We start from the raw sequence: 72089 nt of genomic DNA, 5'->3' as shown, positions 1-72089 counted from the left end.
TTGTTTACATATATTCAGACTTTTGCTTTAAGCAGACATTGAGCAGAAATATTTAATAGTGTAGCCTCGAGACAGGTATATCGAGACAGGTCACGTACAACTGGCCTACAGTCTTTAGCTATAGCTTACCTATTTGTTGTTCCTATGCAATTGCAAAATTGCGCATTCAGTCTTGTGCAAAATGCGCATTCAATCTCGTACATTTTGCATACATACAGTACTTGTTATGAGGTTCATGTTAAGCATAACGTCAGCAGACACTAACTGGAACTATACATAGCCAGGCGTTAGACACACGCTGTTAAAATGCAACAGTACTTGCTCATGCTAACCTAAGACACTTAATAATCAAGATTTGCGGTTGGCATTAAACTAAACTTACCTGAAGAGGAACGGCTGCTGTCATCGTCATCATCGGTGATGTGCAACGCCACACTAGCAGGGCTGGGAGTGGGACTTTCTTCAATTTGCCCTGCAGCTCCTGCTTCCGAAGTGCTGGGCCGTGAAACGTCGTGCAGTTTATCAAACACCGTGCATTGTTCAGCTTTCAAATAAACTCCGTGACTGGCCAGATGCTTCATCAAATTTGATGTATTACCTCCCTTACATGCAATTGTTTTATGACATCTGTGGCACGTCGCAGAGTCGTTGCCCTTGGGCGTGAAATTAAGCCACACTTTGGAGCGTTTCACCTTCGGCATTTTTATTGATCCTCTCGCTATCAGTTCTCATCAGCTAATGCGGCGCTGACGTCACGCAGGTTGACGCCGGAACACTGTGGTCGGTCGCCCCCTTTCGGCTCATGAAAAAAAAAGTCAGGCACCGAAATTTTCATTCTTATTCGGTTTTGTTACTACCATTTACGTCGGAACTGGTGCTCTATTGGCACCGCGTTTCGGTACCCAACCCTACATTTAACACCCCCTTAGGGCACTTTGACTACCTGGTCATGCTGTTCGGCCTCACCAACGCCCACGCGACGTTCCAGGCTTTGGTTAACGACGTTCTGCGGGATTTCCTGCACCGATTCGTCTTCGTATACCTAGACGATATCCTCATCTTCTCCCAGGACTCTGAGACTCATGTTAGGCATGTCCGTCAGGTCCTTCAGCGGTTATTGGAGAACTGGCTGTTTGTGAAGGCCGAGAAGTGCGAGTTCCATCACACCTCTGTGTCCTTCTTGGGGTTCATCATCTCCTCCAACTCCGTCGCACCCGATCCGGCTAAGGTAGCTGCACTGAGAGATTGGCCCCAACCGGTAAATCGTAGGAAGCTGCAACAGTTCCTAGGGTTCGCCAATTTCTACAGGAGGTTTATTAAGGGCTATAGTCAGGTAGTTAGTGCCCTTACAGCCCTGACCTCCACCAAAGTCCCCTTCACCTGGTCGGATCGGTGCGAAGCTGCGTTTAGGCAGTTGAAACACCGGTTTTCGACTGCACCAGTTCTGGCGCAGCCTGATCCTAGCCGCCAGTTTATCGTTGAAGTGGATGTCTCTGACTCAGGGATAGGAGCCGTGTTGTCCCAGAGCAGGGAGTCCGATAGTGTTCTCCACCCCTATGCTTACTTCTCCCGCAGGTTAACCCCTGCTGAACGGAACTATGACATTGGCAATCGGGAACTCCTGGCTGTGAAAGAGGCCCTTGAGGAGTGGAAACATTTGTTGGAGGGAGCTGTGGTCCTGTTCGTGGTTGTGACCGACCACCGGAATCTGGAATACATCCAGACCACCAAGCAGCTGAACCCCAGGCAGGCCCAGTGGTCATTATTTTTTGGTAGGTTCAACGTTAAGATCACCTTTCTCCCCGGGACTAAGAACGTCCGGTCCGACGCTCTGTCCCGGGTGCATGAAGAGGAGGTAAAGACCAGGCTGTTGGACCCACCGGACACCATCTTGCCGGAGTCCACTATCGTCGGTACCCTCACGTGGGACGTGGAGGGAGTCTTCAGGGAGGCCCTGACCTGACACCCGGATCCGGGAGGTGGACCACCCAACCGACTGTACGTGCCGGCAGATGCTCGGACTGCTGTGTTGGACTTCTGTCACGTTTCCAAGCTCTCCTGCCATCCGGGGGTGTGAAGGACTGTGGCAGTGGTTCGGCAGCGGTTCTGGTGGCCATCAGTCGAAAACGACACACTGGACAACATCCGGGTTTGCACCACCTGCACCAGGGGTAAGGCATCTCATCAGCCGGAGAAGGGGCTCCTCCAGCCATTGCCTGTGCCTCGTCGCCCCTGGTCGCATATCGGTCTGCACTTCGTCACGGGCCTCCCTTCGTCCCATGGGAAGACTGTCATCCTGACAATAGTGGACCGGTTCTCGAAGGCGGCCCACTTCGTGGCCCTCCTGAAGCTCCTGACGACCCAGGAGACTGCAGACCTCCTGGTCTACCACATCATGCGTCTGCATGGTATCCCGATGGACATAGTGTCAGACCGTGGTCCTCAGTTCTCGCAGTTCTGGAGGAGTTTCTGTAAGGATCTGGGGGCCACGGTGAGCCGGTTGTCCGGGTATCACCCTCAAACCAACGGTCAAGCAGAGCGGGCCAACTAAGACCTTGAACAAGCCTTAAGATGCGTAACATCTACGCACCCGACGGCCTGGAGTCAACATCTGGCCTGGATTGAGTATGCACACAACATTCAGGTGTCATCCTCAACCGGCCTCTCCCCGTTTGAGGTCTGCTTAGGATATCAACCACCACTCTTTCCCGCTGTCGAGGGAGAGGTCGAGGTGCCCTCAGTCCCGGCCCACCTCAGGAGATGCCGTCGGGTGTGGAAGAAAGCCTGCTCTGCTCTCCTGAAGGCCCGGACGCGGGCTAAGGACCATGCGGACCGCCAACGAGCCCCGGCCCCAACATACCAGCCCGGGCAGGAGGTTTGGCTGTCCACAAAGAACATCCCTCTTCAGACGGACTCACCGAAACTGACCGACCGTTTCATCGGACCATATAAGATCACCAAGGTGATCAGCCCAGCTGCAGTGAAGCTTCGACTCCCGGCCTCTCTGCGGATTCACCCGGTCTTTCATGTATCTCGAATCAAGCCATATCATGCATCGGACCTCTGCCCCCCTGGACCGGCGCCACCTCCTGCCCGGATCATCGATGGAGAACCGGCCTGGACAGTCAAGAAACTCCTGGATGTTCGTCAAAGGGACCGGGGGTATCAATATCTGGTAGACTGGGAGGGGTATGGCCCAGAAGAGCGTTCCTGGGTGAAGAGGAGCTTCATTTTGGATCCCGCCCTCCTTGCAGATTTCTACCGGGAGCACCCAGACAAGCCGGGGCGGGCGCCAGGAGGCACCCATTGAGGGGGGCTCCTGTTGTGTGGGCCGCTGAAGAGGAGGTGTGCTGGCCCACCACCAGATGGCGCCCTGCCATGCTGGCACCTTTTTGCCCTGAAGAGGGCGCACTGGCCTGTTGGCCTCTTTTTGCACCACCAGGTGCGCACCGTTAGGCTGTCATCTGTTTTCCATCATCATCATCATCACCATAAAAGCCTGGGAAAGACACCATAACTCTGCCGAGTAATCAGCTTACCCGACAGGTAAACCAACTCAGCCTTTTGTGCCGTACGCACATTCATTGTTACTGAAGTCTGCAGTTGTGATTTGTATACTTGCAGCTCGTAGCTGGGTTTGTTGGAAGTTTGGAGGAGCTGGCGTCTCCACTCCTCACTTCTTATTTTCTAAGTATAGCAATTGACACTGCATGTTCTCAAGTTTTCCTCTGCACTCTGGGAGTTGTTGGATTTTCCCTCAGGAGGATTACTATGTTTGCTGACTGTTTGCTGGGTGTACACACACCCAATATAATCTGTTTTTGCTCCTGCCAGCAGTACCGGTCCGACAGCCTTGAACGGTGGCCACCTGGGGTTTCAGGTCTTGGCGGTTCTGGTGGATTGCAGACCTCCGGCTGGCGGTGGGACTACGTGGGTCCCGGCTCTTCTCTGGATAGCGTCTCCTACCCTCGGGCCTGCCCACGTGTCACCATTTATCACTGAATTGGACTTTGCATATTCGAAACCTTTGTTTGCACTTTTGCATAATAAATTGTGATTTATTCATACCCTATTGACCACTCATTTATGCCCCCTAACGTGGGTCCGTGCATTCACTTTCACAACACATAAATTATTTCGATATCACTGAGGTATCACACAGTCAACACAATGTAATATGCATCATTTATTTCAGTCCGCACAAATCAAAGAAGGGCAGAGAGGCATCATGAAGGACCTGACACCTGCCTTCAGTTTGTATCAAGCTGCCAAACCTGGAAAAATCACGAGCAAGCTCAGTGGGTTTGTGTGATATTACATGAAAGTTTTGTAGTTTCGGAACTGTGCACATTGCTAGTTCTTGCATCATGAAGATGTCCAGGATATCTGGGATCAACCGCGAGGCCTCACAGGCTGCATTCTACCAGACGGCGGCTGACAGGATGACGCAGGTGACCGGTGTCACCGGACAACACCAGCTGACTCTTGGATGCTGAGTTAAGCAGTTCTCAGTCTGGCAATGTGGACAGCCTTGTTCCCTCAGATAAAATATTTTTTAGAGTAAAACAAAAATCATTAGTATTTGCAGAATTGATTGAATGAATTTTGTAAAATCAATATAAACACAGAAAGGTGAATATATCAATGATACACAGATGACAGGATTATACAGGTAGATGTTAACACCTGCTGGGCATTGCTGCCTGTTGCACCTCCTCCGGTGCCCATGGGTCAGCTGCAGGGTCATCAGCCAGAAACCACCATTCACCAGCGTTTCGCTCCTTTAATTCTGGTACGTCTCCTGGTGGTGGAGCAGTGACAGGGACGTCTCCCTGTCACCCCCTGCAGCTGATAGTTGTTTTCCCCTGTGGCTGTTGTCTGGGGTAAGGTGTTCTTCCCCCACGTTTTGTCCTTCCTCCTGAGCCAGAGCCACGTCCCTCAGGAGGCGTGTGGTTGACAAACCAATGAAGCCTCGACACCCGACCTCTACTGGGTAGATGGTGGTCTTCCAGCCAGCCTCCCGGCACTCAGCAGCCAGCTCTGAGTACTTGGCCCTCTTACGTTCGAAGGCGGCCTCAATCCCCTCCTCCATAGGTACTGTGAGCTCGATGAGGATCGCTGCTCTTGCCTTGGCTGACCACACAACTATGTCTGGCCGAGGGATGTGGTGGTGATCTCCATGGGGAACTGAAGCTTCCTGTCAAGGACACAATAAAACAAATGCTTATTTTCATTGTGGTCCATGTGAGGCTAAAACTTGACAACACTGAGGAGCTCGATTAAACCACTTTCAGATGAATGAATTGGCTTTCCCATCCATCTTACTCACAGTCGATGAGGGGATCTCACTCATTTTCAGGGGCCACATTACCCTCTGGTAGAGCGTAAATTGGTAGCACCAGACCTTGTATTTCCCAGGGAGTTGGCTTTGGTCGATCCTTGCCAGGCCATCATAGAGCTGTTTCATGACGGTTTTCCCCATTTGCTTATCAGACAGCTCTGCAGTGTACTGCCTCCCCAGGCTTTTGATGGACTGCTCTGCGAGGAGTGGTATCTTCTCCCCTCCGACGACAAAGGTGGTGCTGTCATTCCTGACTCCTCTCCCGATTGACAGGCTGCGAGACTTGGAAGGCTTGATCTTCATTCTTGCCCATGACATCAGCTCATCCATCCTCTTCAGCAATCTTGATGTGCATGCTGCTGTCTGAAGGAGGGTGGTGATGTCATCCATATAGCTCCTTAGTGGGGGAAGCCTTTGACCAGTTGGTAGCTTGATCCCTCCCACCATTTGCCTAGCACCAATGAGAATTATCTCAAATGCTGCGACAAACAGAATGGGAGAAATGGCACATCCCATTGCAATTCCAACTTTCAGCCGCTGCCACCCAGTGGTGAAGTCCTGCACGGAGAAGCGCATCTGCAGGTTGTTAAAGTACTGTGCTACCAAGTTCTTAACACAGGTGGGCATGTAGAAGAAGTCCATGGCGTAGTTGATCAGCTGGTGCGGGACTGATCCATACACATTCGCAAGGTCGAGCCAGATGACGTGCAGGTCGGTCTTTTCCCTCTTAGCCTTCTGGATCTGGTCCCAGATCATTGTGGAGTGCTCTATGCATCCAGGAAATCTTGGCACTCCTGCTTTCTGGCAGTTGGTGTCGATGTAGCCATTCCCAAGCAGGTAGTTGGTCATCCTCCTGGCTAGTACTGAGAAGAAGATTTTTCCTTCTACGTTCAGTAGAGCGATGTTACGGAATTGGCCGATGTCTTTGGAGTTGGCTTCTTTAGGGATGAAAACTACTACCGCTCTTTGCCACTCAGATGGGATGAGCTGCTTTTTCCAGGCAGTTCTCATTAGGTACCATAGCAGCTCTAGTACCTTGGGGCAGTTCTTATAGAGCTTGTAGGGGACTCCGTTAGGGCCTGGTACAGAAGAGGACCTTGCCTTCTCCATGACTTGCCTGATCTCACTGAGCTTGGGAGGCATGGTGTTGAACTCCAATGTTGGCTGTGCGGGCTGAGGTACATATCCTGGTGTTCCTAGGGGGATGGTCCTTTGCGGATCACTGTACTGTTCTCTGATATGTTGTTCCAACAGCTCTCTGGTGGTTTCAAGCTTGCCAGTCTTCTTTTCCTCCAGCAGCTGTCTGGCATGCTTAAAGGGATCCTTGAAGAAACTAGCTCGCTCTTTTTCCTTCCGCCTGTTGCATTTCCGAATGTGTTCAGCTCTACGAAGCCCAGCAAGTCTTTTCCTGACCTCCTCCCACAGGGCTTTCAGCCCTTCTTTCTCTGCTTGTGTTGCCTTTCTCCAGTTCTTGCGGAGTTGCCGACGCCTCTGCACCAGCTGGAGGATTTCCTTTTCCCTCCTTCCCTTCTCTCTTATGGTGGTCCTCTGTCTGGGGACAAACTCGCCAAACCTGTCCTTACAGGTCTGGTATATGATGTCCCCAATCAGATTGAGCTTAGTCTCCACCCCTCCATGCAGTGATTCCTAGGGTCTTGATCAGGTCTGCATCCAGTGTGCGCCATGTCTCTACTTCGCTTGACTTTGGCCACTTGATCTTACTTCTTCTGGCTGGTATGTTAGTCTCTGCGTTTGGCTCTGTTCTGTCTGAGGTGGTGAGGACTGGGTCTTCATGCTCACGTAAGGGCTCGTTCTTCACCAGTGGACCTTCTTCCTCTGTCACTCTTATGCCTCCAGCAACGTTGGGTCCATTGGCTCTGTGGTTTTTGCCCTGGCTTTTGGTCCCTCTTGTCTCACCTGCTGTCGCAGTGCAAGGTTGCTGTTGGCCATTCTGGCCACACTTCGATTCGGACGCCTCTGTACGTGGTCACTTTCTCCCATCCACATGCGCACTTTCGGAGGATCTTCTCCTCATTTCCTGGAGTTCTGGTGTTCTCGTAGTCTGTTTCTGTTGCCGTCGTCACCATGTAGTCCGTCCTGTTGGCCCCATCTTTCATCCCGCCTCTCGGAGGGCCCACGGGTTGTTGCTTCTTGCGATTCTTCGTAGTTAGGGTTGGGTGTCCCTCTAATGAGGGACCAGTGGGTTGGGTAACTAGCCGCCCACGCCCAGTGCGGTCTTTCCCAGCTGTCATCCAGTCTCTCCTGGACGTCATCCAGTCTTCCCTGGACTCCAACTGCCCTATTCACAGTAGTCACTGGGTTTACCAGAACTTCAGGATTATAAAGGTAGATGTTAACACCTGCTGGGCATTGCTGCCTGTCGACCCTCCTCCGGTGCCCATGGGTCAGCTGCAGGGTCATCAGCCAGAAACCACCATTCACCAGCGTTTCGCTCCTTTAATTCTGGTACGTCTCCTGGTGGCGGAGCAGTGACAGGGACGTCTCCCTGTCACCCCCTGCAGCTGATAGTTGTTTTCCCCTGTGGCTGTTGTCTGGGGTTAGGTGTTCTTCCCCCACGTTTTGTCCTTCCTCCTGAGCCACAGCCAAAAGCTCCCTTTTTCAGCCTCTTCTGCCAGGTCCTTTGTTACCTTCCTGAGCCTTCCTCTGGTGAGTCCCACGTCCCTCAGGAGGCGTGTGGTTGACAAACCAATGAAGCCTCGACACCCGACCTCTACTGGGTAGATGGTGGTCTTCCAGCCAGCCTCCCGGCACTCAGCAGCCAGCTCTGAGTACTTGGCCCTCTTACGTTCGAAGGCGGCCTCAATCCCCTCCTCCATAGGTACTGTGAGCTCGATGAGGATCGCTGCTCTTGCCTTGGCTGACCACACAACTATGTCTGGCCGAGGGATGTGGTGGTGATCTCCATGGGGAACTGAAGCTTCCTGTCAAGGACACAATAAAACAAATGCTTATTTTCATTGTGGTCCATGTGAGGCTAAAACTTGACAACACTGAGGATGTTGGGAAGGTGTCGTGACACGGACCCACAACAGGGGCGCTAAGGAACGGACAATGGATAAGCCAATGAGTAACAATTTAATGTTGTGGAAACACAACGGAATACAGACAGAAATATGGATTGCCAATTATACACCAGGTGACGTGTGGGCAGGCTCAAAGATAGAAGACCTCTGGCGAGAGAAGAGCTGATTCCCAAACAGCTTCCACCACCAACGGGCCTGAAGAACACCGGAGCCGCCAAGTCCTGAGTCCCCAGGTGGCCTCTGCCTTTGGCTGTCGACCCTGGTACTGCTGGCAGAGAACAGAGAAAATCCAGGTGAGTGTGAGTCCACACACTCAGTAGTCCACTCACAGATAATGTTCATTAAGGAGGGAGCACCTCCACCTCCAATCACACACTCGTGCAGCTCCTGTGTAACCACTTATCTGATATGGAGCGTGATGCGAAGTCATCGCGGTCACGCCCTTACTCCAGCTCCGATAAGGACACCACAGGGCAAATGGCTGCAAAGAAGAGTTCAGTTTAGCAGAGAAATCTCAATAGAGACGGTTACCTCTTGGTTGCTGATTTCTCAGCGGGGAGGTGGAGTTGTAGTCCGGCTTTAATGGTGATGTGGAAGATGAGTGACAGCTGGTGCAGATGATGAGTGACAGCTGTCACTCTCCGTTGCTCCGACGCCCTCTCGTGCTTGAAGCCCGCACTTCAAGCAGGCGCCATCTGGTGGTGGTGGGCCAGCAGTACCTCCTCTTCAGCGGCCCACACAACAGGACCCCCCCCTCAACGGGCGCCTCCTGGCGCCCGACCAGGCTTGTCCGGGTGACGGTGGTAAAACTCAGCCAGGAGGGCCGGGTCCAGGATGAAGCTCCTCTTCACCCAGGAGCATTCCTCGGGTCCGTACCCCTCCCAGTCCACCAGGTATTGGAAACCCCGGCCCTTCCGACGGACGTCCAGGAGCCGATGTACAGTCCATGCCGGCTCCCCGTCGATGATCCGGGCAGGAGGCGGTGCAGGTCCAGGGATGCAAAGTGGTGAGGTTCGATGGGGTTTCAAACGGGACACATGGAAGACGGGGTGGATCTGCAGTGAAGCTGGCAGCTGCAGCTTCACTGCGGCCGGGCTGAGGACCTTGAGGACGGTGAACGGTCCGATGTAGCGGTCTTTCAGTTTTGGTGACTCGACCTGGAGCGGTATGTCCTTGGTAGATAACCACACCTCCTGCCCGGGCTGGTACGCAGGGGCCGGGGAATGCCGGCGATCCGCATAGGCCTTGGCCCTCGTCCGAGCCTTCAACAGGGCAGAACGGGCGGTCCGCCACACCCGACGGCACCTCTTGAGGTGGGCCTGGACCGAGGGCACTCCGACCTCTCCCTCCACAAGCGGGAACAATGGGGGCTGGTACCCCAAACACGCCTCAAACGGGGAGAGGCCGGTAGCAGACGAGACCTGGATGTTATGGGCATACTCGATCCAGGCCAGATGGTTACTCCAGGCCGCCAGGTGCGCGGAGGTTATGCAGCGAAGGGCCTGCTCTAGCTCCTGGTTAGACCGTTCTGCCTGGCCGTTTGTCTGGGGGTGGTACCCGGACGAGAGACTCACGGTGGCCCCCAGCTCCTTACAGAAACTCCTCCAGACCTGCGAGGAGAACTGGGGACCACAATCCGATACGATGTCCAATGGTATCCCATGCAGACGCACGACGTGGTGGACCAGGAGGTCTGCCGTCTCCTGGGCCGTCGGGAGCTTCGGGAGGGCCACGAAGTGGGCCGCCTTGGAGAACCGGTCCACTATCGTGAGGATGGCGGTGTTGCCCTGGGACGGCAGGAGGCCCGTGATGAAGTCCAGGCCAATGTGGGACCAGGGCCGATGAGGCACCGGCAGGGGCTGGAGGAGGCCCGTGGTCCTCCTATGGTCTGCCTTGCCCCTGGCACAGGTGGTACAGGCCTGGACGTAGTCCCGGACGTCGGCTTCCAGGGACGCCCACCAGAAGCGCTGCTGGACAACTGCCACGGTCCTACGCACTCCGGGATGACAGGAGAGCTTGGACCCGTGACAGAAGTCCAAGACGGCAGCTCTGGCTTCTGGTGGGACGTACAATCTGTTCTTAGGGCCGGTCCCCGGGTCCGGGTTCCTTGCCAGGGCCTCCCGGATGGTCTTCTCCACGTCCCAGGTGAGGGTGGCCACGACAGTGGACTCAGGGATGATGGTCTCGGTTGGATCCGACAGCTCAGCCTTGGCTTCCTCTTCATGCACCCGGGACAGTGTGTCCGATCGTTGGTTCTTAGTCCCGGGGCGGTATGTGATCTGGAAGTCAAAGCGCCCGAAGAACAGAGACCAGCAGGCTTGCCTGGGGTTCAGCCACTTGGCGGTCCGGATGTACTCCAGGTTCCGATGGTCCGTGAAAACTGTGAAGGGCAACGTCGCTCCCTCCAACAGGTGTCTCCACTCTTCAAGAGCCTCCTTCACCGTGAGGAGTTCCCGATTGACCACGTCATAGTTGCGCTTGGCTGGGGTCAACCTGTGGGAAAAATAGGCACAAGGATGGAGAACCTTGTTGGCCTCCACGCTCTGGGACAGCACGGCTCCTATCCCTGAGTCAGAGGCGTCCACCTCCACTATGAACTGGCGATTGGGATCAGGCTGCACCAGAACTGGCGCAGACGAGAACCGGCGTTTCAACTCCCTGAACGCGGCTTCGCACCGATCCGACCAGGTGAAGGGGACTTTATTGGAGGTCAGGGCAGTCAGGGGGCTAACTACCTGACTGTACCCCTTAATGAACCTCCGGTAGAAATTCACAAAGCCGAGGAACTGTTGCAGCTTCCTTCGGCTTGTTGGTTGGGGCCAATCTCTCACCGCCGCAACCTTGGCCGGATCAGGGGCGACAGAGTTGGAGGAGATGATGAACTCCAAGAAGGACAAAGACGTACGGTGGAACTCGCACTTCTCGCCCTTCACGAACAACCGGTTCTCTAACAACCGCTGTAGGACCTGACGTACATGCTGGATATGAGTCTCAGGGTCCGGAGAAAAGATGAGTATATTATCCAGATATACGAAGACAAACCGATGCAGGAAGTCCCGCAAGACGTCATGTACCAAAGCTTGGAACATCGCGGGGGCGTTCGTGAAACCGAACGGCATGACCAGGTACTCGAAGTGACCTAACGGGGTGTTAAATGCCGTCTTCCATTCGTCTCCCTTCCGGATCCAAACTAGGTGGTACGCATTCCTAAGATCGAGTTTAGTGAAGATTTTGGCTCCATGCAGGGGCGTGAACACCGAATCCAACAGAGGTAATGGGTATTGGTTGCGAACCGTAATCTCGTTCAGCCCTCTGTAATCGATGCATGGACGGAGACCGCCGTCTTTTTTGCCCACGAAAAAGAAACCCGCATCCATCGGGGAGGTGGAGTTCCGGATCAGCCCGGCAGCTAAGGAGTCCCGGATGTAGGTCTCCATTGATTCGCGTTCCGGACGTGAGAGGTTGTACAGCCTCTCTGTTGTACAGCCTCTGAGTTCTGCTCCCAGAGCGCCGTAGCCCAGGCGTGTGCCTCTCCTCGAAGCAAATTGATCACATAAGCCACCCGGCTAGCGTCTGATGCGTACATGATTGGACGCTGTGCAAAAACGAGCGAACACTGCATGAAGAAGTCTGCGCACGTCTCGACACAACCTCCGTACGGTTCCGGAGGGCTTATGTATGCTTCAGGGGATGGTGGGGGGGGGGTCGTTGAACGACCAGTGGAATGTCTGTGTCGGGCCAAGGACCAGCAAGAGGAGGGACTGCAGCAGCGCCCTGATCACGCGCTTCCACCCTGGCGGTGAGAGCCTCCATCCTCCGATTAAGGAGTACATTCTGCTCGGTCACCAAATCCAACCGAGCCGTGAAAGTGGGTAGAATATTCTGCAGATCACTCAACACACCTCCCGCTGACGCCTGCGCCTCTTGCTCTTCCATTGGCCGTTCAAGCTCTGGTTGACGCCCCTCAGGATCCATGACGATTGGCTGAGAAATCCTGTTGGGAAGGTGTCGTGACACGGACCCACAACAGGGGGCGCTAAGGAACGGACAATGGATAAACCAACGAGTAACAATTTAATGTTGTGGAAACACAACGGAATACAGACAGAAATATGGATTGCCAATTATACACCAGGTGACGTGTGGGCAGGCTCAAAGATAGAAGACCTCTGGTGAGAGAAGAGCTGATTCCCACACAGCTTCCACCACCAACGGGCCTGAAGAACACCGGAGCCGCCAAGTCCCGAGTCCCCAGGTGGCCTCTGCCTTCGGCTGTCGACCCTGGTACTGCTGGCAGAGAACAGAGAAAATCCAGGTGAGTGTGAGTCCGCACACTCAGTAGTCCACTCACAGATAATGTTCTTTAAGGAGGGAGCACCTCCACCTCCAATCACACACTCGTGCAGCTCCTGTGTAACCACTTATCTGATATGGAGCGTGATGCGAAGTCATCGCAGTCACGCCCTTACTCCAGCTCCGATAAGGACACCACAGGGCAAACGGCTGCAAAGAAGAGTTCAGTTTAGCAGAGAAATCTCAATAGAGACGGTTACCTCTTGGTTGCTGATTTCTCGGCGGGGAGGTGGAGTTGTAGTCCGGCTTTTATGGTGATGTGGAAGATGAGTGACAGCTGGTGCAGATGATGAGTGACAGCTGTCACTCTCCGTTGCTCCAACGCCCTCTCGTGCTTGAAGCCCGCACTTCAAGCAGGCGCCATCTGGTGGTGGTGGGCCAGCAGTACCTCCTCTTCAGCGGCCCACACAACAGAGGAGCTCGATTAAACATGTACAGATTGCAAAAATATTCATCATCTCATCAATTAATGTAAGTAGCAATAAGTGTGTAGTTTATATATACAATTTAAATTGGGATATCAATAAAATAAAATAAGTACAAATTGAACAGAGAACAATAACATCTAAATAAATTAAATAGCAACTGTATCCATGTAGAAGTGTAGACAACAAATTTAAAACCATGGTTTGGACAAGAAAATGATGGATTAGAAGATAAGCTTGTCTTTTGGACCAGAAATCACATTAAAAAATAAATAAAAAGGTGGCGTGATCCTCTTCCCTTAGCTGACTGAATAAACTTAACTTTAACTGTCTTTTAAAACCTGCCTTGTTGCTAATCGACTGCAAGATCTATATTTTTTTATATAAGATATTTTAGCTAAATAATTCCCGACGTGTGGGTTATATCATGATCTTTCAACCTAATGGGATCTTTGCAAACCTTCGCAGCAATAACAGTGCAGAACCGACGAAGCATTTTTATTTTGAGAGCAGCGGAACTTTGTGAGCGATAATCAGGGCAGCTACAAAATGTAAGGCTCAGTAAATTATTCAGAATAATTGATCAAAACCTTTAACCTTATTTTGTGATGTTTAATATCATTAAGTCCCAGCAGCATATTGGAGTTTCTAACACCTGTGAACGAAGCGCTGGCTGCAGAGTCGAGGTGGGCAGATCGATCCTACCGATAATACCGATACCAATGCTGGTAGTAATATTGAACGATCCTCCTGTAAAAAGATCGATACTCAAGCTTTTTTCTCTCCCGCACGCACTGACTGCTGTGCACGCAGATTCATCAAAGTCTACTCTCTGTCTGTAAGAGCAACGCTGCGCTGTGTCACACAACACGGAGCAGCGCACCCTTGTATTGTGGTTTGTCAACCCTCTACCTCAGGAGATTTAGTTTTAAGTTGTGTTGAGTAATATTTTTTAAACAAAAATGTTGATTGTGATAATAAAGTATTTTGTTGTCACGTACAATGTTTGCCAAAATTCTATCCTAGGTCTTTTGGATCCTTTGGATCTATGAAGCTTAAATATGAAAAAGTATCTATAAATGATTACTGGGCCTGTATTTACTTGGTATTGGATCAGTACCAAAATTCCCGGTATCGCCCACCTCTGCTGCAAAGCAAAAGACCGGAAGTAAAGAACCCAAACTCGTCTCGCGCATGCGCGGCACAACCTCAGCCCCCAAGATCAGAAGTTGGTGTTACATCTCTCTACTTCTATGGTGTATGACAGATTTAGCATCTCGTTATAGCAGATCACGCCACGTTGCACGACATTTATGCGTGAAAGAATTTTTGAACATTTCAAAATTCTTTTTGCGCAATTGCACGCGCCGACGCCCCTCTTGTGTTCAGTCTGCACCCATCAAAGACGAGTTTACTCTCCTGCACGACACAGTGCGTACAAGCTTGCGTGCATTAGAGTCGTGCAAGTATCATTTGGCCTTTAGTTTGATATACTTCTAGTCTGTTATTTGCTTGGTTTACCACTTAGAACAAAGAGATTCAAGTTCCAATATAAATTACAACGTGTCCCATTATTGCATGGGTTTTGGGGGATGGGCTGGACCTCCCTCTATTCACCCTATTGAGATATCCTATAATCCCTTGCGTGCCAGAGAGGCACTGCAACCAGAACATTATACTGCCAAAATCTAAATTTTTATGCCTTTCAATATATATATATATATATATATTACATATTACTCTGGAACAAACAGGACAAACAGTGTTGTAAAGGACAATAAGCAGGGTGTTAAAGAGCAAATTTCACTTTCCGCAAGAATTGACATGGACAGGAAGCGATCACAGCTCACAGCGATTCCCATTGAAAATAACGGAGAAACAACCTGAGATTCTCACGTTTACATAAAACAAACACATTAAGAATGTCTAAAAACTCAGATAATATATTCACAAGAGTTTTAGGCACAAAGAGTTTTACTTTGCAATGTTCATGCCATGTGTGCAGCAGTTAAATTGCACCATTACCTGAGCGTCTCAATGCATTTCTCAATGTTACTGACATCTCGCAGAGTGGCAAACTCTCTGAAATTTTGCAAGATTTTGCTGGTTTTGAAACTTCAATAGGGCAAATGCCCATGGGAGACCAGTAATGGAAGGAGTTTACGAAATAAGGTTCGCGGTTAGTCACACCCATGTTGTGTTTTATAAAAACTGTTTTAGTCCTCTGTTCAGGGTTCTGAACGGATGTATTGTTCACAAAATAAAAAGATTATTAGTCACAGGGAAGTTCTTCTTGAGATACAGTTTTACAAGGAATAGATGCTGAAAAAAATATTGAAACCACATTTTTATCAATCATAATGCAGTGTTGTAATGTAACGAAGTAGAAATACTTCATTACTGTACTTAAGGAGAATTTTGACGTATCTATACTTTACTTTGTTATTTACATTTGTGACGACTTTCACTTTTACTCCACTACATTTCATCAATATATCTTTATATATATCAGTATATCTTTACTCCGAATTCTTAAACATCTTCATTACTCATTATTACAGTATAAAAGTAGAAGAAATTTGATTGGGCAATGCCTGTTTGCAGAGTTGGAGCTGGAGCGCAGCTGTACACTGGGAAGAGATATAGTCCTCTGCAGCTGGAGCGCAGCGCCTTCCACTCCTGCAGCATCAAGTGCCATGTTTGACATAAACGAGTTTAAAAGACAAGAAAAGATAAAAGTTGACATGTTGAATCTGTGCCTCTGCTGAGGAAAAGGAAGACTGTGGAGAGTCCACCTGCACTCTGGACTCCAAACACATGCACGCTGACGCACACACACATACGCACGGATCGGCTCCTGCTGGAGTCCAGCGCATGGTTGGAGTTTGCCATGCAGACAAAACTGGCCGGCATGGCTGTTTCGTTTCATTTATTTTATTTGAAATGTCCGTGGAAAGCATTGTGTAAAAGCAGCGCCATGTTTAGGATTCCACAGCGGAAAGAGTGCTGTGTTTGGTTGCTTTGCAGTGGTTGGTGGTGGTGACGCTTGCATTGTTTTTTTCTACTTTTCCTTAAATTTGGCACAACTGTGTAGCTATAAATGACTGTTCTGTTTCAGTCTGAATGGATGTATTTGTTGTGTGGGCCGCTGAAGAGGAGGTACTGCTGGCTCACCACCACCACAGGGTGCCCTGCCCGAAGTGCGGGCTTCGGGCACGAGAAGGCGCTGCCGCATTGCAGAACCAACCGGGAGTGACAGCTGTCACTCATCACCCCACAAATGCCGGGCAGCATCTCCACCTCACTGCCGAGATATCAGTCTACCTGGAAGGTAAACACTCAGCCGTAGTTTTGTGCCATACAATCATTCTGAACATTTGCAGGGAGGAGGAGATGACGCTCTTTGCTCCTCGGATAAGTAGTCATACAGGCGCTGCACGTTATTGTTCCTGCGTGACTGTGATTAAGAGTTGGAGGTGGAGGTGTTCCCTCCAAGTGAAAAAGAACTGTTTGCTGACTGTTTTGCTGGGTGTGCACACACCCACCATAAGCTGTTTTTGCTTCCTGCCAGCAGTACCGATCCGACAGCTGGAGACGGTGGCCACCTGGGGAGATCAGGACTTGGCGTCTCCTGTGTGTTTCCAGATCCGGTGGCAGTGGAAATCATGTGGGGCCCGGCTCTTCTCTGGACGGAGCCCTTCGTGTAATTGACTGTAATTTAAATTCTGTTTCCGTCTGTATTCCGTTGTGCACATTTACAACAGTAAATTGTTATTCTTTGGCTCATCCATTTACGGTTTTCACGGACCACCGGAACCTGGAGTACATCAGGACCGCCAAGCGGCTGAACCCCAGGAAATCCCGCTGGTCACTGTTCTTTTGGCGTTTTGACTTCCGGATCACCTATCGCCCCGGGACCAAGAACCAAAGATCGGATGCCCTGTCCCGGGTCCATGAAGACGAAGTCAAAACAGAGCTGTCGGATCCGCCGGAATCCATCATTCCTGAGTCCACTATCGTGGCCACCCTCACCTGGGACATGGAGAAGACCGTCCGGGAGGCCCTTGCATGGAACCCAGACCCAGGAAATGGACCGAAGAACCACCTCTACGTCCCACCAGAGGCCAGAGTTGCAGTCCTGGACTTCTACCATGGTTCCAAGCTCTCCTGTCATCCAGGGGTGAGAAGGACCGTGGCAGTGGTCCAGCAGCTCTTCTGGTGGGCGTCCATGGAAGCTGACGTCCGGGACTATGTCCAGGCTTGTACCACCTGCACCAGGGGCAAAGCTGACCATCAACGGGCACAGGGACTCCTCCAGCTGTTACCTGTGCCTCATCGTCCCTGGTCCCACATCAGCCTGGACTTCGTCACGGGCCTCCCGCCGTCCCAAGGCATGACCACCATCTTCACGATAGTGGACCGGTTCTCCAAGGCGGCCCACTTCGTGGCCCTCTCAAAGCTCCCTACGGCCCAGGAGACAGCAGACCTTCTGGTCCACCATGTCGTGCGTCTGCATGGGATACCTACAGACATCATCTCCGATCGTGGTCCCCAGTTCTCCTCTCAAGTCTGGAGGAGTTTCTGCAGAGAACTGGCGGCCACTGTGAGCCTCTCGTCCGGGTATCACCTGCAGACTAACGGACAGGCAGAATGGGTCAACCAAGAAATGGAACAGACCTTACGCTGTGTGACATCCGCGCACCTGACGGCCTGGAGTGAACATCTGGCCTGGATTGAGTACGCGCATAACAGCCAGGTGTCCTCTGCCACCAGCCTCTCCCCGTTTGAGGTGTGTCTGGGGTTTCAGCCCCCATTGTTTCCCGTGATGGAGGGAGAGTTCGGTGTGCCCTCGGTCCAGGCCCACCTGCGGAAATGCCGTCGGGTGTGGCGCACCACCTGTTCTGCCCTGCTGAAGGCCTGGATGAGGGCTAAGGCCCATGCAGACCGCCGGCGTTCCCCGGCCCCTGCATACCAGCCCAGGCAGGAAGTGTGGCTATCAACGAAGGACATACCCCTGCAAGTGGACTCCCTGAAACTGAAGGAATGCTTCATTGATCCCTTCAAGATCCTCAAGATCATCAACCCGGCCGCAGTGAAGCTCCAGCTCCCAGCTTCACTGTGGATCCACCCTGTTTTCCATGTGTCCAGACTGAAACCACACCACACCTCACCCCTCTGTGCTCCCGGACCGGCGCCGCCTCCTGCCCGGATCATCGACAGGGAGCCAGCTTGGACGGTGCACCGGCTCCTGGACGTCCATCGGAAGGGCCGGGAGTTCCAGTACTTGGTGGACTGGGAGGGGTATGGACCCGAAGAACGCTTCTGGGTGAAGAGGAGCTTCATCCTGGACCCGGCCCTCCTGGCCGATTTCTACACCCGACACCCCGACAAGCCTGGTCGGACACCAGGAGGCGCCCGTTGGGGGGGGGGGGGGGGGGGGTGGTCCTGTTGTGTGGGCCGATGAAGAGGAGGTACTGCTGACCCACCACCACCAGAGGGCACCCTGCCCGAAGTGCGGGCTTCGGGCATGAGAGGGCGCTGCCGCATTGCAGAACCAACCGGGAGTGACAGCTGTCACTCATCATCCCTGCCAGCTGTCACTCATCAGCCATCACCACAAAAGCCGGGCAGCATCTCCACCTCACTGCCGAGATATCAATTTACCTGGAAGGTAAACACTCAGCCGTAGTTTTGTGCCGTACAATCATTCTGAACATTTGCAGGCGTTCCTGTTGACTGGTCAGCAGCTGGAAGCTGGGAGGAGACGACGCTCTTCGCTCCTCGGATAAGTAGTCATACAGGTGCTGCACGTTATTATTCCTGCGTGACTGTGATTAAGAGTTGGAGGTGGAGGTGTTCCCTCCAAGTGGAAAAGAACTGTTTGCTGACTGTTTTGCTGGGTGTGCACACACCCACCATAAACTGTTTTTGCTTCCTGCCAGCAGTACCGATCCGACAGCTGGAGACGGTGGCCACCTGGGGAGATCAGGACTTGGCGTCTCCTGTGTGTTTCCAGATCCGGTGGCAGTGGAAATCGTGTGGGGCCCGGCTCTTCTCTGGACGGTGCTCTCCTATCCTCGAGCCTGCCCACACGCCCCCTTCATGTAATTGACTGTAATTTACATTCTGTTTCCGTCTGTATTCCGTTGTGCACATTTACAACAGTAAATTGTTATTCTTTGGCTCATCCATTGTCCGGTTCATTTACACCCCCTGTTGTGGGTCCGTGTCCCTACACTTTCCCAACAGTATTCTTCACAAAATAAAAAGATTATTAGTCACAGGGAAGTTCTTATCCATGTGGGAATCTTGAGATACAGTTTTACAAGGAATAGATGCTTAGTGATTTTCCAGTCAGGCAGGAATTTGAACCTATGATCTTCTGGACTCAAGCCCAACACCTTATCCACTAGACCATCACCTCCCCTACTTTAACTTTTACCAAAGTAATTTTATGGTAAGATACTTGTACTTTCACTCAAGTATCACCTTGAGGTACTTTTTACAAGAATGTCTACCTTTGAGATCAAGACATGCCTGGGAAGAACTTATGGAATCATGTTTCACCTGGCTGTGACAGATTTTTACTTTTGAGAGGAGGATACAGACTGTCGTTCTGCTGTTCCACACTCCTGTCCAGTTGGTGGTAGTAATGTAGCAGTGGATTTGGCAACTGGACACTGTCACAAGAAGAAGAATTGGAAGCAGGAGGAGGAGGAGAGGTGGGGGGGAAAAATAACGCTGTCTGGACATGCGGTTGTACCAACAGAATAACTTCTCTGAAACAACCTTGACAGGGACAGGTAACATACAATCTATGAATGGTATTGTTCACTTATATTGTTCTTCACTGATGCCCGGCTGTATCAATTAGTTAAAGTCAACTCCAAGGTACCAAGAAGAGCAAGCTAGCCAGTAGAATGCTAAGCCATATATGGGAGGCGATGGGTGCCATAGCAACCGATTAGGAAACATTGGTTATGGTGGCTAGCTGGCAGGCTAATGCTAAGGTTAGTTCGTTATGCTAGCAGTGCGAGACAAATCGAGTGAAGAGTTGAATGTTTAACGTAGCGTTAGTTAAATAATGAACGTCATGTAGCCGTGTTGTCTCCCTTGGGTCACAATTCATATCTTGTAGCTGTAAGTTTGTTGAGTCTTGTTTAAGAAGCTGTTGCTATTGGAAACCGGTGTTCGCTGTAGCTAAATTGGCTAACGGGAGTTTCCATCACTTGCTAACGCTAGCTACAAAGGCCATCCCCAAATTTTAGAATGTCGAGGCACTATGCATGTGTTTTTGTAAACATTAGCAACGTGAACTCTGCTCATGGCTCGATTACCAGCGCCTAGACCGATCTGACAGGCGAACATAGTGTCGTATTTACTTCGTTTATTAGCGTTGTTACTGTTATTGGAGCAGCTGATCGATCTGTACCTGCTCATGTAGGCTTGACTACTACTAGCGTGGTTCAGGTAGGTTAACCATACAACATTGCCCATTGCTTTGGTGGCTTGACTGTTGAATTGATTTATTTTGTTTATAATTTAGGATGACGGTATTACTTTTAAAATTAAACTAGCAAACATAGGACTATAACAGAATGAAATTATTTATCTGCACAGAAATATTTTGTCAAAAAACAAGGAGCACTAAAAAGTTATTATAAAAATATGATATACTTATTTCTGTAGTGGACCTTAGAACTGATGTTGACTTTTGTATTTAGTCTTTCATTTCCCATAATATAGAAGTTCAATGGTCAGTGCCTCAAGTAAGCCATATCTCACACTCTCAGTTGACACACTGCATTGTAGGAGAGGTGAGAGGTTATCTGACCCAAACACAGCCGATGTGTGAGTGGCTATTTAAATCCAAGTAATTTCTCTCTCTGTTTATCAGTATTTTGTGTTGTCTCTGTTGTCAGCAGCCACAGTAATTCCAGCTCCATTAGTAATTCCAGCTCCAATTAAAGTTGCTGCAGTTAAAACACTTGTAGTTGGATCTCGATGCTCAAGTGTCCCATGGGGTCCGAAGCATCTTTTTTTTTTTTTTTTTTTTTTTTAGGACTTTATTAGAGCAAAACAGAACAAAGGAATACAGTGACAACTCTCAGTATAACAAAGAATCAGATGTAACAATGAAGGGATGATAAACACAGAAAATACAATCTGCATTACACAGAAAGTATGAACAGATTGACTGCTCTTTAGCTCCCACCGGCTCTTGTCAGTGTTTACTCTCTCCATTCTTACAACCCCAGTTCCAATCCAATTGGGACATTATGTAAAATGTATAAAAAAAAAATAGAATACAGTGATTTGCAAATCCTCTTTAACTTATATTCAGTTGAATACACCACAAAGACAAGATATTTAATGTTCAAACTGATGAACTTTATTGTTATTGTACAAATATGTCCTCATTTTGAAATGGATACCTACAACATGTTTCAAAAAAGTTGGGACAGTGGTATGTTTACCACTGTTACATCACCTTTCCTTCTAACAACACTCAGTAAGTGTTTGGGAACTGAGGACACTCATGATTGGGTATAAAAGGAGCATCTCCAAAAGTCTCAGCCATTCACAAGCAAAGATAGGGCAAGGATCACCACTTTGAACAATTGCATAAAAAATAGTCCAACAGTTTAGGAACAATGTTTCTCAATGCTCAATTACAAGGAATTTAGGGATTCCATCATCTACAGTCCATAAAATAATCAGAAAATTCAGATAATCTGGAGAACTTTCTCCATGTAAGCAGCAAGGCCGAAAACCAACATTGAATGCCCGTAACCTTCGATTCCTCAGGCGGCACTGCATTAAAAACCGACATCATTGTGTAAAGGATCTTACCGCGTGGGCTCAGGAACACTTCAGAAAACCATTGTCAGTTAACATAGTTTGTCACTACATCTACAAGTGTAAGTTAAAACTCTACCATGCAAAGCGAAAGCCAAACATCAACAACATCCAGAAACGCCGCTGCCTTCTCTGGGCCTGAGCTCATTTGAAATGGACAGACACAAAGTGGAAAAGTGTGCTGTGGTCTGATGAGTCCACATTTTAGATTGTTTTTGGAAATCATGGACGTTGTGTCCTCTGGACAAAAGAGGACAAAGACCATCCAGATTGTTACCAGCGCAAAGTTCAAAAGCCAGCATCTGTGATGGTATGTGGGTGTGTTAGTGCCCATGGCATGGGCAACACACATCTTTGATGGCACCATCAAAGCTGAAAGGTACATTCAGGTTTTGGAGCAACACATGCTGCCATCCAAGCAACGTCTTTTTCAGGGACGTCCCTGCTTATTTCAGCAAGACAATGCCAAGCCACATTCTGTACGTGTTACAACAGTGTGGCTGCATAGTAAAAGAGTGCGGGTACTAGACTGGCCTGCCTGCAGTCCATACCCGTCACCGATTGAAAATGTGTGGCACATTATGAAGCGCAAAATACGACAACGGAGACCCTGGACTGTTGAACAACTGAAGTCGTACATCAAGCAAGAATGGGAAAGAATTCCACCTACAAAGCTTCAACAATTAGTGTCCTCAGTTCCCAAACACTTACTGAGTGTTGTTAGAAGGAAAGGTGATGTAACACAGTGGTAAACATACCACTGTCCCAGCTTTTTTGAAACATGTTGCAGGCATCCATTTTGAAATGAGCAAATAATTGCACAAAAACAATAAAGTTTATCAGTTTGAACATTAAATATCTTGTCTTTGTGGTGTATTCAATTGAATATAGGTTAAAGAGGATTTGCAAATCGTATTCTGTTTTTATTTACATTTTACACAACGTCCCAACTTTATTGGAATTGGGGTTGTAGTTGGTGGAGCGATATATCTGGCTAATTCCGATAACGAACGAGACTCCGGCATGCTAACTAGTTAAGCAGTCCCATGTGGTGGGCGAACCGTATGTGAATGGATGTAGAGATGTCCTCCGTGAGGAGTTATACTGAATGTGGACGTGCTGTCACTGGCAAGCTGTCAGTGAGCAGAATGGCCTTTATTTAACACAATCATGAACTTGAGGAGGTGAGTGCAGGAGCTGCCTGTAGCTGCGGGTTGTAATGAGTATTTGTTTTTTCTTTTAATTGTTCACGTTTTGTTTGAGCGGTACAGTTTTACTGCATTGGTATAAAAAGTTCAACAATCCTGTGTGATTTATAGCTCGGCAACAATGGAGGACAGCGGGAATCATAAATTTGTGTCGGGTAACGTTATCTTGTATGGGTGTGGCATCCAGTCACATTAAATACCGTTAAGTTGCCTCAACTTGTGAGAAAACTACTTCCTTTCTGCGTCCTGTGCTCGACACAGAAAAAATTAAACGTTTAATTTTTGGCATCCGTTTCGCGTTGTCCTTTGCGTCCCTCACAGTATTGTGGCACTAGTTTGCATCTGCTTGGCTCTGTCATGATGGAACTTGAAGCAGGCCCGGTATGAAAGTGGCTTAAGATTTCACGCATTGGAAATTCACTGAATGGTGACTCCACCTATGATGATTTTAAATCTGTACAGAGTGAGGTTTCATGAAATGCCACTATTTGCGCAAAATCAAACTTAAAATTGACAAAACATTGAAGGCGGTCTGGAGTGACAAAGAAACCACTTAACGCACCGCACAATAAATTCATCCATACACAAATTACATCTATTGTCATGATAGATGTAATTCAATTCAAAAACCTTTAATGTATGAAAGAAAGTTGACATTTACACTTTGTCTCATAGTGTCCCAGTTCCTGATGGAGCTCAACTCTCTGCTGCTACTGTATGTAAATTTTGAATACCACAGCACAATCTGTGGCCATCCAGTATTAATGATTTTAAACTTTTAATCATTATTTATGACCTATGCATAATATGAAGTGATGTGAAATATAACATAAAAATAATGAAACATCAAATATGTGCCATATTTAAATTAAACTTAAATTGGCTCAAGCTGTGGCTTTCAAAACAGATAAAGATTACAAATCTTGAATTATTTATTTATTTTTATAACATTTTACATAGGCCCATTAATGTCTGAGAATGCCCCATCATATGCAAAAAAATGGCCCATTATTGCAGGCACTGAGGGGCCATTCATTAGCTCATACCACCCTTTTGAGATATGAATCACGGATTTAGGATATATATATTTTTTTTCATATTTCATTTCCAGTGTTGAATGTTTTTGAGAATTTAAATTTAATTGCAGTTTAAAAAGTAATTTCCTTATCATGATGTCAATGACAGAACAGTCTTAAAACCATGGCAATTATACAGGGCTGTGAAAACTCCGCGGATCCGCGGCAGTCCGCAGATTTCATCATGATGGGTGGGGTGTTAGTGATGTACTCTTTAATCGTGAACATCACTGAGTTTTTAAAATGCTTATGTTGCCTCTACTGGTGGTTGGCTCTCACTGCGGTATTGTATCACTTCCTGTTCCGGAGCACAGCAGTGTTTTTCTGTATCTGTTAGCTGTTTAATCTGCGCAGTTAGATTGATCTAGTTATCTAGATTACGATTTGTTTCCCAGTGTAATCTTTACGTGCCTTAACTAAAGCACTCCTTCTGCTGAATCACCTCTAAATTATTTACACATTATTCACTTTGCGTGTTTTTAGGAATCCGCTAGCTTAGCGTAGCTACTAGCTCTTAGCCGATTTAGCATGGCGGCTTCTCCTGTCTCTCCCGCACTTTTCTGCTCTGGGTGTGAAATGTTTAGTTATTCCTCGGCCTCCTTTAGCAGTAACGGTACTTGTAATAAGTGTAGCTTATTCGTAGCTTTGGAGGCCAGGCTGGGCGAATTGGAGACTCGGCTCTGCACCGTGGAAAATTCTACAGCTAGCCAGGCCCCTGTAGTCGGTGCGGACCAAGGTAGCTTAGCCGCCGTTAGTTACCCCCTGGCAGATCCCGAGCAGCCGGGAAAGCAGGCTGACTGGGTGACTGTGAGGAGGAAGCGTAGCCCTAAACAGAAGCCCCGTGTACACCGCCAACCCGTTCACATCTCTAACCGTTTTTTCCCCACTCGGCGACACACCCGCCGAGGATCAAACTCTTGGCGACTCTGTTTTGCAAAATGTGAAGTTAGCGACACCAGCAACCATAGTCAATTGTCTTCCGGGGGCCAGAGCAGGCGACATTGAAGGAAATTTGAAACTGCTGGCTAAGGCTAAGCGTAAATTTGGTAAGATTGTAATTCACGTCGGCAGTAATGACACCCGGTTACGCCAATCGGAGGTCACTAAAATTAACATTAAATCGGTGTGTAACTTTGCAAAAACAGTGTCGGACTCTGTAGTTTTCTCTGGGCCCCTCCCCAATCAGACCGGGAGTGACATGTTTAGCCGCATGTTCTCCTTGAATTGCTGGCTGTCTGAGTGGTGTCCAAAAAATGAGGTGGGCTTCATAGATAATTGGCAAAGCTTCTGGGGAAAATCTGGTCTTGTTAGGAGAGACGGCATCCATCCCACTTTGGATGGAGCAGCTCTCATTTCTAGAAATCTGGCCAATTTTCTTAAATCCTCCAAACCGTGACTATCCAGGGTTGGGACCAGGAAGCCATCCACACAGATGCTGAGAATGACAGCCTCAACACTGCATTTAATCTATTATTAGACTCTATTGGCTTTGCTCAAAAAGTAAATGAGTCCACCCACCACTTTAATCATATCTTAGATCTTGTTCTGACTTATGGTATGGAAATAGAAGACTTAACAGTATTCCCTGAAAACTCCCTTCTGTCTGATCATTTCTTAATAACATTTACATTTACTCTGATGGACTACCCAGCAGTGGGGAATAAGTTTCATTACACTAGAAGTCTTTCAGAAAGCGCTGTAACTAGGTTTAAGGATATGATTCCTTCTTTATGTTCTCTAATGCCATATACCAACACAGTGCAGAGTAGCTACCTAAACTCTGTAAGTGAGATAGAGTATCTCGTCAATAGTTTTACATCCTCATTGAAGACAACTTTGGATGCTGTAGCTCCTCTAAAAAGAGAGCTTTAAATCAGAAGTGCCTGACTCCGTGGTATAACTCACAAACTCGTAGCTTAAAGCAGATAACCCGTAAGTTGGAGAGGAAATGGCGTCTCACTAATTTAGAAGATCTTCACTTAGCCTGGAAAAAGAGTCTGTTGCTCTATAAAAAAGCCCTCCGTAAAGCTAGGACATCTTTCTACTCATCACTAATTGAAGAAAATAAGAACAACCCCAGGTTTCTTTTCAGCACTGTAGCCAGGCTGACAAAGAGTCAGAGCTCTATTGAGCTGAGTATTCCATTAACTTTAACTAGTAATGACTTCATGACTTTCTTTGCTAACAAAATTTTAACTATTAGAGAAAAAATTACTCATAACCATCCCAAAGACGTATCGTTATCTTTGGCTGCTTTCAGTGATGCCGGTATTTGGTTAGACTCTTTCTCTCCGATTGTTCTGTCTGAGTTATTTTCATTAGTTACTTCATCCAAACCATCAACATGTTTATTAGACCCCATTCCTACCAGGCTGCTCAAGGAAGCCCTACCATTATTTAATGCTTTGATCTTAAATATGATCAATCTATCTTTGTTAGTTGGCTATGTACCACAGGCTTTTAAGGTGGCAGTAATTAAACCATTACTTAAAAAAGCCATCACTTGACCCAGCTATCTTAGCTAATTATAGGCCAATCTCCAACCTTCCTTTTCTCTCAAAAATTCTTGAAAGGGTAGTTGTAAAACAGCTAACTGATCATCTGCAGAGGAATGGTCTATTTGAAGAGTTTCAGTCAGGTTTTAGAATTCATCATAGTACAGAAACAGCATTAGTGAAGGTTACAAATGATCTTCTTATGGCCTCGGACAGTGGAGTCATCTCTGTGCTTGTTCTGTTAGACCTCAGTGCTGCTTTTGATACTGTTGACCATAAAATTTTATTACAGAGATTAGAGCATGCCATAGGTATTAAAGGCACTGCGCTGCGGTGGTTTGAATCATATTTGTCTAATAGATTACAATTTGTTCATGTAAATGGGGAATCTTCTTCACAGACTAAAGTTAATTATGGATTTCCTCAAGGTTCTGTGCTAGGACCAATTTTATTCACTTTATACATGCTTCCCTTAGGCAGTATTATAAGACGGTATTGCTTAATTTTCATTGTTACGCAGATGATACCCAGCTTTATCTATCCATGAAGCCAGAGGACACACACCAATTAGCTAAACTGCAGGATTGTCTTACAGACATAAAGACATGGATGACCTCTAATTTCCTGCTTTTAAACTCAGATAAAACTGAAGTTATTGTACTTGGCCCCACAAATCTTAGAAACATGGTGTCTAACCAGATCCTTACTCTGGATGGCATTACCCTGACCTCTAGTAATACTGTGAGAAATCTTGGAGTCATTTTTGATCAGGATATGTCATTCAAAGCGCATATTAAACAAATATGTAGGACTGCTTTTTTGCATTTATGCAATATCTCTAAAATCAGAATGGTCTTGTCTCAGAGTGATGCTGAAAACTAATTCATGCATTTATTTCCTCTAGGCTGGACTATTGTAATTCATTATTATCAGGTTGTCCTAAAAGTTCCCTAAAAAGCCTTCAGTTAATTCAAAATGCTGCAGCTAGAGTACTGACGGGGACTAGAAGAAGAGAGCATATCTCACCCATATTGGCCTCTCTTCATTGGCTTCCTGTTAATTCTAGAATAGAATTTAAAATTCTTCTTCTTACTTATAAGGTTTTGAATAATCAGGTCCCATCTTATCTTAGGGACCTCGTAGTACCATATCACCCCAATAGAGCGCTTCGCTCTCAGACTGCAGGCTTACTTGTAGTTCCTAGGGTTTGTAAGAGTAGAATGGGAGGCAGAGCCTTCAGCTTTCAGGCTCCTCTCCTGTGGAACCAGCTCCCAATTCAGATCAGGGAGACAGACACCCTCTCTACTTTTAAGATTAGGCTTAAACTTTCCTTTTTTGCTAAAGCTTATAGTTAGGGCTGGATCAGATGACCCTGAACCATCCCTTAGTTATGCTGCTATAGACGTAGACTGCTGGGGGGTTCCCATGATGCACTGTTTCTTTCTCTTTTTGCTCTGTATGCACCACTCTGCATTTAATCATTAGTGATCGATCTCTGCTCCCCTCCACAGCATGTCTTTTTCCTGGTTCTCTCCCTCAGCCCCAACCAGTCCCAGCAGAAGACTGCCCCTCCCTGAGCCTGGTTCTGCTGGAGGTTTCTTCCTGTTAAAAGGGAGTGGTTTCCTTCCCACTGTAGCCAAGTGCTTGCTCACAGGGGGTCGTTTTGACCGTTGGGGTTTTACATAATTATTGTATGGCCTTGCCTTACAATATAAAGCGCCTTGGGGCAACTGTTTGTTGTGATTTGGCGCTATATAAAAAAAATTGATTGATTGATTATTGCAAAGCGTTCTCTTTTTTTACAACATCGTGTAAGTTTTATAAGTCCGCGTACACTGGTCTGTGTGTTACAGATACAAATCAGTTTCCTTGGATCCACAGAGTTTCACGGATGAAAAATGCCACTCAAAGCGTAGCTGTTACGACAGTTGTCGTAAAGCAGGACTGGTTGGTTGCTGCGGCGATGCTGTGTGGTTCCTGTGCGACACTTAAGCTAAACTTAGCATGTGGACATCCCAAACTTTTAGAGCTTTCAAGTTTTTAAAAGAAGATTTGTGCAGCCTGTCTGTGTCATGGACCGACGTCACACAGAGAGAAGATGGTGAGAAAGACTTTTTGAAAAAGTCTTGTAAGGACAAGAATCCGTGGAATTGTCGCTGGCTTCATCAACACACCTGAAAGATAAAAGAAATGGGAAAAGTGAACTACACCACCAGAAAACACGGTAAGAATTTTTCTCTCCCTGGAAAATAAACATTCTTCTGTTCAAACAGGATTTTAGACAAGATTATGTCACTTTTTTCCACTAATCTAGACTTTCTTTCATTGTAAAAAAAGACATTGTGGCTTTGAATGGATTTAGGCTGCATGAATTTACACAAGAATATGTGACTTTTTACTATAAGGTATGTTATTGATATTTTACCATGATTTTCCAAATATTCTACAAGCTTTAGCTGTGGTTTTTGAAATGCTGTAACAGTCTTTTCAGTCTTCATAAATTTCATGTAGTTTAATTGTTCTGAGTTAATGCATAATTTGGTTTACAATTAAAAGGAAAATCATTCCAGGTCCTACTTCCATGTCATATTCTTATTTCAACATCATCATTGACAGGTCAAATAAAAGGTTGAATTTCACAATTTTCATTTCACAGCCCTGATTATAATATTTTGATATTGTCATTTAGCGTGCTATTTTCTGAGGCAATATATCATCCAGCACAATTAATCATGTCAGGCTAGTGAAGTTTTCAGCAGTGTATAATGTACGATTGCAGTCGCAATCTGTTACCAAAGGTTTTCAGACAATACATTGACAGACTGACTTAAATTAGGCTGCAGAATTCCCCAAATCAAAAAGTGGGTAAACTGGGATGAGCTGTACGCCATGGAAAGCTGCAGGTAAATCTGTTTTGAAGAAGTACACATTACTTTTAGTAATTTATTTTAAATCACATTGACTGTTAAATGCATTAAAAGATGAGCTCACAGTGGCAGGTGACTCAAAATTGATGACTGAGTGGGATGTCCCCTTCAAGTCTGAGAAAATGTTTGAGAAAAACATAATTTTTACATTAGACAGGTTTTATGTATGAACAAAATTTGTAGTTTAGAATGTAATTTTACTTGTCTGAGATGAGACACGTGGCACTGTAGTGAATACTGACATGACCAGTAGAGAATCATTCAGATCAACACAGAAGACAACAAACAAATTTTTATTTTCATATAATTTACCCAATTCAAAGAATTTGTCAGACCCGCCATTGAAGAAATTGGTGCTCTGTAATTTGTGGATGTGGACTCTCCCCAGTAAAGTGCCAAACTGCTCACTACTGAACTGAAAGTAGACTGGTAACCAGCGGTTACTGTGGAAACTGAGCTCCATCATAGTTCATGCCCGAATTCCCCAACTTTGTACAGGCTTCTCTTTTTTGGTGCCTCTCACTGGAGCAGAGACTTTTTTCTAGGGCAGATGTGAATATTTTGTGTTTCTCGCTGAGAGTCAGAATAACCAGATAGTTCTGTAGAAACAACACCTTCCCTGCAGTGGTGCCGCAGGTCTGTCTGAAGGGAGTGGCACTTGCCATGGGGTTAAGACAGAATCAGACTACAGTTCAGTATAGTGTGAATCTGCACTGGATACACAATAGACTTGTCTAAACTGGAGTACAATTGAGGGTGTTTTATAGGGGTTTATATTTGAGTTTATGAGTTGTCAAAGAAATTTTGATTGGACACCAGTGTGCATCATAGTCTGTGTATATATGTACACTGTACAAACCTTGTGTGACGTCACCCATAGGTTTCCTATAGAGACCTGGAAGAGTTTATATGAAGCCCATTCCTGGGCGTCTCCATTATTGGCAGTGCCGACTGTCTGCATCATGACCATACTGTATATAAGCTGAATAAAGAATGTGTGACATCATCCACTGGTTTTCTACAGAGACCCAGAATAACCGAAATGACCCCCTTTTCTGGGCGTCACCATGTTGAGAGCCCCACTCGCAATGATTCACAATTAACTCATTAATGCATAAAGGGGTGGAGCATGGGTGTGTGTGTTACGAAAAAAGCCTGAACACACCCCTCTATCTGATTCCGAACCACCAGCTAACAGGCTAAACTTGGTTCAGGTGTTTGCTGAGTTCCAGTTGATCGCATGACACTGGTGCTGTAACAGACAGTGTTGCTATAACAAACTGATGCAGAAGATGGCAGCAATGCACCATTAAGGATGCCGGCTGCTGTTAAATGCCATAGAAGAAGAGCAGCCCTTTTCTTCTTCTTCTGTGGTGGATGAGAAAAAATCTTTTTTTCATTAAGAGTGGCAGGAGGATTATTTTTTTGTTGTTGTTCATTCGAATGACAAATCCATCTGTCTTATCTACAATGCAAATGTGGCTTTACCGAAAGGAATTTGGAGTGGCATTTGAAGACTATTCACAAGAGTTATGATGCAAACTTCCTGACTAAATCACCTCTGCGCACCCGAAAAGTTCAGGAATTAAAAAGTCGGCTAGCAGCACAACGGTCCATAAATATGGAAGATGTGATGGATGTGGCTAACAAGATTACATGTTCTGTTTGGGCCAGGACAGAGGCGGTTATTTTGTGTGCAGCTGGAGGACACATGCAGAACACACAGATCTTCTGCAGACAGACGTTAGGTGGCTCAGCAAGGTAAATTTCTGGAATGGTTTTCTGAATTGTTTGGATTTAGCCTTTCTTACCAGTCTGACTGACAAGGTCAAGGACAAACATCTTCAACATGATCAGCTCCAGGAACATGTTTAAAAGCAAGTCATACCTGCTATCAAGCAGGTTGCAACAGTGTGACCTGCATAACTTTCCATACGTGGACACAGAACTTAAGTTGCAACAGTGTGACCTGCATAACTTTCCATACGTGGACACAGAACTTAAGTTGCAACAGTGTGACCTGCATAACTTTCCATACGTGGACACAGAACTTAAGCATCAGGACAAAGACTGTGTGGAGCTTGAGAGTGCACATTATGATGATCAAGTGCAGAGCATCTTGTCAGAATTTGACAGACGCTTTATTGACTTTGCTTCCATTGAGACTGTTGTCAGTTTTACATTTGGGGAAAATATGTGGATTGTATGATGTCCAAAGTGGCATCACTGTTCAGCTTGGATAGCTGTGCTATTAAGAATGACATCGTCACACTGAAAAATGACATTGAGCTCAAATCCATGGCAACACCTGGCTTGAATGTTTGAGTCCAAACCAGCTAGGCTAACAGGCTAACCCCAGTTTAAGTCTTAGTTAAATCCTATGATTAGAGATTAGATTATATTAGATAGAATTTATTAATTTTATTTTCATTTTTATAGCATGAAATCACAACAAAGTTGCCTCAGGGCACTTCACACAAGTAAGGTCTAACCTTACCAACTCCCAGAGCAAGCACACAGGCGACAGTGGTAAGAAAAAACTCCCTCTGATGATTTGAGGAAGAAACCTCAAGCAGACCAGACTCACAGGGGTGACCCTCTGCTTGGGCCATGCTACCATCCACAGAATCTGACTGTATTATTTACGCAGGGAGATCATTCCACAGAACAGGTACTATAAGAGAAAGCTCTGTAACTCAAAGTCTTTTTATTCACCCTAGGGACACAAAGTAGTCCTGCACCCTGAGAACACAAAGCCTGGGCCGGTCAGCTAATTAGGGAGGTGCCAGTCCATGAACAATTTTACAGGCTAGTAGCAGAACCTTAAAATCTGATCTCACAGGGACAGGAAGCCAGTGAAGAGATGCCAAAATGGGTGTAATGCGGTCAAACTTTCTGCTTCGTATCAAAAGTCTGGCAGCAGCATTTTGAACAAATTTGAGACCCCTAATGCTGGACTGAGAAAAACCAGAAAATAGAACATTGCAGTAGTCCAATCTAGAAGAGACAAACGCATGAATCAGGGTCTTTTGATTTTTAATATAAAGGTGACTTGCTGCCTCCTGCTGGAATGACTTGTGAGTCCAGAATGTAGTTGGCAACATCTATTGTTCAGTCTTGTTAGCTAATATCCTTAGCTTCTCCAAAAATATTAGTCCATGTTCCATTTTGGCAGTGTTCATCCTTGACTCAAAATACATAAGCATATCAAACAGCAAATGTCAGCTCTTCCCAGTTTTTGCATGATCGAAGCCATACACAGGCACGCACACACACACACAGGCCACTTGGCAGTACAGTGAGGAAAATAAGTATTTGAACACCCTGCGATTTTGCAAGTTCTCCCACTTACAAATCATGGAGGGGTCTGAAATTTTCATCTTAGGTGCATGTCCACTGTGAGAGACATAATCTAAAAAAAAAAAAAAAAATCCGGAAATCAGAATGTATGGTTTTTTTAAATAATTTATTTGTATGTTACTGCTGCAAATAAGTATTTCAACACCTGTGAAAATCAGTGTTAATTTTTGGTACAGTAGCCTTTGTTTGCAATTACAGAGGTCAAACATTTCCTGTAGTTTTTCACCAGGTTTGCACACACTGCAGCAGAGATTTTGGTCCAGTCCTCCATACAGATCTTCTCCAAATCCTTCAGGTTTGGAGTTTCAGCTCCCTCCAAAGATTTTCTATTGAGGTCAGGTCTGGAGACTGGCCAGGCCACTCCAGGACCTTGAAATGCTTCTTATGGAGGCCCTCCTTAGTTTCCCTGGCTGTGTGTTTGGGGTCATTGTCGTGCTAGAAGACCCAGCCATGACCCATCTTCAATGCTCTTACTGAGGGAAGGAGGTTGTTTGCCAAAATCTCGCAATACATGACCCCATCCATCCTCCTTTCAATACGGTGCAGTCGTCCTGTCCCCTTTGCAGAAGAGCACCCCCAGAGTATGATGTTTCCACCCCCATGCTTCACGTTGGGATGGTTTTCTTGGGGTTGTTCTCATCCTCTAAACATGGTAAGTGGAGTTGATTCCAAAAAGCTCTATTCTGGTCTCATCTGACCACATGACCTTCTCCCATGCCTCCTCTGGATCATCCAGATGGTCACTGGTGAACTTCAAACGGGCCTGGACATGTGCTGGCTTGAGCAGGGGGACCTTGCTGCCCTGCAGGATTTTAAACCATGACATCATCATGTGTTACTAATGTAATCTTTGTGGCTGTGGTCCCAGCTCTCTTCAGGTCATTGACCAGGTCCTCCTGTGTAGTTCTGAGCTTTCTCAGAATCATCCTTACCCCACAAAGTGAGATCTTGTATGGAATCCCAGACTGAGGGAGATTGACAGTCATCTTGTGTTTCTTCCACTAATAAATGACCATAACAGTTGTTGTCTTCTACCAAGCTGCTTGCCTGTTGTCCTGTAGTCCATCCCAGCCTTGTGCAGGTCTACAGTTTTGTACCTGGTGTCCTTAGACAGCTCTTGGTCTTGGCTATGGTGGTCAGGTTGGAGTGTGATTGACTGTGTGAACAGGTGTCTTTTTTTACAGGTAACAAGTTCAAACAGGTGCAATTAATACAGGTAAAGAGTGCAGAATAAGAGGGCTTCTTAAAGAAAAATTAACAGGTCTGTGTGAGCCAGAATTCTTGCTGGTTGGTTGGGGGTCAAATACTTATTTGCAGCAGTAACATACAAATAAATAATTTAAAAAAATCATACATTGTGATTTCTGATTTTTTTTTTTTTTTTTTAGATTATGTCTCTCACAGTGGACATGCACCTAAGATGAAAATTTCAGACCCCTCCGTGATTTCTAAGTGGCAGAATTTGCAAAATCGCAGGATGTTCAAATGCTTATTTTCCTCACTGTAGATGAGAATTTCACAATGTAGATGAGAATTTCACAAATATTGCAGCAGGGCTGTCTCAGATAATCTGTTAGGACAGCAAGCGATGTTATTCCAGCAAGCGATGTTATTTCAGGCATTCAAAATGACAAGTACAGCCCTCCACAACAGCTAGCTTCTGCATCAACCGATGTCTAAGATACTGATGCTGTGAAGGACTGAGATGCTTGGCTCAGCAGCTGGCATTCAAAGCAACCACGCCTGTAATTATACATAATGGTATGGATTAAAATGTCAAACTAAGAAGATAGCAAAAAATTCCCCCCGGTAAAATTGCAATGGAGGTGGAAAAGATCTGTATAGACCAATGTCATTTTTTTGTACTAGGCTGTAAACATGTTTACTACTGGTCTAAAGTTGAACGTTTTAACATAGACTTAAAAGGGAACAGCAGGCCCGGCGCCAGAAAAAAAATATTAAGGGGGCGATGAGTTTATCACAGGGGGCGGGGTCGCCCCCCCCCCCCAAAAAAAGTGCGCACCAGAGGGTACCTGCCTCTGAGCGTGCGTAATGAATTGGGTGCGCTCCTAGAAAGCTCGTGTATTTAGGCTACACCGTTGTAAGAGACTGACTAAGCGTAAAGAGTGATGACAGTATTTTTTAATTATTATTTGAACGTATAGACCCTCGGTCAAGTGATCTCCTGCATACCACAAAACCAAACCAACAACTGATCTGAGAAACAACACGAGACAGTAGATTAACCCCACATAAACCTTTCATGTAGATGTACAGTGGTCCCTCGTTTATCACTGGAGTTACGTTCTAAAAATAACCCGCAATAGGCGAAATCCGTGAAGTAGTCAGCATTATTTTTTACAATTATTATAGACGTTTTAAGGCTGTAAAACCCGTCACTACACACTATACACTTTTCTCAAACAGGCATTAACATTTTCTCACTTTTCTCTCGTGTGTAAACACAAAGTTCAAACCTTAGTAGAAAAATAAGACCAACCTGTTTTCAGGCCCAAACATTTGTTTGAGAAATAAAAATAGAACGTTTTCCTATAAATAATTATGATGGCTTTTAGAACTAATGAATTTAATTTTAACGATCAACCTACGAGGTTGGACACATAAGAAATTTTTAATTGTGACTGACCAGTATTTCACAGTTCCTCTGATCGCACCTCTTCGTCCTGGCACCGCGCCACTGTCGCGCCTTTTTCCACTCACACCTCGCTGCAGGTGTCATTTTCCGAGTGAAGAACACAGTTATGGGTAGTTGTTGGCGCTCTTTTTTTTCTGGGCGACAAGATTCTTATAAACAGACACGCAGAACACAATGCGCGTGCTCTCCCTTCGCGGTGCCGCAACAGGTGTCCCGTCATCTTGACAGAACACCGGCCTGCTTGATGAGGACGCAGAGCACAATGTGCTGTTTAAAAAAAAAGAAAAAAAAAAAGCATGCAAAATTGGACTTAAAAAAAAATCTGCAAAACTGCGAGGCGCTATATTTTCCAGTATTTCTTTTTCTTTCTTTTTTTATTTTTATTTTTGATAACTCTCATTTCCAAGGGGGCGAGGTTGATGACGTGAGGGGGCGTTGCCCCCAAACGCCCCCTCGTGGCGCTGGGTCCGGGGAACAGCAACCTTCTTCCGGGGGGGGGTTTCATCTGATTGAGACCATCGAAGCTTAAAGCTTGGTATATCAATGTGTGGGTATTCAATTTTCCATGAGATTAATTAAAATTGGCAATAATTAGCCACATTGGCTAACAGTTTTGGAACCTCAGTGAGAACCCTGTTTTAAGGTAACATTTCAATCATACATTTGTAGGACACATAATTCACACTTATCAGTGTGTCGCTGAAATATCTTCTTTTTTTTTTTAGCTTGAAAGAGTATGGATGTGATTGACTGCAATGGCCGATCTTTCATATCAGGTAGGGCTCTATGAACTGCAGATTTTATCACCTTCAAATCTTGTGTTTTTGACATGCAAGTGATTGCCTTTATTTTGTTTTTTGGATGATGGAACAGGTGGAGACTCTTCAATGGAAAGAGAGTTTTCTGGCTCCCTTGGAGGTCCAACAGTGAGCACACCCAACAGCAAAGAGAACTCTCCAAGTCGCTCCCTAAGTGGTTCGTGTGAAATAAACATGATTCTCAGAAAAATGAGAGAACCTCAAATTTTATTTATGATTTGTTGTTGTCCATTCGGCTGCTCTCATTCTGACCGGGGTTGCCACAGCGGATACAGCCAGATCTGCATCAGTATTTGGCACAAGTTTTACGCTGGATGCCCTTCCTCATGCAACTCCAGTTTTACCTGGAGAAACACACACAACCGCTGGTGTTCCAAAGAGGTCTCCCATCCAAGTACTAACCAGATCCTGCACTGATTAAGCCCCTTTCACATTGGCGCATTCGTAGAGCTACGCCGAGTTGAGCAGTTCTACGCCCACTTTTAGCAGCTCTACGTCGAGTTTTTTTTTCTCCCTACGCAGCAGAATGTTGAGGGCTACACACGTAGGACGGAAGAAATTAAACATGTTTAATTTTCTTCGGCATAGAGCGCTGGACACAGTTTTAAGCAGGTCTGCGCAGCACAGGGTTACTGCATGCAAGTCTGTGCAACACGGCGCTCCTGTACACAACCAAAAACTGAGTACTGCATCCAGAGGGATCAGCTGAGAACATGATCACACAGTCCACAGCGCCTGTGTGTTCAGAACAGGGAATTGAACCTCAACTCAAATCCAGAAACAGCAGGAGGAGGTCGCTCTGTAGCGAGCGACCTCCTCCTGCTGTTGTTGGACTGTTTCTGTTGTAGACCTTTCTGGATTTCTGTTTCAGTGCAAGTCAAAGGAATTGTCTGTAGACCTCCAAGGGGAGGTGATGGTCTAGTGGTTAAGGTGTTGGGCTTGAGTCCAGAAGATCATGGGTTCAAATCCCCACCTGACTGGAATCTATGGGATTCAGGGATCTATGACTGGAAAATCACTAAGAGCCCTTGGGCAAGGCCTTTAATCCCCCATTGCTCCCGGTGTGTAGTGAGCGCCTTGTATAGCAGCACCCTGACATTGTGGTGAATGTGAGGCATAATTGTAAAGCGCTTTGAGTGCCTGATGCAGATGGAAAAGCGCTGTATAAATGCAGTCCATTTACCATTCACTCACTCGCGCGAGCTCACTCTCACTCTGCCTCTCTCCCTCTGTCGCGCGCTCTCTCGCTCTCTCTGTGTGTCTGATCAAACCTGTGACTTTAAAATAAAACCGCCGTCGCTGCATATCGGTGCGCTCATCAGACGCCTTGATCGATCAGGTCTGATCAAACCTGAATACGCACTGTGACTCTTTAAAATAAAAGCCTCATTGCTGCATGTCGGTGCACTCATCAAACGCCCTGATCGATCAGGTCTGATCAAATCAGCGGACCTGATGGGAGCAACCAGAGCTTTAAAAGTTTAGAGTCACAGCGCTTCATTCACAGCAGCCTTTACCACAGCCATCCTCAGCAGCATCTGTACACAATGAAAATGATAATAATGTTAAATGATTCTGTTTCTGAGCCGCACCACACCGTGCAGTAGAGAACAGAGCGCACTTCCACAGAGGCAGAAAATAGCAGCTTTGTCTACATACGTGGCAGTAATGAAACTATAAAAACCTCATGATACAGTCCACTGTTTTCCAAGCGCAGTGATGTGTTTTGCAGAGCAGACAGGAGTGAACTGGTTTTAAATAGCGGCAAGGGTTACACGCGACTGTGTGTCACACAATAAAAAGTGAACACACGTAGCTGCAAGCAGATCCACGAACACGGAAAAAACTGAGTCTGCGCGCATTTCAGGCGTACTTAAATGAAACACAATGCTGCAATACGCAGCTCTACGAATACGCCAGTGTGAAAGGGGCTTTAGCTTCTGAGATCTGATGGGATCAGGCTGACAGAGAGCAGACCAGCTGTGCATTCATGATTTGTTGTGACATTCACATAATCATCAAGGTTTCATTTATCTGTGCAGATGAGACTGAATCAAAGTTTTAGGTCCTGCCACTGACATGGCATCTGGGACATAATAGCATAGTGCTTACATTTGTTTCTGTGTCTCTGTGTGGGCACATTCTTGTGAACACTACAACTCATGAACACTATGCTGAAGGCTTTTGGAAAAGCAACCTGGACTTCTTCCGGCATTTTTACATAAAACAAACACAATAACAACATCTATAAACCCAGAGAATATATTCAAGAGAGTTTTAGCCACAATATACAAATAATGCTGTTGTCCATGTGGAGCCTGATCAGAGCATCTCAAATGCATTTCTCCTGTTGTGAACTTTTACCCATAATGCACTGCGCACACACCATGTCCACACTAAAACCTTCAAAATTAGTGCATTACTTTAAAACTAAAACATATATCTGATATGTTCACTTTATAAAACTTCAGATGTGACGTTAATTTAAATAACTTGTCCAAAATTAGTTTGGTTAAAATTCTAACCATAAATTAAAACTCTATGCCTCTGGATGACTTGGGTGCTATTGCCATCATATAATCTGATTATTTTTTTTCCTTTCTATGACTAGTTCTCCTTTGCCTGCAGAGGAAAAGAGCAGTTTATTCTGGAACCAGCTCTTCTCTGTTTGTAGAGGATAGAACTGCGCATCTACTACAAAAACTACATCTGCAAAAATGTTAGCGGTCAAAAATTATCGGACCAAAAGTTATCGGGAGATAATTGGTCTGATGATGGTTTTCAAAGTTATCTGAAAAGATAATCCGATAATGAAAACATTATCTTCGATAATTAGCGGATTAGTGGAACTGTGCCCACCACTGCATAATGTTAGTCAAGTTGAAATTTTAGGCAAGTTGTAATTTCCTGAAGTTCTATTCTTAGTAGAATTTCATTATGTGGGTATTTACTAAGCTGTCTGTTAAGTAGGATTAGCTGTATGATGCCTTGGTATAGTAGCCATACGGTGCATCCAGAAAGTATTCACAGCGCTTCACTTTTTCCATATTTTGTTATGTTACAGCCTTATTCCAAAATGGATGAAATTTATTTTCCCCTCAAAATTCTGCTCACAACAGCACATAACAACATGAAAAATGTTTTTTTTTTTTGTTTTTTTTTTTTGCAAATTAAAAAAACAAACTAAGAAATCGCATCTACGTAAGTATTCACCTTTGCCATGGAACTCAGAATTGAGCTCAGGTACATCCTGTTTCCGCTGATCATCCTTGAGATGTTTCTACAGCTTAATTGGAGTCCACCTGGGGTAAATTCAGTTGATTGGAAGAGATTTGGAAAAACCTGTCTACATATAAGGTCCCACAGTTGACAGTGCAAGTCAGAGGAATTGTCTGTAGACCTCCAAGACAGAATTATCTTGATGTATAAATCTGGGGAAGGGTACAGATACATTTCCGCTGCTTTGAAGGTCCTAATGAGTACAGTGGCCTCCATCATCCATAAATGGAAGTTCAGATCCACCAGGACTCTTCCTAGAGCTGGCTGTCCATCTAAACTGAGTGACTGGGGGAGAAGGGCATTATTCAGGGAGGTGACCAAGAACCCGATGGTTACTCTATCAGAGCTCCAGCATTCCTCTGTGGAGAGAAGAAAACCTTCCAGAAAGACATTCATCAATCCACCAATCAGGCCTGTATGGTAGAGTGGCCAAACAGAAGACACTCCTTAATAAAAGGCACATGGCAGCCCACCATGAGTTTGCCAAAAGGCATCTGAAGGACTCTCAGACCATTTTGAGCTTCGTGGTAAAGGCTGTCAGTACTTATTGTACATGTGATTTTAGTTTGGGTTTTTTTTTCACATTGTCATTATGGGTATTGTGTGTAGAATTTTGAGGAAAAAATAATTTTATCCGTTTTGGCATAAGGCTGTTACATAACAAAACATAAAAAAGTGAAGCGTTGTGAATACTTTCCAGATGCACACTATGTCCTTATTGACAAAACTTGTCAGATAATGTCTACATAATAATTATTCCGTCGAAAGAAAACTGCCTCCGTCGAAAGAAAACTGCCCCAGCCCCACTGTACATCAATGGCGAATGCGTGGAGCGAGTGGAGTCCTTCAAGTTCCTAGGGGTTCACATCTCTGCTGACCTCTCCTGGTCAGTCAACACCGCAGCACTGGTCAAGAAGGCCCAGCAGCGACTACACTTCTTGAGGGTGCTTAGGAAAGAGCAATTAAGCACACCCCTGCTGGTGACCTTCTATCGCTCCACTATAGAGAGCCTGCTGACCTACGCAGTGTCAGTGTGGCACTCCAGCTGCACTGAAGCTGACAGGAAGAGACTGCAGAGGGTAGCAAACACTGCCCAAAAAATCATTGGCTGTCCTCTGCCCCCCATTTCCACCATCTACACCTCCCGCTGTCTTAGTAGGGCCAAGAACATTCTCAAGGACAATACACACCCCAGCTTTCACCTCTTCAACCTGTTGCCCTCTGGCAGGCGCTACAGGTCCATACAGGCCAGGACAAATAGACTCAGAGACAGTTTCTTCCCCAAAACCATCACCATGTTGAACAATAATCTGCACTAAAAACGGACTATATTAGGTACTGAGTCGCACCATATCTATCTCATTTGTAGCACAGGACTTTTGCACATTTTTCAGTTGTTCCATTGTTTATTATATCGCCTATAGTTGTCATACAGTTTTACATTTCCTTTTGCACTCTCTCAATTGCTACACTGTTTACACTGTCCACATGTTACACAATTTTACATTTCAGCAAAGGACTTCACGTGTTTCCTTATGTGATGTTGTTTATTCATGTTATATTGTCTGGTATTGCACTGCGCGCACTTTTTTAGGAGCAGCCCCCCTAATCTCGTTGTACTATGCAGACTGTGTTTGCTGTGTATAATGACAATAAAGGCTTTCTATTCTATTCTATTCTATTCTATTCTATTCCACTAACATGAATGGGCACAAGAGTTTTTAGCATTATTTTTGTGAAATCCGTAATGGTGAGCAAATTCAAGATAAAAGCTGTTGCATCCCATTTCCTTGACGGGTTCCATTCAAACAACCTGCAAAGATACTGGAGATATGTTGTTATTATATGTTTCAAAACTAAGGCTTGTAGCAGCTAAGTGGTAAGAGTTTTTATATTTAGACTTGCAGAATTTAATTCCTAAGAAAGTCTTACATAATAGTGATGTGTTTGCAAGTTATTTTCAGGAAGTTGATTATTTGATTTTTGTCACCAAGTTGTGACTTTTCAATATTTATTTATTGCCTTTGTAGCGAACTCTATTAAAGTGGAGTTGTACAGTGATGAAGACCGATGTTGCACTACAGAGGATGAAAAAGGAGAACGAGTAGAGGAGCCAGGTGCAGAGCAGGTAACTGAGACTGCTGGAGGCTACAGGGAGCTTTCCAGTGTGGAGCCAATTCCAACAGGATCCACCAGACTGCCAAATGGAAAGCTCAAGTGTGACATCTGTGGAATGATCTGCATTGGGCCTAATGTGCTCATGGTGCACAAGCGCAGTCATACAGGTGACTAATTCAGTAACGTTCACTGTAAGAAAAATGTGAGTAAATGCACTATAACCTTTAATGTTGTTTAATGTTATTTATATCTTAAAAAAACAAAGAGAAGGTAAACAACTTAAAAACTCCTGAGTGGCAAGTCGCCAGGGGTGGAGGAGATCTGTCCTGAGATGCTGAATTCTCTGGATGTTGTTGGGCTGTCATGGCTGTCACACTTATACAGTGTTGCATGGAAGTCAGGGACAGTACTTCTGGATTGGCAAACTGGTGTGGACCAGAGAGCACATTCTATTTATAGAGGATTCAGGGACAGGAGGATGTCCAGTTTTGTGACTGCAGAGCTGCATCTCCGCTGTTTGCGGATGATGTGGTTCTGTTGGCTTCATCAGGCAGTGACCTCCGATGTGCGCTGAGCAGCTTTGAGGATGAGTGTGTGAAGCAACTGGGATGATAATCAGCCCCTCCAAATCTGTGACCATGGTCCTCTGTCGGAAACGGGTGGATTGTCCCCTCTGGGTGAGGAGAGAGTTATTGCCCCAAATGAAAGCGTTAAGTATCTCAGGTTTTGCTCTTGAGTGGGGATAAGTTGTAGCATGAGATTGATAGATGTGAGACACCTTATGATGTTTTATGGATGATGTACCAGACCGTCACGGTGAAGAAGGAGCTGAGCCGGAAGGCAAGACTCTCAGTTTACCAGTTGATTTATGGTCCTGTCCTCACCTGTGGTCATGGACTTTGGGTAATGGCTGAAAGAATAAGGTCATGGATGCAAGCGGCGGAAATGAAATTCCTTTGTCAGGTATCTGGCCTTACACTTCTGGACAGGGTGAGAGGCTTGACTATCTGGGAGGGACTCCGCTCCTTCTTCGCATCAAAAGGAGCCAGCTGAGGTGATTCAGGCATCTGGTGAGGATGACCCCTGGTTGTCTCCCTAGCACATCCAACTGGGAGGAGGCCCTGGGGAAGACCCAGGACACGCTGGAGGGATTATATTTCCCAGCTATGTTGGGAATGTCTTGGGATCTCTCAGGAAGAGTTATAGGGTGTTGCAGAGGCTCAGGAAATGTGGATTGAGCTGCTTGGTCTGCCGCCACCATGACCTGGACCCAGATAAGTGTCAGAAAATGAATGAATGAATAAACGACTTAGGCACTACAATAGGATTTAGTGTGAATGGTTCATCCGTTTTGAAGATCCAGAAATAGTCAAATTAAGGTGAAATGATCCTTTATTCATCCCATAGCAGGGAAATTACTGGGAAAAAAAACCAGTGCAATATGACCGCCAGTCCTGTGTTTGGATAAATGAGGGTTGCACCAGGAATGGCATCCAGCGTAACTTGAGCGACATCAAACAAGTAGATCACAAATTGGATTTTCTTGCCTGATCGGCCGATGCTCAGGTTAAAAAATGAATGTCACAGGTACTTATATCCAGCAGTGTACTGGCAAAATCTATGCTCCTGTTGAATGAATAAGGGGAAGCTGTGTTTGGGGATATGGGGAATCGGAAAGGGTAGAAGTGTGGAAGTGAGATTTGGAACTTTGATTGCTGGCAGTATGGCTGTTAAAGGGAGAAAGTTGGTTGATATGGTGGAGAAGAGAAAGTTGACGTGTATAAGACATTAAGTGGAAGGGCAGTAAGGCCAGGCATGTCTGAGGTGGGTTTATACTGTTGCACAGTGGCGCGAAAGGGGTATCCCTGAAAAAGGGGTCTCTTTAGAATACAGTGGAGGTGGATATTGAAGGGGTGACTGTGAATGTCATCAGACCATGCTGTATGCTACAGAATGCCCCACAACTGTGGTATGACATGTGGGAGAAATATTTCTGGTTTCTTCTAGGTGATGTGGAGAATATTCAGAAAAAAGAAAGTGGTGATTGGAGTGTACTCCAGAGGGCATATTGGTGAAGGGAACAAAGTTATAAAAGTGTGGAAAATTATTTCTCATATCGAAAAATAGCTAAAGTATTGATAATGACCAACAATAATGGCTGACTTAGCATCAAGATTGATAACAGCGAGTTTTATATTAAATCTAATGCTTACAGTGTTTATTTGTTGGGTTTTAATTAGGGTTGAGCCGGATACTCATGTCAGACGAGTATCCGGTACGGATAAAGCATTTTTGACAAGCACAAGCATGATCCGAATAAAACTCAATATCTGTGCTCGTTCTGAAGAAAAATTCTCATTGGCTTACTGATTGTCTTCACGCTCTGTGATTGGCCAATCACATACAGCGCCTGCCCCTCCCTACACAGACACGTCTCACTGCAGCTTCTCACACACACACAGACAGGATCTCTCTGTGCTTGGGTGGATTCTGCCTCACGTTGCTCTGTCAGTACTCTTTAAAAGTTTTCTTCAGCTCGCCTCTTTTTCAGTTTGTCATATATTTAAAGTTACTTGAACTTGTTTCGTATCATACGCGGTGCTTTTGACAAGACAGTGCTGAAAATGGCTCGTCGCGGGTCACAGCCTCCGGTCGGGTTTTTTATTTATTTATGTTTTAACCGTTTGTTTGCTCTTCGTTTTGTTGGTGATATAAAGTCAGCTGGAAAACTTTGCTCCTACTGAACGTGGTGCTTTTGAGAAGAATACAGTGAACAAGGCTGACATATTATTTCCCTGGTTGCCATCACTGGATGTTTGTATGAATCATCAAGTTCACACAGATCATTAAAAATAAACAGTCTTACAGACCACATACACACATATAGCTGAATACACAAAGTAGCCTATATTAATATTTTTATTGAATATGGCTGCATGCAGTATTTGACACTTTCTCACCGCAGTTCATAAAATAAATTGGTCAGTCAAATAACCTCTCTCTCTCACACAGTCACACACACGCACACACCTTAATCAGTATTGTTTAACTTTGTGTGGAAAAAATGGCGAGTACGTTATGTAGTAAAAATAAATAATTGAAAAAAAATCACAATTTGATCATAAAATTAAAAAAAGAATGTGTTGAGTATGACAACTGTTGTTCATGCATACTTATTAGTTCATAATTTCCTACTACACTACTACTAGAATGTCAGTTCTGAGGCTGTTCTGTTATTCATTCATACACTTAAGAATAGTCATGTTCTGAGTTTATAAAAAAAACACTTGTTATGTAAAATAGTTCCTTTACTTTTGTGATCAAAAACATTGGTTTGAATCTCAATTTTGAGGCTGTTCTGTAAATAGTTTTCAAATAAACAATAAATATAGCAACTTCTTAATTAAACTGGGTTAATCCATATCAATTTCAGACTTAAAATAATGTACTGATTTAAGCCCCAGCCATTTCAGGTTAAACCACGGCCACTTCCGGTTTAGGCCCCGCCCACTACGAGTACAGATACGGATACAGATAATTTAGATGATTGAACAGATACAGATAGTGATGTACTCGCTCATCCCTAGTTTTAATATTGCTTTTTGTGGGGGAGGGGGGTGTAAACGCATTCATCTATAATTTGAAGCAAAGATACTCTGGGCCTGAAGGTCAGCTCAAGCCTATTAAGTTGGGGTCGACCGATTTGGCTTTTTCAGCGCCAAAAACAATTGTTACTCATGCAGCATACTGATAACTGATACTTGAAACTATTTGTCTGTAATAAAAAGGCATTTAAATTTATAATGACACAAGCTTTTAATACAAAACTTTCTTGAAATGCCTTAGAGCATATGTTTAATTCGCAGAACATTTCATCATGACCTTCATACAAAAAGTGCACGGAGCTGTAAAGTTGAACAAATGAACAAACACCTAAATAAATACGAGGTCTGTGAGAAAAGTAACGGACCTTATTATTTTTTTCAAAAACTATATGGATTTGAATCACGTGTGATTACATCAGACATGCTTGAACCCTCGTGGGCATGCGAGAGTTTTTTCACGCCTGTCGGTTACGTCATTCGCCTGTGGGCAGTCTTTGAGTGAGGAGTGGCCCACCCTCTCGTCGTTTTTTCATTGTTTAGGAATGGCTCAGAGACTGCTGCTTTGTTTGATAAAATTTTTTTCAAAACCTGTAAGGCACAACTGAGTGGACACCATTAGATAAATTCAGCTGGTTTTCGGCGAAAATTTTAACGGCTGATGAGAGATTTTGGAGTTTTACTGTCGCCGTAAGGATGGCCCATGGCACCTGGCGGCAATCTGCGCTCCGAGGCGGCGTCGTCTCGCTGTTTCAAGCTGAAAACGTCCTAATTTCAGGCTCTGTGGACCCAACACATCGTGAGATAACAGAGAACTTTCAGAAGAATTCGGGATCAGGAGTTTATCCAGACATTCCACTGTTAAAGGAGATTTTGTAATGAAAGAACGTGTGGGCAGATTCGCATGTCGGGCCGGACCCGACCACGGGGGGTCGCCACAGGAAAAACACCTCTGTTGGAAACCTTAAGGGACAAGTTGGAACATGCCCAAGCTGTTAAACAATTTCTCAGATACTCACTTGTTGAAAGCCATCAAAAGCCGCCTGAATTTTACAAATGGTTTTCAACACGGAGGTGTTTTACATGTCGCGGCGCAGACGGATTTGCCACGTCGTCACGGATCAGACTCGTCCGCACGTTCTTTCATTACAAAATCTCCTTTAACAGTGGAATGTCCGGGTAAACTCCTGATGCCGGCTTCTTCTGAAACTTCTCTGTTCTCTGACGACGTCCTGGGTGAACAGAGCTTTAAATTAGGATGTTTTCAGCTCGAAACAGCCAGACTGATGCCACCTCCAACCGCGCAGCGCCGATCCGTTTTGTGGGCTGTGCTTAAAGCGAAAGAAACTCCACAATCTCTCATCAGCCGTTAAACTTTACACCGAAAACCAGCTGAATTTCTCGAATAGTGTCCACACGGATATCCCTCACCGGTCCTGAAAAAATTTGATAAAGCAACGCGCACCGTCTCCCTGCAGGGTCTCAGACAAAGAGATTCCGACGGGAGGGGGAGTCCACACCTCACTCAAAGCCTGCCCACAGGCGAATGACGTCACCGACAGGCATGACAAAACTCACGCATGCGCACGAGAGTTCAAGCTTGTCTGACGTAAAAACATATGAATCAAATCCATTTATTTTTTGAAAAAAAAATAAAAAGGACCGCTTTTTATATCACAGACCTCGTACACCCAACAGCTCTAATCTATACACCATTACCTTTTGTGCTACTCTGTGGAACGGTAGCTTCAGCATTGATAGGCTGAATTCGTGATGTCTGAATCCCTAGTCACACTGTGATGGATCAAGAAAACATGAGGAACTGATTCTGTACATTCATGTTCATTTTGGTGCATAAGACCCTTTTCCCCTTTGCAAAATAAGTTCGTTGTCATCTGATGTCTGTTAGAAAGTTTTGTGCGTGTTCAAAACCTTGAGTGGAGATGAGACAGAAAGCTTTCCAGCTGCTTTCATGTTTCTTTGCCATTTATTTTTCCTGCAGCTGTCCGACAGTTCATTCTGGCATTCTGATTGGTCAAAAGTCAAGCACATGCAGAGAAAGGACTGACATAGTAAGCGCAGCTTCATGTCTTGAAGAAATAAACTTCTCTCTGTCTGTCTCTTTCTCTCTCAGCGAGAAAATGTGACAGAGCTGAGGAAACATGACGTTATGCTTTCAGACTGCCAAACTCTTCTCAAATGCAGCATATTTGTCTGTAAACCAGGAAAATACTTTTGCTCAGTGCAGAACTCCATGGAAATGTGACACCATCTGTCCATTAGCGCCCCAACTGGACAAAATGGACAAAATATTTAAATATGTAACCAATCCTTTTGCTCTATCCCTCAGAATGTGACTCGGCCTTAACAAATCAGGGAGTACTATGGGCAGGAATTTGCAGTGACCCAGAAAGCAGTGATTCATATTCCCAAAGGGTTATATGGGCTAATGGTTCCTCAGTTCCTAAAGTAGGGCGCCATTTTCTCAATATGATGAACCCTTCTCAGAGCTCAATGGGCCTATATGAAGCAAAATAAAATAGTTCAATTTGTGATTTTTTTTATTTTTTTTAATCTATTGTTAGAGCCACAGCTTCAGACAAGTTCAATTTAAATATGATTAAATTCTGTATTGTTATTTTATGTTATATTTCATGTCATTTGATATTATGCATAGGTCATAAATATGTTTAAAATGTTAAAAACACATTAATATTGACTGGCCAAAGGATTTGCTCCCTTCAAAACTTGCATACTGTAGCTTTAATCTAGTGACACAGAGAGCTTTCATGAAGCACAGGAGGTTTTGTAGTATTTAACAGAGTATACTTGAGTATACAAAGTATATTTGTTTTTTCATTAAGCATTTTTTTAATTGAATTACATCTCCTGCCATTTGTGCTGGATGAAGTGACTGCCTGCAAGTAACGGCAGCCTTGGGAGGTTTGTGAAGCACAGATCATTCAAGAATTTGGGGGAAGATTCACAAGGAGTGGACTGCGGCTGGTGTCAGTGCTTCAAGAGCCACCACACACAGATGTTTCCAGAACATGGGCAACAACCGTCTCATTCCTTCACTTCTGAACCAGAGACCAGAAGCGTCTTACCTGGGCTAAGGAGAAAAAGGATGAGACTGCTGCTCAGTGGTCCTCTTTTCAGATGAAAGTAAATTTTGCATTTCATTTGGAAATCAAGTTCTCAGAGTCTGGATGAAGATTAGACAGGCACAGAATCCAAGTTGTTTGAGGTGCAGTGTGAAGTTTCCACAGTCAGTGACAATTTGGTGAGCCATGTTATCTACTGGTGTTGGTCCACTGTGTTTTATCAAGTCCAAAGTCAGCGCAGCTTTCTGCCAGGAAACGTCAGAGCACTTCATGCTTCCCTCTGCTGACGACCCTTATGGACATGCTGATTTAATTTTCCAGCAGGACTGTCAGACACTCGCTTAACCTCCTCTTAACACACTCTGCTTTAAAATTACCCCAACCTCTCTTCCTATCCTCACCATGTTACAGCAACTTGAACCCACCGCCGATGCTCCTGCTCTTACTTCCCTTCCACTTGGTCTCTTGCATGTACAATATGTGTGCGTTTCTTTTCTCCATCATATCAGCCAGCTCTCTCCCTTTACCAGTCATACTACCAACATTCAATATCCATACTCTCATTTCCACCCTTCTAGTTTTCTTCTCCTTGACATGATCTCCTCCTCTTCTTCTTCACCCAGCTGTAGCCCAATTTCCGCTGGCACCCTGTTGGGCAGCAGCACCAGTGGTGGATGTTAACCCGGGCCTTGACCGAACGGTGTGGAAATTTGATTCTTAGTCTGCAGGGTTGGGTTGGCTTGTTGTATGTCGGATGCCCTTCCTGATGCAACCCTCCTCATTTAAGCGGGCTTGGAACTGGCACTCAGAGTTTACTGAGTGCCACGTCGCATTGATGCAAAGGGAACCCTAACCAAGTATTGAGTGCATATACAGTACATGGACATACTTTTCAGTAGACCATTGTTGTAATAAAAATCCCTTTTTCTTTTTTTCATCTTATGCAAAATGCTAGTTTTCCAAGATACTGATGAGATATGTGTAATGAATCTATATGAGTTTCACTTTAATTGAATTACTGAAATACATTGACTTTTCAATGATATTCCAATTTATTGAGATGTACCTGTACTGAAGATTTTTTAAATTATCTGCATTTTATAGAAATGGAAAATAAAAATACAAGCTACAGATTAAAGCCGAGAAACACTTTGAGTGGCCACACACACACGAAAAAGCAGAGCCTTTTTTTCCACATGCAAAATTCAAGTGCCTAAATGGCAATCTATTTTGCAAATCTTTGTCAGCCTTCAAATGAAGGCAGAACTGGTGACCGGTGAGCCGCCGCATCGAGCACTGCAAAATGAAGTTTTCTTCGGAAAATTGTTTTAGTAAATGTCTGATACCGACAACTGTAAAACTGTTGAATATCTGAGCCGATGACGAGCCAAGCTGATAATCAGTCAACCCCTCCTATTAAGATAATGCCACAGCATTCACGCTGTGGTCGCTGTCTAGCTACTCAACTCAAAACTAGTCTCCATGCTCATCTTGGTGAAAGTTATAAGGTGTTGTGCTCAGGGGTGGGGAAGCTACCCTTTTCCTCACTGTACATGGAATTTGGGTTGATGACAGGTTTGCTGTGTTCACAGGTGAACGACCATTCCAGTGTATTCAGTGTGGCGCCTCCTTCACTCAAAAGGGTAACCTGCTCCGCCATATAAAGTTGCACTCGGGAGAGAAGCCCTTTAAATGTCCATTCTGCAGCTATGCCTGCCGAAGGCGAGATGCGCTTAGTGGTCATCTTCGCACTCATGCAGGTAAGAGGGTTTTAGTCTTGGAGATATTTTCTGTTACCAGCAGCCACAGACTTCTTGATGAGTTGTGATTAGTGTTGAGAAAACGGTGTTTGGTGTAGGATCCTCTTGTCTTAAAGCAGACTTTCTCAAAGAGTGGTCTTTGGGCTACTGATGGTCTGTAAGCGACCTCAAGTGGTCTCTGAGTATACTGGTAAAATATCACATTTTGAATTGATATGTTCTAATGTGAAAGAGTTCCTCAGATTATTTAAAAAAAAATACTCCAAAGTCTAATGAATAGTAATATTTGTTTGTAATACATTATTGCAGTGGTAAGCAGACCCTTCTGGGGGGGGGGCATGGGGAGTTAGGTGGCCCGCAAAACTTTTTATTGGTTGTAAGTAGTTTTAAGTAGTTCTTGGCCTGAAAAAGTGAGAAAGTAGTAGGCAGTAAACTAGTATTGATCAGTATGTCTGGTATTTATATTTATACGAGGTCTGTTAGAAAAGTATCCGACCTTTTTATTTTTTGCAAAAACCTGATGGATTTGAATCACGTGTGCTTGCATGAGCCAACCTTGAACCTTCGTGCGCATGCGTGAACTTTTTCACGCCTGTCGATTGCGTCATTTGCTGGCAAGTAGCCTTTGTGTGTAATGCTGTCGGCGGATTTTCATTGCAAGGAAAATGGCAAAACAACTGGAGCGGCGCTACTGCATCATATTTTGCCAGAAACTGGGCGACAGCTAGGTGGAAACCATTCGGAAGATTGAGACGGCTTTCGGTGACGATCCTATGGGCATCACACAGATTAAGGAGCGGTACAACCAGTTTAAAGACGCCCGCACAATGGTAAAGAGTGAGCCACACTCCGGTCGGCCATCAACATGCTGAAATGACCAGATCATTTCCAAAGTGAACGCTGTGGTGATGCGGGACCATCTATCCGTGTGACTATCCGAGAAATTGCAGAAGAGGTGGACATCAGCACTTTTTCGGCACATTCCACTGTGACAGAAGATTTGGCCATGAAAAGAGTGGCGGCGAAATTCGTGCCGAAGCTGCTGACGGCGGAGCAAAAGCACCTCCATGTTGAAGTCTCAGGACATGCTGGACTCCGAAACATGATGCCCACCTCTTCCACAATTTCTCGGATAGTCACTCGACTGAAAAGTCACCGAAAGCCTTCTGAATCTTCCGAATGGTTTCCACCTGGCTGTCACCCAGTTTCTGGCAAAATTTGATGCAGTAGCGCTGCTCCAGTCATTCCGCCATTTTCCTTGCAATGAAAATCCCCCGAGAGTACTACACACGTCCTCACACAAAGGCTGCTTGCCAGCAAATGACGCATCGACAGGCGTGAAAAAGTTCACGCATGCGCACGAAGGTTCAAGGTTGGCTCATGCAAGCACACGTGATTCAAATCCATCAGGTTTTTGCAAAAAATAAAAAAGTCGGATACTTTACTAATAGACCTCGTATTTGCAAACTGTTCTTCTTTTTTTACTTTCACTTTTGATACTCTGTGTGCTTTTTACCTGTGTGCTATACAATGCTGCTGGAACCTCAGTTTCCACAAGGGAGTCTTCCCAAGGGGTAAATAAAGTTCTCTCTAATCTTAAAGGAAAAACAGAATTTTTTAATGTCAGCCCCATTTATTTTTAAGATGTCTTTGGGTTAAACTTTTCACTCAAGACAAAAATTGTTTTAAGTGGTGGAGTGTTGATTAAAGCCAGCCACTTACTACACAGTGATGCGACATAAATGCACATTTTGCCACAATTGTACAGAAACGCAAGTCCTGTTGCAAGATGTGCAGGCCACCTGCATTACAAACGTGCATCTTGGTGCGATGAGACCCCAGTGCAGCAGTTCAGTCATGCTCAAAACATCTTCAATGCAGTTGGAGCTGTATTTCCAGTATTGCATCATAATGTGCATTGTGTAATGTTACATCAGTGTTATTGAAAGCAGGGAGTGGGGGGGTGTGTGAAGCATATCATCTACAATAATATTGTGATTGTTGTTTTAATGATATCTACTCTGTGATGTTATGGAGTATTTAAGTCTCTGGTTGCTGCAGAGCAAGGTTGGCAGTTTATTTTGTGAGTTGAAGGCGGTTTTTGAGCAACCTTTGGACTGGAAATTAACGGCTGTGTCTGGCAACATTGCAGTAGAGTAGAGATTTGAAGTGACATGATCTCTCACTAGTAGCAACACAGGTTAGCTCTTAGCATGGCTGAGGTTAAAAAAAAGAGGAGAAAATGTGCAGACATCATCAGCCCCGCAATCTACCTTGGAAGATTTAGTTGCTAGACATGAATTAATCTCACTCGTGGAGGTGGTCAGGATTTGAAAAGACAAATCTTGCTCAAAAAACTACAATGTGCAGAATATGTGGAAAAACCTGTTGCTGTTATAAACAGCTCAACAGTGAACTTGTTTCACCACCTGCAAACTAAGCACAATATAAAGAATATGAAAAGCTCAGGTGGCAAAGAAAGGGTGATCAGAGTAATATTTGCACTTGATTAGCAGTCTTTATATTGTTTTTGCTTGTTTTAAGGAAATAAATAAGAGACATTTTCCTTAAACATTAGCATTTTCCTCAAACATTAGTAAGCAACAGTCAATGTCTATTTGTACGACTTTTGTAAATACATTTTTGAAGAATATCGTCTAATTATCATTATCTTCAAAGTACCAAAAAAAAAAAAAAAAATCACACACCGCTAGTTTTTGTCCATATTGCACAATCCTAGCAGAGAGACATAAACGGGGCTGTGTGCCCACACACACAGTTGCACCACAGCAAAATAGCAGCAAGCAAAAATAAAAAAATAGAATGACGCACTCACCTGTGGGCAACGTCCCTTGAGTTGATTAATTTGTATGCCTGAAGAAAATGCTTTAATAATTTTGGCAGTGTATGCAGCCATTGGAAAAGTTGAGGTGCAGGCTCATGTACACCTTTCTTTGTGGAACAGTCAGTCTGTTCTGTGCTCAATAAATGTATTTCCATGTTGATTATCCACATGAACACTCGAGTAAACTGCTTTTTAAAGCCATTCTTGGGAATATTCCCATTTGTCATTTAATAATTGATGGATTATCGTACGTGGATCTGATGGTTTGAGCCCATTTCCACAACGCGGACTCTGGAGTTTGGGAAAACTCTTGCCTTGTACACTATCAGGTGTACCACGTTTGGTGCAACCGGTCAATTTCATAATACCATCTTATGCCGCGTTCACACTGGACGCCACGCAACACCACAAATTTGCATCCCTCGCCTGGCGATGGACGCGCCACCATCACCCAGTGTGTCGCTCTGCTTGAGCTGCGTTCACACCGGACGCCATGCAACTCCACAAATTCATCATTTGCTGCAGGAGCTGCGTCTGGATGATGGCCGCTTTCAGTGGTACTTCATTCAGCGCCCTCCAGGACCCAGTTTGAGGACCTCCTGTCCCGTTTGCGCGCGCACATGTGAACAAAGGAAAAAAAATAACTGGCTGCTGCTGCAGTTCCTTGCTCTCCTCTCCAACTCTGTCATAATTGTGTTATAAACCAGTCACCATTTGTTTTATGATACATCTCTGTAGTTAATAAAATTATCTTCACGGATGATTCATTCGCACGCACATGTGAACAAAAAAAAAACAAAAACTGGCTGCTGCTGCAGTTCATCGCTCTCCTCTCTAACTCTGCCATAATTTTGTTAAATAAATAAAGGACAAAAGGGACATACGTCCTGCTGATTGCCAGAGACAGGACATGTCCAAATCAAGTATAAACTAAAGACAGCTCCACATCACTACATATCCAGTCCCTGATTGGTCATCGCGGCGCGACAAGACAAAAAAGTTCAGATTTTTCAACTTGGGGAAGAGGACGATGCGATGCAGCACAATATCATGCCACAAATGCGCCAGTTGCTCAGAATCACTTTATTCGCATCGCTTGATTCGCATCCATCACGTCGCATTGCGTGGCTTGAACTTTTGTGCCGCCACAACGCGTCTTTCCATAGGGATTACATGGCAACTTGTCGCCGCCGTCGCTCTGGTGTGAACGCAGCATTATTAAAGCACTAATTTTGTGATGAAATGATAGTCTGCTATCTTGGGAATGACATTGCAGATGTCGCAATTTCAGAGCACAAGGTGCAACAGATTTGTTTCTATGTGATCACAAAATTAGTGGTGAAGCAGGTGCTTTTTTCATTGTCTACAGACACTACACAAGAAAGTGAATGCATTCACGTACAATATTTGTCAACAATATCTTTATTTTCATAAGAAATTGGCATGCAATAAACCAGTAAGCACATCCAAAAGCTTAAGTGCTAAAAGTCTTTGAGATATTTCCATTTAATGTAATTTGAGAGCTCCACAAACATGTTCATTGATTTTCCGATCAAGTCATTTACAACAGTGTGTCAGTTGAACATTCATGACTACTTTGTTTCCTTAGCTATGAACTTAGTCACTTTGCATTGACATATAAAATGTAAACTGTACCCATATAAAATTCACAGAACTTAACCAACCATCAAATTCAGAAATACCTACATTTTTAAGTATTTTCTGCTTTGTAGATTGTAGCACAGGATATATCGTGCAGTTTAGAAAATTGTATTTGTGGTAATAAACTCACTAAAATATGCTAACTTTGATGCTATATTTAACGTGTGTGTATATATATATATATATATAGGTATATATATAGGTATGAGCTAATAGGATTAATAAATGGAATAGTTTTGACAGTGTTGAATGCTTGGTCTCCAAAGTAAAGGTCAAACAAGATATACGTCTATTGGATTCTATGACATGTGACATATGTTACCCCGTAACGTGATAAGTAAGGATGATACATGGTCCAAACTATTCCTTTTTAAAACCGTGTTAACTCAACTAGTAATTTGCATCACTTTTTACCAAAATTGGAGCAACTTTAACTTTTTACCCCTGTATAAAAATGAAACTGACCTTTGTCACCATTCTTGCTGTTTTTATCCCGTAACTCCATAGAATTCAGTCACCGATAGTCCAAACTATGCCTTTTTGGAATCTTTATGATCAGGCAAATAATGTGGAATATTTTTCAATATGATTGGAGCATCTTTTAATTTTAATTAACCACAAAATATGTTTATACAGTGAGGAAAATAAGTATTTGAACACCCTGCGATTTTGCAAGTTCTCCCACTTAGAAATCATGGAGGGGTCTGAAATTTTCATCTTAGGTGCATGTCCACTGTGAGAGACATAATCTAAAAAAAAAATCTGTAAATCACAATGTATTATTTTTCAATAATTTATTTGTATATTACTGCTGCAAATACGTATTTGAACACCTACCAGCAAGAATTCTGGCTCACACAGACCTGTTAATTTTTCTTTAAGAAGCCCTTATTCAGCACTCTTTACCTGTATTAATTGCACCTGTTTGAACTTGTTACCTGTATAAAAGACACCTGTTCACACACTCAGTCAATCTCACTCCAACCTGTCCACCATAGCCAAGACCAAAGAGCTGTCTAAGGACACCAGGAACAAAACTGTAGACCTGCACAAGGCTGGGATGGACTACAGGACAACAGGCAAGCGGCTTGGTAGAAGACAACAACTGTTATGATTATTTATTAGAAAGTGGAAGAAACACAAGATGACTGTCAATCTCCCTCAGTCTGGGATTCCATGCAAGATCTCACTTTTTTAGATCTCACTTTTTTGGGGTAAGGGTGATTCTGAGAAAGCTCAGAACTACACAGGAGGACCTGGTCAATGACCTGAAGAGAGCTGGGACCACACTCACAAAGATTACATTAGTAACACATGATGCTGTCATGGTTTAAAATCCTGCGGGGCAGCAAGGTCCCCCTGCTCAAGCCAGCACATGTCCAGGCCCATTTGAAGTTCACCAGTGACCATCTGGATGAGGCATGGAAGAAGATCATGTGGTCAGATGAGACCAGAATAGAATTTTTTGGAATCAACTCCACTTACCATGTTTAGAGGATGAGAACAACCCCAAGAAAACCATCCCAACCATGAAGCATGGGGGTGGAAACATCATACTCTGGGGGTGCTCTTCTGCAAAGGGGACAGGACAACTGCACCGTATTGAAGGAAGGATGGATGGGGTCATGTATTGCGAGATTTTGGCAAACAGCCTCCTTCCCTCGGTAAGAGCATTGAAGATGGGTCATGGCTGGGTCTTCCAGCATGACTATGACCCCAAACACACAGCCAGGGCAACTAAGGAGGGGCTCCGTAAGAAGCATTTCAAGGTCCTGGAGTGGCCTGGCCAGTCTCCAGACCTGAACTCAATAGAAAATCTTTGGAGGGAGCTGAAACTCCAAACCTGAACGATTTGGAGAAGATCTGTATGGAGGAGTGGACCAAAATCCCTGTTGCAGTGTGTGAAAACTTGGTCAAGAACTACAGGAAACGTTTGACCTCTGTAATTGCAAACAAAGGCTACCGTACCAAATATTAACATTGATTTTCACAGGTGTTCAAATACTTATTTGCAGCAGTAACATACAAATAAATTATTTAAAAATCATACATTGTGATTTCCGGATATTTTTATTTTTTATTTATATCTCTCACAGTGGACATGCACCTAAGATGAAATTTTCAGACCCCTCCATGATTTCTAAGTGGGAGAACTTGCAAAACTGCAGGGTGTTCAAATACTTATTTTCCTCACTGTATGTCACACATTTAATGCAATATAAGCACAATCACAACATAACTTTTCTGTAAATTATATAATGATGACAGATTTCAAGTTTCAGCTGCCTGATATTGTCCATACATTAACAATGTGATGTATAATACTCAAGTATTATACTTGAGTATTATAAATCAAAATAAACATTGATTTTTGTGTTATTTATTTATTATGTTTGTTATTGCTCTAAAGCAATAGCCATACATTTTGTTCTTATGCTCCAAAATAATGATGAAAATCACTTAACGTTAAGAAGGATAAAGATGTCTCTTTTTGGGAAGAAAAAAAAATGTTTTAGTCGATTGTAGTTTATTGTCTGTATTACAGCGTTTAGAAAGAGGTGTAATTTTATTTGAAGCGGTGATTAATTTTGAAGTTATTAATTCTGACCGGACTCTGTCTCAGCAGAGAGCTGCACAGCTTTTGGAGCTGTGCCAATGGAACAGAGGACGATTCTCGTTTCTTGACTGCAACAAGACAAGAGTCCCAGTTAGTGACTTTAATCCACACAAAAGTGACTCAGGATTAACATATTTTAATGGCTTTGAGAGTGGTTAAGAAGCGGATTTGCCGCTTCTGAAGAGCAGTCAATCAAAGAACCAACTAGCCAGCGGATCGAAGCATTGCTTCATTGGTTCACGCTCCAAAGTGGAGTTGCGCTGCAGAAATGGTGGATTACAGACCCACTGCAGGGTCTGCAATCAGCGTAGAGGAATGATCATTTTCCTGACAAACACCCTCAAAAACAACGGCTGCTCTGAAGTACCGATAAGGGAATCATTAAGCAAAAAGACTATTGATATCGGTGGATCGAATCATTTCTTAACGATAACCGAAAAGAGCCGGTTCTCGATACCCAACCCTAGTAAAGACTCAGATTATTGCCTTGTTTCTGCTTAAAGCTGACTTCAGAATTATTTAAGAGGTTTTACTTTGTCATCTGATCATGGTCAATAATCGCATTATTCCCTTTGATCGCTTTGGGTGTAGAGAGTCAGACTCAGATGTGCGGCTGAGCTCCGAAATGACACATGCGCAGTGAAGGCAGGCATTGACACAGGATCTCTTTGCTGTGAGGCAAGCGTGCTGACCATTAAGCCACCATTACTGAAATATGTCCTCAGAAAGGGGATTTTTCAGAGATGCGTGGCACTAGATGTAAGTCAGGCAAGATGGACCTCATCAAGTAAGTGACATAAGTATTCACGTCCTGAGAATGAGCACCCAGATTGTTTTCTTGTCTTGACAATATAATTAGGACAGAATAGGTTTATAAAAAGGTCACTGAATATTTTCAACTTTTATCTTGTTTTTAAATTTGTTTATTTTGGTTTGCAAAAATCAGGAATTGGTCATAAACTAAAGTGTTTGTGTGTATGCACACAATGCTGGACATAGTTTTTGACAGTTTCTGTCTTTGTCTCCAGTGTCCTCTCCTAGTGTAGGCAAACCCTATAAGTGCAGTTACTGTGGCCGTAGTTACAAGCAGCAGATCACCTTGGAGGAGCACCGTGAGCGCTGCCATAGCTACTTACAGAGCCTGGAGTCACAGCCGCTAGCAAGCACGCAGAATTCAGGTAGTGTGCGTTACCACACCCACTGAGATAAGATGGCCTCAAAAAAAATTAGGGCTGTTTCAATCTGATTGAAATGATTGGAATCAGGCCTGATTAAGGCTTTTTTCTTTTTTATTGATCCCATGGTATAAATTAATTATATCACCAACTCGGTGTGCATTCTCGCTCACTTTGTTTTATATGTGTGGTGTAAGGGAAGCAAACAACCAACCACTGTTTGCTTCTGCTTCATTACAGAGCCATAGTCACAGCACATTTTAAAAGCATATTTACACTCTCTTTAATTTTAAATATGCAACAAGTCTGTTCACATAGATCATCATAAGTGTGTGTTCAGTCTCGCTGTTTCATAAACCCAGTGCTGATAGAGCAGCACTGTGACAGTTCAAAAAAATCTATTTAGGCTTTCCTTCACTTCAAATATGCATTAAGTCTCAGGGTTCATGCTTATGCCATCCTGGTACAAAATCATCAAGGCTGAATGCAAGATATAAAATGTATTATATAACACCTAAACGTGAATTGGTAATTTTTTCCCATTTGCCATTGTGTTCCATTTATAGTGCACATTTGGTTCCATTTAGCTTCCAAATTTGCTTCCATTTTGTAGCTTTGTACGCTGCCGCATGTCCACACTAGCGGCGATGCCTTTTAGCTTAAAAACAAACAGTGGCCTGACACAGTGCCTAGACTTCCTGGGTAACGGATAGGAAGGCTGTGCTGAGGAGGCTGAGAAAGCAGTGTTTGTCGGAGGCAGAGCCACACAAGCCGGGTTGGCTCCGCCACAGCCTGAGACCTTCGGGGGCCCACTGGGGCACAGCAGGCTCTGTCAGATGACACCTAGGTGAGAGGGGGCATCTCGGTCTCACTACTGAGCTTTGGCAGACACTGTAGGACTGGAAGGGCATATGTCTGTTTATAAATTGAATGACAAGGATCTATTTTAGGTGTTATATAAAACAAATAATGAATCTTTTTTTAATCTTTGTGCAATGGAAAGAATATTTCATGCTGTGAAAAATGGAATATCTTTCACAGCATGAAATATTCTTACCATTGCACTCCATAAACATTATTTGTATATCGTATCCCCGGGTTGCCTAGTAGGCCACTTTTGGTAAGCTGAACGGGTGCTGCTGGATGAACCGGAAAAAGTTGGAAAAAAAATTATTATTATTTTTTTTTTTTAAATATCATCTGTTTTGTTCAATGCTCTTCTTTCTCCTTTCCACGGGAGGAGGAGTCAGCCTCCTGTGTATTTGAGAGTAGAGCTGTAAATGCCACTAGAGTGGACACCTGCCTGCACCCTTCTATCCAGAAAGTTTGGAAGAATCAATAGAATTAACTTATTTTTTCTTCCAAACAAGTAACCTAAAAGCCAAAGCGTATCAAACCACGTTTGTGTTTAATCACTGCACATTTAAGAAGACAACGCCGTTTATAACATTGCATGCCACATAATTAATAAAAAAAATAAATGTGGTGCCAAGTAAATTCATTTGACAACAAGAGCTCTTTGCAAAGTCAGACACTTTTCGCTCTGCTTCTCACAGATTAAAGGCACTGTGTAAATTTATGAACACAACCCAGCCTGACCGGAAAATCACTAAGGGCCCTTGGGCAAGGTCCTTAATCTCCTAGTTGCTCCTGGTGTGTAGTGAGCACCTTGTGTGGCAGCACCCTGACATCGGGGTGAATGTGAGGCATTATTGTAAAGCGCTTTGAGCATCTGATGCAGATGGGCGCTATATAAATGCAGTCCGTTTACCATTTACATTTACAACAGTAAACCCTATATCCATCCAATATTCATGCATTTTTAATATTTAAACATTTATGACTAATACACAACAACAAATGACATGAAGTGTAACAGAATAATGAAATATGAAGTATGCATCATAATTAAATTAAATTGGCTCAAGTTGTGGCTCTTACAATACATAAAAAACATTACAAATCTTGAAATGTTTTATTTTATTTTATTCTGCTTTACTTTAACAAATTTCCAGCTAATTCTGAACATGCGCAAAGCGTCTGTTACATTTCAAAAGACCTGCAGCATCTTGGATTTATTTTTGTTCACGTTGCCTTTTTCAACTATAACATGACATAGTCTTAGACACACTTTGCTGTTCTTGACATCTTTTGCTACACCACATTTCTTAGCACACTGCAGCACCTGAAATTAGCTGTTCTACGGATTGAACTAGGTGCTTGTGCAAGGTGGCTTTGCTGCCTTGAGATGCTGGGATTCAGTGCTGGGCCTTGGCACTCACATTTTCAATACCTAGTGTATCCCTGGATTTAGCGGCCAAAAAGCTGAAATGCCAAACCTGAGTCTGTTTCTGAAGAATGACACAGATGAAATGCTCCTTACAAGTCAATTATATAGCGCTCTCCGCATAAACATAAATAAATTAGTCTTTTCATCTTGTTAGTTCTTTCCTAATAGTCAGGACCCCCCCCCCCCCCCGCCGCCAGAGTAAAGGTTCAACAATTGAACAATTGAAGACATATTTTAAACACATTTTTTGCAAATGATATTAAAGAGAATGCATGTATTTTTTAACCAACTGAAATGTCATTCAGTCACTATTGTTGTGAGAGTTCTAGTTATGTTTTGGCCCTGGTTGTTTGTTTGTGTGTTTGTGAACAGCCTGGAGCCAACAATTTTTCATATATTATGACATTTTTACTGAAGATTTCTATCCTGATAGGCAAGAACTCTTTCCATTTTCAAAGTCATTACAGATGTTGTGGCCATTTAAATTTAACATTTGAAACCCAGGTTAGTGTATATTTTACATTATATCTTAAACATGCTCCAATCACTCTTATATTTGAAAGTGAGGTGCAGACTGGCACTCACTATTGCCTGAGAAAGTTTGATCTAGATCTGATCTGGATTGTGGATTTTAGGAACATTTAAATTTAATATTGAAAAACCCATTTTACATTGTATCTCAATCAAAAGTGCCTCAGTCACTCTCATTTTTCTGTTATGGATGTACCTACATCACCAAAATTGGATGGAGGTTCCAATTTTATGCCTGTTTGTTTGTCTCTCAGAATCAGAACCCAAGTGCCAAAATACAACAACAAATTATGCATAGCAAAGATAACCAATGTTCTGTGAAAATTTTCTGAAAAAGAGTTCAGAAACTGAAAAACTTTGATTCATGAACTAAATACATACTCTGGACATTCACATCTAATTTAGCTTATGAAAAGCCACTTCTAACAGGACCACCATTCGGAAGATTAAGACGGCTTTCGGTGGCTTTTCGGTCGTGTGACTATCCGAGAAATTGTGGAAGAGGTGGGCATGTCACAACAAACCATGCAGCAGCATATCGCTAACGAGCATGTGGCAATCACATGTTGTAGCCTTATGACTGGCTGCCGCTCGATGATCACAATACTAAAAACCCCTAGAGCAAGCACACATGCGACAGTGGTAAGGAAAATCTCCCTCTGATGCTATTGAGGAAGAAACCTCAAGCAGACCAGACTCAAAGGGGTGACCCACTACTTAGGCCATTCAACCAAAAAGGTTTACAATACAGAACACAACACAGCAATAATTGTCAAGAGTCCATGATATGAGATTTATTGTCATTGTCATTACACAAGTGCAACAACAACGAAATGATGTTTACACTCCAATTACCTCAGACAAGATACAGCAATTAATCCACAATTATTACTTGTTTACGTAATAATGGCACATATCAGAATTAAAGACAACACATATACATTTGACATTGTTTATGTACACTAAACTTTGAAACAGTCTGTCATCCGAATTGAGGCAAAGTGGGTGAAGGCTGCAGTGGGAGGGGCCCGTGCTGCCCAGCTTGGGGGGTTGAAGGCTGCAGCAGTAAAAACTGCGCTGGCTTCGAGGTGGCAGGGAGGAAGCCAGGGTGAGGGGGGTGGAGAGACACGGGGGGTGGGGGGGTGGAGGGAACAGAAAAAGGAGGAGAGGGGAGGAATGCAACCGTCCTTGCCGGAGTCCCAAGCTGCTCCCCTGCAGGCGCCCAGTCCACCGTCAGGGGAGGAAGGGGTTGGGGGGGTTCATCGAGCCACTCGTTGGATCTGTTATTACAGCGGAGTCCTCCCGCATCTGCCACAGAAATCATCCTGTCCAGCCGGGGTGCATCTCCCGGGGTACCCGATCATATGCCTTCTCCAAGCCCACAAAACACATGTAGACTGAATGGCCATACTCCCAGGCCTCCTCTAGGATCCTTGTGAGAGTGAAGAGCTGGTCGGTTGTTCCACAGCTTCCCTGACCACTGATGTCCACCAAGGTGGTTGAGGGTTGCCTCCCCTTGAGGCACCTAAGACCTTCAGGCCACAGCACCCCACTGCAGCTTCAGAAATGGAAGCTTTGAACATTGCCCATTCTGGTTCAATGCTCTCAACCGTCACAAGGATGCCAAAAAGCTCCATCGGAGGTGTGAGTTGAAGATCTGTCAGACAGTGGGCTCCCCAGACATTCCCAGTTCACCCACACTATCAGTTTAGGCTTACTGGGTTTGCCTGAAGTCCTCGCCACCCTCTGATCAAACTCTCAACCAGATGGCGATCAGTTAAGAGCTCTGCTCCTCTCTTCACCCGAGTGTCCATAACATGCGGCCTCAGATCAGATGAGACAATCACAAAATTGATCATCGACCTTGGGCCTAGGATGCTCTGGTACCGTGTACACTTATTCAAACACGATGTTTGTTATGGATAGTCCATGACTAGCACAGAAATCCAGTAACAAATAACTGCTTTAGTTATTAGTTTTTATCTGTTTTATTCTTTTACTTCTGTTTTTAATTATGTATTTGAATTTTTTATTCATTTTTAATTATTTATTTAATTTTTATATTGAATTGTTCTGTGTGAGGTGCCTTGAGACGGCTTTTGTGTGATTTGGCGCATTGTAAGATGATTAAATTGAAATTGAATTGATTAAATTAACTGCTCGGGTTTTGATCAGGGGGTTGTTCCTCCCAATCACACCTCTCCAGGTGTCTGTCATTGCCCATGTGTGCAAAGAAGGCTGAGTAGTCTGAACTGGTGTTTAGTGCATATGCACAAACAGAGTTTTCCCTCCGCTACTCGAAGGTGCAGGGAGGTAACCGTCTCATCTGCCTCCAACATAGTGGCAATCAGCCTGGGACTCCTGAGTATCCCAATACCCATCCAGTGCCTCACACCCATGGCAACTTCAGAGAACAGTAAGGTTCAACCCGATCAAGGAGAGTGGTTCTGGAGCCGAGGCTGTGCATGGATACGAGGCCCACAAGCTCCGGCTCCTTCCCCCACAGCGAGGTGACATGTACCATGTTCAATCATGTCTACTCACAACACCCTATAGTGAGAACATGAAAAAAGTTTTTTTTTTTCCAGATTTATTAAAAAGTAAAAAACTAAGAAATCACATGTACATAAATAAGTATTCACGTGCTTTGCTCATTACGTTGTTGATGCACATTTGGCAGCAATTATAGCCTTAAGTAAGCTTGGTGCACCTATCTTTGGGCAGTTTTGCCCATTCCTCTTTGCAGCACCTCTCAAGCTCCATCAGGTTGGATGGAGAGCGTCGGTGCACAGCCATTTTCAGATCTCTCCAGAGATGTTCAATCAGATTCAGGTCAAGGCTCTGACTGGGCCACTCAAGGACATTCACAGAGTTGTCCTGAAGCCACTCCTTTGTTATCTTGGCTGTGTGCTTAGGGTCATTGACTTGCTGAAAGATGAACCATCACCCCAGTCTGAGGTCAAGAGCGCTGTGGAGCAGATTTTCATCCAGGATGTCTCTGTACATTGCTGCATTCATCTTTCCCTCAATCCTGACTAGTCTCCCAGTTCCTGCTGCTGAAAAACATCCTCACAGCATGATGCTGCCACCACCATGCTTCACTGTAGGGATGGTATTGGCTAGGAGATGAGCGGTACCTGGTTTCCTCCAAACATGTTGCCTGGCATTCACGCCAAAGAGTTCAGTCTTTATTTCATCAGACCAAAGAATTTTGTTTCTCATGGTCTGAGAGTCCTTCAGGTGCCGTTTGGCAAACTCTCGGTGGGCTGCCTTGTGCCTTCTACGAAGGAGTGGCTTCCATTCCATACACGCCTGATTTGTGGATTACTGCAAAGATAGTTGTCCTTCTGGAAGGTTCTCCTCTCTCCACCGAGGAATGCTCGAGCTTTGACAGAGTGACCATTGGGTTCTTGGTCATTTCTTGACCAAGACCCTTCTCCCCCAATAGCTCAGTTTAGATGGGCAGCCAGCTCTCTGAAGAGTCCTAGTGGATCCAAACATCTTCCATTTACAGATGATGGAGGTCACTGTGCTTATTAGAACCTTCAAAGCAATAGAAAAGTTTCTGTACCCTTCCCCAGATTTGTGCCTAAAGGCAATCCTGTCTTGGAGGTCTACAGGCAATTCCTTTGACTTCATAATTGGTTTGTGCTCTGACATGCACTTTTTATTTTTAATAAATGTGCAAAAATCTCATATAAAACGTTTTTTCACATTGTCATTATGGGGTGTTGTGTGTCAAATTTTGAGGAGAAAAAAAAATTTCATCCATTTTGGACTTAGAAAAAAAATGTGGAACGTGCAGTGCTGCAAATACTTTCTGTATGTACAACCATCAAGCAATAATTGACAGAATAGTCCATTTTGTTATGTTTTCATTTTGTATTTTGATTGGAAATGGCACACAACTTAAAGCCATTGTCGCAGACCAAACAGTCCACTAAAAATTGGTCCGCCCTGCCTTCACTGCACCTGCGTCATTTCAGAGCTCAGCCGCTTGTCTGAGACAGAGTCTCTTCACCCAAAGCGATCAAATGGATTAATGTCATTATTAACCATCAGATTACAAGGTAAAACCTCTTAAATCATTCTGAAGTCAGTTTTAAGCAGAAACAAGGCGATTTTAAGCAGAAATGAGGTGATACTCTGTGACGCTTTGAAATGACCGACGTGCAGTGAATGCATCAGCTAGCTGCTTGTGTAGCTGCGGTGCTCTGATCGCTTCCTGCGTCTTTTATGATGAAATAATGCTGAATTTATGTGGTAATGATTGTTGTACAAAAGCTTCAGATATCTGTTGCTGAGATAGATGATGACTGGATTGCAGTTTTAAGCAGAAATGAGGTGATGATCCGTGAACCGCGGCTGATGACGCATGCGCAGTGAAGGCAGGGTGGACCGATTTTTAGGGGGGACCGTTCGGTCGGGGACACCACAATTTGTAGAATTTGATAACTTTCAACTTTGTTGCACCAAGTGTTCATATCAAAAACAGCGCTATTGTAGATGTTTTACGGAATAACCCCAATACAGTCACATTAAGAAAAAAAGAAGTCCACATAGGGGCTTTACACATTTGAGATAAACTCTGTCCTTTTGTAAGAATACATGAAAATTTACACAACAATTTGTTTGCACCCTGTGCAGGAGAGGAGATGAGAGAGCTAGAGTTTATACCAGACTCTCTACTGCAACCCTCCTCAGACAAGATGGCTTTTATCGATCGGTTTACCAACAGCGTCACCAAACGCAAGAGATCCACACCACAGAAATTTGTAGGTGAGCATTGACATAACAATGTGACCACCTTTCCGGATTTTACTTACACAAAGTGGCATGATCATCTTTAAATTCAGTTATAAACTGAATCAAGAAAGGGGTATGTTTTAGTGTTATGGTTGCAAATAGTCAGCGTGGAGGAGTTGTGAGGATGCGTTTTCCGCATTAAGTGTAGAATAGTTCATATGGCTTCAGGACTGACAGCAAAATTAAGTTGTTAGTATTTACTCTCTGGCGGCTGTGTAGCACAAACTCTAATGGCAAAAATCCATCAGGCTTCATCATATGCACATTTCATTGTTCTTCATGCGAAGGTCAAAGAAACTGATGCACCTTTTTAACAGCTTTTTGATTTGGGAAATTTAACATAAATGGGGCAGACGATTGCTGGCGATATATTAGAAAAACTTAATCATTATTCTAACCCAAGCCATAGGACTATATGTAGTATTAAGTCATGCAGCAACAGATAAGCAACTGTTGTCCACTGTGCACTAATACAATGCATGGGTCTGTCTGTATCTGTACATATATTTACATTATGAGTGGTAATCACCCACACTATTTATTTCATGTCTTTCATGCAAATACTGTCGTAATTATTTGATATGTGGCAGCTTTTCAGGTTCCAGGCTTCTATCTTTGTAAGCGACAGTAATCCTAATTCGAGTTTTACATGTATTAGACAAATTGAGCATGGGACTGTCTACATTCACACCCCCTATATTTTTTTTCTAAATTTATATTCCTCTACAATGTCATATGCAAAAGATAAAAATGTATCTTAAAATCTCTAAAATGTCTTCGGTCGAGGAGCATAACATGCTTTTTATGGGTTTCATTTTTGCAAAGGAGGACCCTACCTAGTCTGTTAGTTTATTTTTCACCCCGATTCTAAAATTGGGAAAGTCCTGATTACTGCTTGTTGGACCCGATTGCCCACTCTTACCTGATCTTTACCAGTAAAAATCAGACTATTCACTTTTTTTTAATCAAGATTGATCCTGATGTCTCAAATTCTTTTAAGCATACTGTATTTTTAGGAGTATAAGTCATACCTGTTAAAAAAAATGCCTCTTCAAGAGGAAAAACCCATATACGTCATATTGGCATATAAGATACACCTTTTTCTGTATTATCAGCTCATTAATTTGAGATTATTGCGTATTGTTGTAGTGTACTTCTTATTCTTGGTATTTATTCTTTTATTATTGGAGTTTATTTTGTTTAGTGCGTTGATGCCCATGAAAGTCCTATATCAATATTATACAAATAATTAATGTTTACGAGTGCAATGATAAGAATTCATGAAGTAAAAGATGGAACATTTCATATTTCACTGAATGAAATATTCTTTCCATTACACGAATGAAAAAACATTCATTATTTGTTTTATATAACACCTAAAATATGCCCTTGTCATTTGATGTTTTATAAATTTATAAACAAGAAAAAAGGGACTTACATTTTGGTGTGTGCCGCTGGTCGTTTGAGGTCAAGAGGTTCCCAATAGTCAATCATGAACTTTAAATAGCAATCCAATCCAAAATTGTTCTCGTCAACTTGCAAAAACAGTTCAGAAACAATCCTGACAATGTAGTCCGTATCTGACGCCGTGCACTGGCTTCTTCATGTACAGACTGCCATTTGTTTTCCTCAGTCCAACAAAAAATCGCGACAGAAATTTGTTGAGCTTTTCATCTGACAGCGCTTGTACTTCAGCTACAGACGTCCCAGCAAATACGGCAAATGCCTCCAGACAGTTTATGGCATACTGATCTTAAGCTCATTCAAATTGTCGTCTGTCACAAAAACAAACCCTGCCATGTTTGTTTTTAAGCTAAGCACCGTCAACCTTAGTGTGAGCGTGCCTGGTGGTTGCAGCGTGCAATAGCACAAAACATATAGTACCAAAATTGCACACTAAATAGTACCAGAATTGCCCAGTAAATTAAACACTCTGGCAAATTGTATGACTAATACATGTCATTGACATACAAACCAATCAAATGACAAGGATCTATTCAGGCATTATATATAATTACGAATAATAAATGTATGATTTTTCTGTATATAAGGCGCAGCTGAGTATAAGTCCCCCCCCCCCCCCCCCCCCCCCCCCCCCCCCCCCAAAAAAAACAAAAAAAACCCCAAAAAACCCTGCAACCTTTATGCCAGAAAATGCGGTATTCCAAACTTGACCGATTACAAATCGGTTATCAAAAGTTGTTAATGGGAGTCGGCGTTAGCACTTGAAAAACTCTACTTGCAATGGATGTTCAAAGACAAAGACAGTAAAAGCACAACTGCTAAAATGCCGAATTAGAATGTTGAGTACATCAGAAATGGCTTTCAAAAATTAATAGGAATGTATTGATTACAGTGCTCTGTGATTTTCAGCACTTCTGCTTTTCCTGTGAGTATTGAGTCAGTTGGTGGTTCATTGATAACCAGTCTCATTCACACAACTAATTATTAATGTTTTTGTAATTGATTAATCCTCACAATTTTTTTTTTGATAAATGTCATAAGTATTTTTAAATTGCTCTGATTGTTTTCAGATTAGTCGATTATCCATTTGTTAATTTTGCAGTAAGTCATAACTGTACATTCCACTAATAACTTTCAATGTTGCATGTAAATATTAAGTCTTAAAAAGTATTTATTTTACAAATGTAAAGGATATGTGTCAAAAATTACAAAGGCTTTTATTGGGAAAATATGGAAGAACATCTTTCACAGACTTTTGTTTTTTCTGAGACACAAAAAGAAAAAAGCACTGCTGCAAAATGATTTTCATTGTCAGTTAATCTGTTGATTATTTTGTGGATTAATCCCCCCTTTGGTCCATAAAATGTCACAAAACGGTGATAATTATTGATCAGTCTTTCAAAGCCCAAGATAACATCCTCAAATATTTAATTTTATCCATAATCCAAAGATATCCAGTTTACTGCCTTTAGAAGTGAGGAAACCAGAAAACAAACCTGAAATTAAATTAGATTGGGATGTGTTTAAAAACAAAAACAAACAACAAAATGCACACACCTAAAATGATTAATCAATGTCCAAGTTAATGAGCTTAGTTTTGGTTAGTTAGTTCTACTCTAGTAATAGCTTTACAAATACAGGTCCATTCAGAGTTTGTGTTAGCAAAGGTGTGAAACCTGGAATGAAGCAAAAATAAAAACTTGGCATTAGTTTTCTACACAGTGTTGTTGTGAACTGTCATGGAGCTCTTTTGTGCCCTGTTCTAAGACTGTTTCTTTATTGCAGGACAGAAGCACATGCGCCTCAGCCTTGCAGATGCACCTTATGAGCTCAGTGCTGGTGGAGAAAAAGATGGAGTCATGCACCATGTAGACCTTGGAACCCCACACTTTACCAGTCTTGAAGGAGATTACGCAGGTTGTGGAGGAGGGGTATCAGATACAGTGAGACCGCTACAGCTTCCCAATGCACACGCTTCATGTTTATCAGAACTCAATCCAATGATCAGCTCTGCTCACACTTCTGTTGGTCTTGGTTTGAGGATGGAGTGCACAGGGACTGGAGTTGGGTTGGGTTCTGTTGGTGTCGGAAGCAGGGAGGCAGCAGAGAGCCATGAGGACTTACCTGGGGGTCGAAGTCATGTGGCCTCACCAAGTAACGGCTGTCAGGATTCTACAGACACAGAGAGTATGCTAGATGAACCGTGCAACAGTACTGTTCCAGCTCTATACAGCAACAGTACCAGCAACCATCATCTCCTGCCCTCCAGCAACCACAAACCAGCGCCTCCTGCTGTTGTGCACCACAGGAGTAGGGACAGGCACAGCCCCAGCCACGCCAAAGACAGGGAGGAAGGGGGCCACTCAGCCCCCCCACCTCCTGCAATTGTTCCAATACCCGGGTCTCCTACAGCTCCCTCCTCTACATCCAGAGAGGCTTTTCGAGTTGTAGACGGAGAAGGGCGAGCTGTGCGTTCTTTCCGATGCGAGCACTGTCGCGTGCTTTTCCTGGACCACGTCATGTTTACCATCCACATGGGCTGCCACGGTTTTCGTCAGCCTTTCGAGTGTAACATCTGTGGCCACCGCAGCCAGGACCGCTATGAATTCTCCTCACACATTGTCCGTGGAGAGCATGTTGTTGACTGAGAATGAAGCTTCACCAACAGCTTTGGTTTTACACTGAAGGCAAGATCTGACTGGGTTTGGTCTGTACAGGAACTAAAGTATGTGAAAGCAACAATATTTCAAGTTGGTACAGTTACTATGTACCACCATTAAGATAGACATCGAATTTGTATTTTAAATATTCTGAAGGTTTTCCCAATCATTTTAAATGCACTTTGAAGAATAAATTAAAAATGCACTTTCAATTAATTGTAGACAGTTAGTGGATTTTTTTATCCTCAAATGTGCCTTGCTCCAGTTTTAAGATTCAAACTTGATGCACAGCACGTGTTTTAAAGGAATCAGATTTAGTCCCTGGGGGCTTTTTTCACCCACTTCAGAGATTTAAAAAGAATTCCTTACGTGAATATCTGATAGGCTCAGCTAGAAAGAAATCTGGAGAGATTTTGATACATGGTTACGAAATATATTTCCAAATGTACCTTAAGTTCTGGAAAGATTTTTAATTTTATTTTTTGGTCCATGTGGGATTGATGGGGCACAAGATTTTAATTTGTCTTCACCTAAATGAGCAGCAGACCAAACCCGTAAACCAGGTCTAAGTCCAACAAATAGATGAGAGGCTGTCAGTGACTTGGTATAGCACTTTGTGTCAGGGCGAGATTGATGGTTCAGTGTGTTTGTGCTTGAATGAGTTTGAGATATTTTAAGTGAAAAATGAAGGCCTTTGTGTGTGTGAGAGAAACGCATTTAATTTTTATTTTCTATGATGGCATTTGTTGCACTGATTCCTGCCAGAGTACTAAGATTACATTAAACTATTTTATAGAACAAACATGCCCTGTACATTCTCTCAATGAGAAAGGTGAAACTAGTATCACTGCCACAATTACAGGCACTACTGAAGAGGTTTCTAGAGATTTCCAAAACTCAACATGGTTCTCCTACTCTTTAAACCATCAAACCAGTGGTATTTATGCTGTATTTAAATGATTTTGGTGTGTTTAGTTCATTGTATTGTGCCTTTTTCATTCTGACCTTGAAGCAGATGTTTAACCAAATATACATTGAGCATTGAAGTTCTTGTTATAGTCCAGGTACATTTTGATCACTTACTAGTAATTCAAGATTACAACCCCTGGCAAAAATTATGGAATCTCCGGCCTCGGAGGATGTTCATTCAGTTGTTTAATTTTGTAGAAAAAAAAGCAGATCACAGACATGACACAAAACTAAAGTCATTTCAAATGGCAACTTTCTGGCTTTAAGAAACACTATAAGAAATCAAGAAAAAAAGATTGTGGCAGTCAGTAACGGTTACTTTTTTAGACCAAGCAGAGGAAAAAAATATGGACTCACTCAATTCCGAGGAATAAATTATGGAATCACCCTGTAAATTTTCATCACCAAAACTAACACCTGCATCAAATCACATCTGCTTGTTAGTCTGCATCTAAAAAGGAGTGATCACACCTTGGAGAGCTGTTGCACCAAGTGGACTGACATGAATCATGGGAGAGAGATGTCAGTTGAAACAAAGGAGAGGATTATCAAACTCTTAAAAGAGGGTAAATCATCACGCAATGTTGCAAAAGATGTTGGTTGTTCACAGTCAGCTGTGTCTAAACTCTGGACCAAATACACACA

General features: G+C 44.0%; 1 protein-coding gene across 6 annotated transcripts; it reads left to right on the top strand.

Moving 5' to 3' along the window:
• Positions 1-19850: 19850 nt before the first annotated feature.
• LOC117506993 (zinc finger protein Eos-like) lies at positions 19851-71503 on the top strand. Of its 6 annotated transcripts, none has more exons than XM_034166665.1 (8): positions 19875-19966; positions 36470-36520; positions 36618-36719; positions 41872-42126; positions 50258-50425; positions 58578-58727; positions 66193-66324; positions 69601-71503. In XM_034166665.1, the coding sequence occupies exons 2-8, from the start codon at positions 36481-36483 to the stop codon at positions 70461-70463; spliced, it is 1710 nt and encodes a 569-aa protein (XP_034022556.1). In that variant the 5' UTR covers positions 19875-19966; positions 36470-36480; the 3' UTR covers positions 70464-71503. The 6 variants fall into 6 exon arrangements, with proteins under 6 accessions (XP_034022555.1, XP_034022559.1, XP_034022558.1 ...); XM_034166666.1 differs by having other exon boundaries at positions 19879-19966; positions 36474-36520; XM_034166664.1 differs by lacking the exon at positions 36470-36520 and having other exon boundaries at positions 19851-19966.
• Positions 71504-72089: the final 586 nt, after the last annotated feature.

Source organism: Thalassophryne amazonica, chromosome 3 (assembly GCF_902500255.1).
Source record: "Thalassophryne amazonica chromosome 3, fThaAma1.1, whole genome shotgun sequence".
Lineage (NCBI taxonomy): Eukaryota > Metazoa > Chordata > Actinopteri > Batrachoidiformes > Batrachoididae > Thalassophryne > Thalassophryne amazonica.
The sequence above is the reverse complement of the archived record's forward strand: the minus strand, read 5'-3'. Positions and strand labels throughout refer to the sequence as shown.

Coding starts and splice junctions, on each gene's coding strand:
- LOC117506993 (XM_034166664.1), top strand. CDS start 19,915: ATGCGGTTGTACCAACAGAATAACTTCTCTGAAACAACCTTGACAGGG. Junction 19,967..36,617: donor AACAACCTTGACAGGGACAG/GTAACATACAAT, acceptor ATGATGGAACAG/GTGGAGACTCTTCAATGGAA. Junction 50,426..58,577: donor TCATCTTCGCACTCATGCAG/GTAAGAGGGTTT, acceptor CTTTGTCTCCAG/TGTCCTCTCCTAGTGTAGGC.